General features: G+C 43.2%; 3 protein-coding genes across 6 annotated transcripts; all 3 read left to right on the top strand.

Moving 5' to 3' along the window:
* Positions 1-20,124: 20,124 nt before the first annotated feature.
* Positions 20,125-30,701, top strand: LOC106575372 (uncharacterized). 2 transcript variants are annotated; one of them, XM_082963479.1, is made up of 5 exons: positions 20,125-20,533; positions 27,142-27,362; positions 27,507-27,613; positions 27,709-27,796; positions 29,495-30,701. In XM_082963479.1, exons 2-5 carry the CDS (start codon positions 27,155-27,157, stop codon positions 30,268-30,270), a joined length of 1,179 nt encoding a protein of 392 aa, XP_082819605.1. In that variant the 5' UTR covers positions 20,125-20,533; positions 27,142-27,154; the 3' UTR covers positions 30,271-30,701. The 2 variants fall into 2 exon arrangements, with proteins under 2 accessions (XP_082819605.1, XP_082819606.1); XM_082963480.1 differs by having other exon boundaries at positions 27,470-27,613.
* A 19,548-nt stretch (positions 30,702-50,249) lies between these two features.
* ola1 (Obg-like ATPase 1) lies at positions 50,250-60,444 on the top strand. Its single transcript, NM_001165356.1, is given in 11 exon segments — positions 50,250-50,328; positions 51,024-51,121; positions 55,897-56,040; positions 56,197-56,324; positions 56,576-56,751; positions 57,004-57,084; positions 57,190-57,287; positions 57,574-57,714; positions 57,807-57,903; positions 57,994-58,116; positions 59,347-60,444. Coding segments are annotated over 10 exon segments (1,194 nt in total). The 5' UTR covers positions 50,250-50,328; the 3' UTR covers positions 59,455-60,444.
* A 647-nt stretch (positions 60,445-61,091) lies between these two features.
* LOC106575369 (transcription factor Sp3) lies at positions 61,092-69,303 on the top strand. Of its 3 annotated transcripts, XM_014151859.2 has the most exons (9): positions 61,092-61,271; positions 61,536-61,633; positions 63,505-63,738; positions 65,010-65,573; positions 65,801-65,995; positions 66,091-66,292; positions 66,430-66,619; positions 66,828-67,024; positions 67,143-69,303. In XM_014151859.2, the coding sequence occupies exons 2-9, from the start codon at positions 61,565-61,567 to the stop codon at positions 67,397-67,399; spliced, it is 1,908 nt and encodes a 635-aa protein (XP_014007334.1). In that variant the 5' UTR covers positions 61,092-61,271; positions 61,536-61,564; the 3' UTR covers positions 67,400-69,303. The 3 variants fall into 3 exon arrangements, with proteins under 3 accessions (XP_014007334.1, XP_014007335.2, XP_082819604.1); XM_014151860.3 differs by lacking the exon at positions 61,092-61,271 and having other exon boundaries at positions 61,529-61,633; positions 65,834-65,995; XM_082963478.1 differs by lacking the exon at positions 61,092-61,271 and having other exon boundaries at positions 61,529-61,633.
* Positions 69,304-69,833: the final 530 nt, after the last annotated feature.

Genomic DNA, 69,833 nt, shown 5'->3' with positions numbered 1-69,833 from the left:
TACAATCTTGTCTCATCGCTGCAACTCCCCTACGGACTTGGCGAAGGTCGAGAGCCAAGCCGCACTGGTTCTTGACACACTGCTCGCTTAACCCGGAAGCCAGCCGCACCAATGTGTCAGAGGAAACACTGTCGAACTGACGACCAAAGTTAGCTTGCAGGCGCCCAGCCCTCCACAAGCAGTCGCTAGAGCACAATGAGACAAGGACATCCCGGCTGGCCAAACCCTCCCCTAACCCGGACGATGCTGGGCCAATTGTGCGCAACCTCACGGGTCTCCCAGTCACAGCCGGCTGTGACACAGCCTGGTATCGAACCCAGGACTGCAGTGGCGCCTTAGCACTCATTGTTGAATTTGCGATTTCCAATTTATTTAATGTTTATGTCTTCTAATGGCCAATGAGCACCGATACATTTTATCTATAATTTCTCTTCATGAAAAAGGTTTGAAAAGGATTTGCCAATAGATTGCCGACCTGATTTTTGAAAATGACTGCCTTCTAGATTGCTAGCTAAGATTTTGAAAGTATGATGTTGACATGATCAGTCCAATCAAAGCTACGCTAGATATAACATGATTTGACCAATGACCTTGAGCCTTCTTTGATGGGCACTTCTAACGTAAGTATGACAGCACCGAACGAGCTTGAATTTTCGAGCTCTTCCCGTAGATTTTGCAGTGATGTATTGTCCCTATGAGTGACAGACCGCTGAGCCAATCACAGTGCAACTAGAGAATAATACCAACCCCTACGCTCCGTATTTTCCACTGGCTGTCCCACCACCACAGAAAGCACTGAGCTAGGATGAAACACTTGCATTTTGGAGCTGCCTTACTCAAGAAAGCAAAAAAGAGACCATGTTTGTATGCAGCTTTATTAACTCAATTATTATTGAATTTTTTACATTGTTTGCAAACTGATATGTGGCACGTATTAATGCCAAAATAACATGCAAAACAGGCAACAACAAAAAAATCCTAAACAGGTGGGGCTCAAAACCTGCCCTGAATGAAGCATCACCGCTTCTGAGAGAAGGGAAACATTCTTCCTTAGTAGTTAATGCGAGTGGCTGTAGGACTGTACTGTACTCCTTGAGAAAAGCAATCTCACAAGGATGTAGTTTGCTGCTCACACCCAGGTCTTCACAGATTTGCCCCAGCTGGTCATCTGTTAAGGCTACGATTTTGGAGATGGCACGGTACTCTGAGCTCCATCTTGTCACACATGGTACAATTACTTTCATGCTTGCAATGTCCTCTATTGCCTCTGAAGCGAATGTGGACCTGTGTGCTTTGTTCCAAATGCTGGAACATTTTGACTTTGCACTTCTGTACAATTTCCGTGATGGACCTTGGGATGCAGCTTTGTCCACCTCATTGGTGGCGAGGAGGTTGAGGTTGTGTGCCACACAAATTTGATGTGAAGGGATAAAAAAATGAAGTTCTTGCTCAACCTCCTCCTCAAGAATCGCACCCACATCATCAAAACTCACTCCATCTTCCGAATTTTAAAGTCTGCATGTATTTCACTTAACTTGGCAGCAATCACATTGTAGGTATGACGTCCTCTCAGTCTCGCACAAGCCAAAGCAGCTGACTTCCTCTCCAAGGTGTCCTCCTCGAGCCAGTGGCATGTCATGCTGAAAAAGCTTCTGTTATGGGCAGACCAGATATCTGCTGTGGTGCAGACTGACTTTACACTCTGGAGTTTGGCGGAGAGAGCTTCTTTCATGGACTCAAATTCCCTTTCAATTTGTTGAATCAAAATTATTTCTACACATGACCTTTGTCCCACCACTGATTCCTTCTACTAGCTTGCAGAATGAAGGCACCTCTACTAGTGAAAAGGGTTGCACATCCTCTATGATGAAGTCAAATACCAGGTGATTAACCCGGTTTAGTGAGGTGTGTTGTGGTCCTCCTGGTTGTAGTTTTGCTTGTTTCAATGGTGTACAAGATGTCCCTTTTGGCCATCTGTAGATGGCTGTGCATCTCTGCACTCTTCCATGTCGTCTGGCTGACTTTTTCTGCTCAGGGTCTTCCGTTGATTATTATGCATCCTCTGAAAAAACAAAATGTAAATTACTTAACTATAACACCACAGTATTAGTAAAATAACAGTGGAGTGAGCACCTTGTTATTGTTTGAATTAAGGATTGTAGCTACATATTTTTCACTTTCTATAGCCTGCCCATGTCTGATAAACACAGGGCTGGGGTTGGAACATGTACCCACTCACACACGGACAAAACTGTGGATACAAGGACGTCTATGGTGGTTTATATTGTTTGTCTAGAAATACTCAAATATAAAAAATAAAAACAATGGACTGATACAGTATTATACTTTGAGTTATGATTGAATAATACAGACATTTATTTGGGTTGAAAAAACAATTGAACAGCAGGAAAACCCCAGTGTGGCTTTATTGATTTGGGAAGTGGCGATTTTAGCATGTAAATCTTGGTGGGGCCCAAAAAAATTCAACATGTGGGACGCATGCAAGCTAAACTACTCCACTACACAACACAACACTAAACAATACATGAATTGCACTATACCACTGCTACACCTGGTTATCAGCAGAGCCTTGTCTGGCAGCTAAACAGTTCATTCAGCCTCATTTACTGCCTTTTAAAAAAAACATAGCTGATATGGCTGACTTGGTTCGATTTCAACCGGCCGTGATTGGGAATCCCATAGGGTGGCTCACAATTGGCCCAGCAACTTCCGGGTTTGGCCAGGGTAGATAAGAATTTGTTCTTAACTGACTTGCCTAGTTAAATATATAATACATTTGTTTTATTTGTTTATACATTATAATCTCTTCATTATTTCTCTACATATGACAAGGATTAAAAAGGGTTTGCCAGTAGAATGTCGACTTGATTCATGATGACTGCTAGCTAAGATTTTGACAGTATGATGTTGCCATCATACTTTCATGATGATGTTGTCAGTCCAATCAAAGCTACTGTAGATATAATGTGATTTGACATTTTATTTTGTATTTAACCTTTATTTAACTAGGCTAGTCAATTAAGAACAAATTTACAATGAAGGCTACACCGGCCAAACCCTAACCCGGACGACGCTGGGCCAATTGTGCGCCGCCCTATGGGACTCCCAATCACGGCAGGTTGTGATACAGCCTGTAATCGAACGAGGGTCTGTAGTGACGCCTCTAGCACTGAGATGCAGTGCTTTAGACCGCTGCGCCATTTTATCTGAGGTCAATGACCTTGAGCCTTCTTGGATGGGCACTTCCAATATAACTTTATGGCAGCACCCAAAGGGATTGAATTTTCAATGTCTATCCTTAGACTTGGCGATGACGTAGTGTCCCCCATTAGTGACAGAACCCTGAACCAATCACGGCGCAATGCTCCGTATTTTCAGCTGGCTTGCCCCATCACCACAGAAAACACCAAGCTAGGCTGAAACACCCGCATTTTGGAGCTGCCTTACTCAAGAAAACAAAACAAAGAGACCATGTTTTGATGCAGCTTTATTAACTCTTATGATAAATATTTTTTCTTACATTGCAAACAAACTGATATGTGACACATATTAATGTCAAAACAACATGCAAACAGGCAACCCCCCACATATATATATTTGTTTAAACAGGACCTGCTCTGAATGATGGGTCGCCACTGGGAACACCTATGTGAGAATGCTGTTCATTGAACGCTGAGCTGTAGTCAACACCATAGTGCCCTCAAGGCTCATCACTAAGCTAAGGACCCTGGGACTAAACACCTCCCTCTGCAACTGGATCCTGGACATCTGACAGGCCACCCCCAGGGGGTAAGGGTAGGCAACAACACATCTGCCACGCTGATCCTCAACACAGGGGCTCCTCAAGGGTGCGTGATTAGTCCCCTCCTGTACTCCCTGTTCACCCACGACTGCGTGGCTAAGCACGACTCCAATACCATCGTTAAGTTTGCCGATGACACAACGGTGGTAGGCCTGATCACCAACAATGATGAGACAGCCTATAGGGAGGAGGCCAGAGACAACAACCTCTCCCTCAACCTGAGCAAGACAAAGGAGCTGATCGTGGACTACAGAAGGGCCGAACACACCCCCATTCACATCGACAGGGCTGTAGTGGAGCGGGTCAAGAGCTTCATGTTCCTTGGTGTCCACATCACCAACAAACTATCCTGGTCCAAACACACCAAGACAGTCGTGAAGAGGGAACAACGCCTATTCCCCCTCAGGAGACTGAAAAGCCTTGGCATTGGTCCCCAGATCCTCCAAAAGTTCTACAGCTGCACCATGGAGAGGATCCTGACTGGTTGCATCAACGCCTGGTATGGCAACTGCTCGGCGTCTGACCAGTACATCACTGGAGCCATGTTTCATGCCATCCAGGACCTCTATACTAGGCGGTGTCAGAGGAACGCCCAAAGAATTGTCAAAGACTCCAGCCACCCAAAAGGCTCCTTGACAGCTTCTACCCCCCCAAGCCATAAGACTGCTGAACAATTAATCTAATGGCTACCCAGACTATTTGCAATGACCCCCCCCCCCCCCCTTTTAAATCGCTGTTTATTATCTATGCATAGTCACTTTACCCCATATTACCTCAACTAACCTGTACCCCCGCTCGGTACTGGTACCCCCTGTATATAGCCTTGTTATTGCTATTTTGGGTACATTTTTTTAACTTCAGTTTATTTAGTAAATACTTTCATAACTCTTACATTCTTGGAACTGCATTGTTGGTTAAGGGCTTGTAAGTAAGCATTTCACAGTAAGGTCTACACCTGTTGTATTTAGCGCATGTAACAAATTGTCACGCCCTGACCTTAGAGATCCTTATTATTCTCTATGTTTGGTTAGGTCAAGGTGTGACTCGGGTGGGAAAGTCTATGTTTTCTATTTCTTTGTTTTTGGCCGAGTGTGGTTCCCAATCAGAGGCAGCCGTCTATCGCTGTCTCTGATTGGGGATCATATATAAGTTGTAATTTTCCTTTTGGGTTTTTGTGGGATCTTGTTTTCTGTTTAGTGTTTGTGCCTGACAGAACTGTGCGCTTTCGTTTTCGCCTTTTGGTATTTTTGTTTTAAGTGTTTTGTGAATAAAGGAATCATGAACACTTTCCACGCTGCGCTTTGGTCTACTCTTCCTACCACCAATGAGAGCCGTTACACAAATAAAAAAATTGGATTTGGTTGAAATCAGATACAAATCCAATTGCTGGCTATGCAACTTGTGTCTAAACTGTCAAATCTGATTTATTTTAAAGGGAGCCCAAATTGAGCAAGTTCCCCATTATAAGTACTTGGGTATTTTGACTGAAATAAGCTCTTTTTTAAAACACATATTGAAAAACGGACAAAAAAGCTGAGAATTAAGATTGGTTTCTTTTATAGAAATAAATACTGCCTCACTTTGGAAAGTAGAAAGAAGATTGTTTAAGCAACGCTTCTCCCAGTACTTGATTATGGTGACATGCAGCAGCCTCTGTTTTAAAATCTTTTGACTCAGTACTGTGTATCATCACTGGGGACAATTTTCATACACATCACTGCATTTTGTATAGTTCTGTTGGCTGGGAGTCTCTGACTACCAGAAGGGCCCAGCATTGGCAACTTTTTGAATATAAAGCTGTTCTTCAGAGACTCCCCCACTACCTCAGCTCACATATTAATTGGAGATCCAGAGATGTTCAACCCGTTCTCTGGACTGGCTGGTTCTGGAAGGCCCACAGGTCTCCACTGATCTGGGGAAAAATACTTGTAGTTTTTATGCCCCCAGCTCATGGAATAGCCTTCAGGCCACCTTGAAGCTGGACTTGCTGGACACCATTGGAGAGTTTAGATCAATTGTGGGAGATGTGATCATTGTGTTTGTTTGGATTAATCTTGTTGTATTTATTGTATTGTGTTGTTGTTATTTTGCTTTATATTGTACTGAATTGTGTGTTCATGTTCACAGGGCTCCCTTGAGAATGAGACCCTGGTCTCAATGGTGACCCCCCTGTCTCATTGGAATGGTCCCACCTGATCTCGCCTGCCTTCAATCATTGTTAGAACAGTCAACTCAATTTTCTTGTCAATTTAGATTGCCTTGTTACCCAAACCCCTCAATAATGTACAGTTGAAGTCGGACGTTTACATACACTTAGGCTGGAGTCATTAAAACTCACTTTTCAACCAATTTCATGTTAACAAACTATAGTTTTGGCAAGTCGGTTAGGACATCTACTTTGTGCATGACACGTAATTTTTCCAACAATTGTTTCAGACAGATTATTTCACTATATCACAATTCCAGTATGTCAGAAGTTCACATACACTAAGTTGACTGTGCCTTTAAACAGCTTGGAAAATTACAGAAAATTATGTAATGGCTTTAGAAGCTTCTGATAGGCTAATTGACATCATTTGAGTCAATTGGAGGTGTACCTGTGGATGTATTTCAAGGCCTACCTTCAAACTCAGTGCCTCTTTGCTTGACATCATGGGAAAATCAAAAGAAATCAGCAAAGACCTCAGAAAAAAATTGTAGACCCTCCACAAGTCTGGTTCATCCTTGGGATCAATTTCCAAACACCTGAAGGTACCACGTTCATCTGTACAAACAATAGTACGCAAGTATAAACACCATGGGAACACGCAGCCGTCATGCCACTCAGGAAGGAGACACGTTCTGTCTCCTAGAGATGAACGTACTTTGGCGCGAAAAGTGCAAATCAATCCAAGATCAGCAGCAAAGGACCTTGTGAAGATGCTGGAGGAAACATGTACAAAAATATCTATATCCACAGTAAAACGAGTCCTATATCGACATAACCTGAAAAGCCGCTCAGCAAGGAAGAAGAAGCCACTGCTCCAAAACCGCCATAAAAGAGCCAGACTATGGTTTGCAACTGCACATGGGGACAAAGATCGTACTTTTTGGAGAAAAGGCGGAGGCTTGCAAGCCGAAGAACACCATCCCAACCGTGAAGTACGGGGTGGCAGCATCATGTTGTGGGGGTGCTTTGCTGCAGGAGGGACTGGTGCACTTCACAAAATAGATGGCATCATGAGGCAGGAAAATTATGTGGATATATTGAAGTAACATCTCAAGACATCAGTCAGGAAGTTAAAGCTTGGTCACAAATGAGTCTTCCAAATGGACAATGACCCCAAGCATACTTCCAAAGTTGTGGCAAAATGGCTTAAGGACAACAAAGTCAAGGTATTGGAGTAGCCATCACAAAGCCCTGACCTCAATCCCATTGAAAATTTGTTGGCAGAACTGAAAAAGCATGTGCGTGCAAGGAGGCCAACAAACCTGACTCAGTTACACCAGCTCTGTCAGGAGGAATGGGCCAAAATTCACCCAACTTATCGTGGGAAGCTTGTGGAAAGCTACCCAAAATGTTTGACCCAAGTTAAACAATTTAAAGGCAATGCTACCAAATACTAATTGAGTGTATGTAAACTTCTGACCCACTGGGAATGTGATGAAAGAAATAAAAGCTGAAATAAATCATCTCTACACTACTTTTCTGACATTTCACATTCTTAAAATAAAGTGGTGATCCTAACTGACCTGAGACAGGGAATCTTTACTAGGATAAAATGTCAGGAATTGTGAAAAACAGTTTAAATGTGTTTGGCTAAGGTGTATGTGAACTTGCGACTTCAATTGTATATCTCCAGACCGCGGTTATTACATGTCGCACCCACTACGAGTCACTTACTACAAGCCGCGCCCATTGCCATTGCGGCTGCTAGTGGTGTCTCTGGCCCACACTCCAGCACAGTAGGTGGCGGTAATCCACCAACGAAAGCATCCTGACTGGTTGCATCACCACCTGGTATGGCAACTGCTCGGCCTCCAATGGCAAGGCACTCTAGAGGGTAAATATTAGTTGTGTCATCGGGAACCAATAGGATACACAGGGGGAGAATCTCAATTGCGTACTCCTCAACTCCTTCTCAAAACCCATTGGATGAGAAAGCCATAGGACCCTCCCCTATGACCTTCTCCTCCAATGGGTTTTGAGGCGGCGGCAAGGGGAGAGGATGCGAGGAGTATGCAATTGAGATTCTTCCCTGATGTTCCTCTGACAAAGGAGGCAATCTCCTACGTATGGTGACCACTCATCAGTTTCCGGGTCACGGAGGAGGACGGAGTCATCAACCTTTTCTTAAATTAGGGGGCCTTCCAAACTGTTGAATAGAGGTCAAGACTCCTCTCCAAAGTATTGCTTCTTCTGGTGGAATTTTCGGTTGCCAATTTGGGAGAAGCTTTGTCCACAGTCTGAGGAGTGGTACGGTTTCTCTCCAGTGTGAATTCTCATGTGTACTGTAAGGAAGATCTTTTAGACGAAACGTTTTTCACTGCAGAAGCACTGGAAAGGTCTTTCTTTATTATGCACCCTTCTTACATGAGTCACCACATCAAGTGAACGGGAGAAGGACTTTCCACATTCAGAGCAAGGATAGGCTGCTCTTTCTCCTGAGTGTTTTAACTTGTGCACTTGCTTGTGACTCTAATGTCAATTCACGTGCAAAACGCTTTTCGCATTTAGTGCAGTGGTATGGTTTCGCTCCGGTGTGTGTTCGCTGGTGCTCTTCCAACTGTCGTAAATTTGTAAAACCATCCCCGCAGTCAGTGCAGAGGAATGGCTTTTTTTCCACTTGCAGTGTGTATTCTTAGGTGTCTTTCTAACTTTGTCTTGTTTAAGAAACACTTTCCACAGTCCAAGCACTGGAGTGCCAGGTCTACAGAATGTACTGGAAGGTGTGATCTTAGTTTTGCCATGTCAGGAAATCTTTTATCACACCTTGAACAGTGGTAATGTATATGTTTCTTTTCCTTGTGTGTTAGTTGATGTTTTTTAAGTCGCTCACGTCCCGCAAAACTTTTGTCGCAATTAGAGCAGTGGTAAGGCTTCTCATCTGTATGCGTTTCTTGCTGATGTCTTCTAAGACTATGCCTTCCTGTAAAGCTCTTCCCACAGTCGGAGCAGTGGTGATGCCTTTCCTGTGGTGTAATCTTCTCTGTATGTTTTAGCTGGTGATTTTTCAAACACCCATAACTGTTTGAATTGCTTCCCACAGTCGGGGCAAAGATGAGGCCTTTCTTGACTATGTACTTCCATGTGTATTTTTACTTCTCCCGGTTCAGAAAAGCTTTTATCACAGTAAGGACAATCCCCCTTTTTCTTATGTGTCCTCTGGTGACTTTTCAGATTATCCGAGCAGGTAAAACTTTTCCCACAATCAGGGCAGAACATTTCTTCCACTCCTGTATGTGTTCGATGGTGTCTTATAAGATCCCTTACTTTTTGAAAGTTCTGACCGCAGTAGGCGCAGTAGTGAGGCTTCTCTCCTCCAGGTCTGAAACCTCCAATAAAGTCATCAGTATCTAGGGGCTCCTCTTCATTCTCCTGCGTTGTTTGGGGTTGTTGTGGTCTTTCTGAGTGTTGATTCTTCTCTGATTGGCACTGGGTATTGGCTGGGCATTGCTGTTTGCTATGTGAAAGCACACTGTCTACATCTGCCGCATTGCTGGAAGCTTTGAAAGTATTCTCCGGCAGGTCCTGTTGCTTTTGACGAATACATGTGACAGCTTCAACCAGTGTTAGTTCTGGGTGCATTTGTAATTGCTCGGCCAGTCTTTTGTCACGTAAGCCCATGACTAGTCTGTTTCTTATTTTCTCACTGAGCAGAGCTCCATAACCACAATGTTCTGACAAACAATGAAGTGCAGTGATAAAATCATCAGCTGTCTCTCCTGCTTCTTGTTGTCTTTGGTTGAATTTAGTTCGTTCTAGTATTACATTCCTCCTAACTGCCAAATGTCCATCTTGCTGTTCATTATTAGAACTGTGGAAGTGTTCCTGCTTGATCAGGTTGTCATCTTGCAGGTCTTCTGAGGTGTCCATCTCCTCTCCCTGGAAATACATTTAAAATGTCATAATTACTAGTAGGCCTATCGTCTCTGTTCTCTAAAACAACGTTCATTTTGTCTATTTTTCATCTATTTAAAAAAAAATTAAGGCACAGAATGACTGCAACTAAATTGACTGCAATGGGAATTCATAGTAGTCACAAACCACAGTTGGGTCACCTGCTACTGTCCTCCCACTAAAATACTGTTTTTCATTCACTTTCTGTCACGTGGTGCAAGTGTGAAAACCGTCTGGACAAACCCGCCCTCTCTTTCTCAGTCTCTTCTCTCTCTTCATTTAATGTCACCTCTCCCGGCTCTTACTGACACCTACCCATGAGCCCCCTCTTTCCATTTACTGTAACCAGCCCTCTCACCCACTGAGGAATGACCGGCACTGTACTGTATTTATATATTTTTTCACCTTTATTTAACCAGGTAGGCCAGTTGAGAACAAGTTGTCATTTACAACTGTGACCGTGCCAAGATAAAGCAAAGCAGTGCGACAAAAAAACAACACAGAGTTACACGTGGGTTAAACAAAAAGTACAGTCAATAACACAATAGAAAAAAAATCGATATACAGTGTGTGCAAATGGAGTAAGGTGAAGGCAATCAATAGGCCATAGTAGCGAAGTAATTACAATTTAGCAAATTAACACTGGAGTGATAGATGTGCAGATGATGATGTGCAAGTACAAATACTGGTGTGCAAAATAACAAAAAAGTCAATAAAAACAATATGGGGATGAGGTAGGTAGATCGGATGGGCTATTTACAGATGGGCTGTCTACAGCTGCAGCGATCAGTAAGCTGCTCAGATAGCTGATGCTTAAAGTTAGTGAGGGAGATATCGGTCTCCAACTTCAGCGATTTTTGCAATTCGTTCCAGTCATTGGCAGCAGAGAACTGGAAGGAAAGGCGGCCAAAGCAGGTGTTGGCTTTGAGGATCACCAGTGAGATATACCTGCTGGAGCACGTGCAACGGGTGGGTGTTGTTATGGTGACCAGTGAGTTGAGATAAGGCGGAGCTTTACCTAGCAAAGACTTGTAGATGACCTGGAGCCAGTGGGTTTGGCAACGAATATGTAGCGAGGGCCAGCCGACGAGAGCATACAGGTCACAGTGGTGGGTGGTATATGGGGCTTTGGAGACAAAACAGATGGCACTGTGATAGACTGCATCCAATTTGCTGAGTGTTGGAGGCTATTTTGTAAATGACATCGCCGAAGTCAAGGATCGGTAGGATAGTCAGTTTTACGAGGGTATGTTTGGCAGCATGAGTGAAGGAGGCTTTGTTGCGAAATAGGAAGCTGATTCTAGATTTAATTTTGGATTGGAGATGCTTAATATGAGTCTGGAAGGAGAGTTTACAGTCTAACCAGACACCTAGGTATTTGTAGTTATCCACATATTCTAAGTCAGAACTGACCAGAGTAGTCATGCTAGTCGGGCGGGAGGGTGCGGGCAGCAATCAGTTGAAGAGCATGCATTTAGTTTTACTAGCATTTAAGAGCAGTTGGAGGCCACAGAAGGAGTGATGTATGGCATTGAAGCTTGTTTGTAGGTTTGTTAACACAGTGTCCAAAGAAGGGCCAGATGTATACAGAATGGTGTCGTCTGCGTAGAGGTGGATCAAGGAATCATCTGCAGCAAGAGCGACATCGTTGATATATACAGAGAAAAGAGTCGGCCCAGGAATTGAACCCTGTGGTACCCCCATAGAGACTGCAAGAGGTCCGGACAACAGGCCCTCAGAACAAGGCGAGGCAGTCATTTGAGAAACCAAGGCTGTTGAGTCTGCCAATAAGAATGTGGTGATTGACAGAGTCGAAAGCCTTGGCCAGGTCAATGAAGACGGCTGCACAGTACTGTCTTTTATCGATGGCGGTTATGATATCGTTTAGGACCTTGAGAGTGGCTGTGGTGCACCCGTGACCAGCTCGGAAACCGGATTGCACAGCGGAGAAGGTACAGTGGGATTCGAAATGGTCAGTGATCTGTTTGTTAACTTAGCTTTCGAAGACTTTAGAAAGGCAGGGCAGGATGGATATAGGTCTGTAACAGTTTGGGTCTACAGTGTCACCCCCTTTGAAGAGGGGGATGACCGCGGCAGCTTTCCAATCTTTAGGAATCTCAGACGATACGAAAGAGAGGTTGAATAGACTAGTAATAGGGGTTGCAACAATAGCGGCAGATAATTTTAGAAAGAGAGGGTCCAGATTGTCTAACCCAGCTGATTTGTACGGGTCCAGGTTTTGCAGCTCTTTCAGAACATCTGCTATCTGGATTTGGGTGAAGGAGAAGCTGGGGAGGCTTGGGCAAGTAGTTGCGGGGGGTACGGAGCTGAGAGGAAAGCATGGCCAGCCGGTAGCTTATTGAAATTCTGTTTCCTAGCCTCAGTGCAGCGGGCAGCTGGGAGGAGGTGCTCTTATTCTCCGTGGACTTTACAGTGTCCCAAAACTTTTTGGAGTTAGAGCAACATGATGCAAATTTCTGTTTGAAAAAGCTAGCGTTTGCTTTCCTAACTGACTGTGTGTATTGGTTCCTGACTTCCCTAAAACGTTGCATATTGCGGGGACTATTCGGTGCTATGGGTCCGCGTTTGACCGCGGACCCATAACGGATGCAGGCAATGAGGCAGTGATGGCTGAGATCCTGATTGAAAACAGCAGAGGTGTATTTGGAGGGCAAGTTGGTCAGGATAATATCTATGAGGGTGCCCATGTTTACAGATTTAGGGTTGTACTTAGATAATTTGTGTGAGATTGAGGGAATCTAGCTTAGATTGTAGGACGGCCGGGGTGTTAAGCATATCCCAGTTTAGGTCACCTAACAGAACGAACTCTGAAGATAGATGGGGGGCAATCAATTCACATATGGTGTCCAGGGCAAGGGGGGTCTATAACAGATGGCAACAGTGAGAGACTTATTTCTGGAGAGATACTATAGAAGCTCGAACTGTTTGGGCATAGACCTGGAAAGTATTTGCCAGTTCTTGCTGTGAGATGTTACCCCACTCTTCCACCAAGGAGGCACCTGCAAGTTCTTGGACATTTCTGGGGGTGGGGGGGTGGTCCTAGCCCTCACCCTCGGATCCAACAGGTCCCGACATGCTCAATGGGATTGAGATCCGGCCTCTTTGCTGGCCATGGCAGAACATTGACATTCCTGTCTTGCAGGAAATCACACATAGAACGAGCAGTATGGCTGGTGGCATTGTCATGCTGGAGAGTCATGTCAGGATGAGCCTGCATGAAGGGTACCACATGAGGGAGGAGGATGTCTTTCCTGTAACGCACAGCGTTGAGATTGCCTGCCTGCAATGACAACAAGCTCAGTCCGATGATGCTGTGACACACCGCCCCAGACCATGACGAACCCTCCACCTCCAAATTGATCCCGCTCCAGAGTACAGGCCTCGGTGAAACGCTCATTCCTTCGACGATAAACGCGAATCCGACCATCACCCCTGGTGAGACAAAAACGCGACTCGTCAGTGAAGAGCACTTTTTCCAGTCCTGTCTGGTCCAGCGACAGTGGGTTTGTGCCCAAACGTGACGTTGTTGCCGGTGATGTCTGGTGAGGACCTGCCTTACAACAGGCCTACAAGCCCTCAGTCCAGTCTCTCTCAGCCTATTGCGGACAGTCTGAGCACTGATGGAGGGATTGTGCTTTCCTGGTGTAACTCAGGCAATTGTTGTTGCCATCCTGTGCCTGTCCCGCAGGTGTGATGTTCGGATGTACCGATCCTGTGCAGGTGTTGTTACACATGGTCTGCCACTGCGAGGACGATCAGCTATCCGTCCTGTCTCGCTGTAGCGCTGTCTTAGGCATTTCACAGTGCGGACATTGCAATTTATTTCCCTGGCCACATCTGCAGTCCTCATGCCTCCTTGCAGCATGCCTAAGGCACGTTCACGCAGATGAGCAAGGACCCTGGGCATCTTTCTTTTGGTGTTTTTCAGAGTCAGTAGAGAGGCCTCTTTTGTGTCCTAAGTTTTCATAACTGACCTTAATTGCCTACCGTCTGTAAGCTGCTAGTGTCTTAACGACTGTTCCACAGGTGCATGTTCATTAATTGTTTATGGTTCATTGAACAAGCATGGGAAACAGTGTTGAAACCCTTTACAATGAAGATCTGTGAAGTTATTCGGATTTTTACCAATTCTCTTTGAAAGACAGGGTCCTGAAAAAGGGACGTTTCTTTTTTTGCTGAGTTTATATGATGTGTTCAAGACAACTCGGAAGTTGTGCCATGTTCAAGACAACTCGGAAACACAGACATTTTTGACATGGAAACTTGTAGAAAGATGAGCTCCAGTTTCCGAATTGGAAAATATCAGAATCAACCAGTAGGAAGCTCTATGCAAAAAACGTATGCAATTTTTAATTCGGAGGTTCCGAGTTTCCGAGTTCTCTTGAAAGCCCCATCAGAACTCGGAAATCTCCGATGTCTGACTTCAGGGCTTTCAAGTCAACTGGGAACTCAGCGAAAAAACGAGCTCCAATGTGGCACTGATGATGCAATCCTCATTATAGTGCATCTCATCCCGCAACATCTGGAGAACCCCAAGGCCTATGCTCAACTGCTATTTGTGGATTTTAGTTCAGTAAGTTCAGCCAGATGTTAGTAAACCCCTACACCATCAGTTAGTATCATATTTACCTTCTACAGGATTGTTGAAAGTGATGTTGGTGACTTACTGAAAGACAACCAGAAACACAAATCCTATGATAACCTGAGTAGACTTAGAATCAGATTTAGAATCAGATTGCCTGATTATAATGAAAAAAATGTGACAAAGGAGGAAGAATTGCATTTTTGTGGACTACCACATCAAACCAATGGTTGAGAATCTCCCATCTTATGACAAAGACACCAGTCACATGATCTCATTGATAGAGGGCCTACCAGAAGGCACCCTGCTGGCCACTTTTGATGTGGAGAGTTTGTACACTAACATCCCACACACAGAAGGCTTGAGGGCGCTGCAACACCTCTCCAGCAGAGAGACCCTACCCTTGCTCCATCCACTGAATGCATCTTGCAACTGACTGAAATGATATTATCCAACAACTACTTTGTCTTTGAGTCAGATTTTTTCCTTCAAATTCAGGGTGTGGCCATGGGCTCCCCTTTGCTCCTAACTATGTGAATCTGTATGTGGACAATTTGAGGAAGCACTCATTTACCAAACAGAGACACACCCCCTCCTGTCTAAAATCCTCCTATGGAAGAGGTACAAAGATGATGTCTTTGTGCTCTGGGAAGGAAGTTTATTTATTTTTAGTTGGATCCCCATTAGCTGTTGCGAAAGCAGCAGCTACTCTTCCAGGGGTTCACACAGAACATGAAACATGACATAATACAGAACATTAATAGACTAGAACAGCTCAAGGACAGAACTACATGCATTTTTTAAAAGGCACACGTAGCCTACATATCAGTGCAGAAATGATCTCGGTCAAATAGGGGAGAGAAGTTGTGTCGTGAGGTTTTGCTTTATCTTTTTTTTTAAACCAGGTTTGCTGTTTATTTGAGCAATATGAGATGGAATGGAGTTCCATACAATAATGGCTCTATATAATACTGTACACTTTCTTGAATTTGTGGACTGTGAAAAGACCCCTGGTGGCATGTCTGGTGGGATAAGTGTGTGTGTCAGAGCTGTGTGTAAGTTGACTATGCAAATAATTTGGGATTTTCAACACATTAATATTTCTTAGAAAAATAAGAAGTAATGCAGACAGTCTCTCCTCAAGTCTTAGCCAAGAGAGTTGGATCATTAAAAAGAATGACGTATTACACACAGACTTATACACAAAGCCCAGAGACCGCAACAGCCTGCTACGTGTGGACAGTATGCATCCCCTTCCCCTCAAGAATGGTTTATCATATGGCCAGTTTTGGAGGATTAAATGCATCTGTGGCCAACGGTCATATTTTGACACCAACGCTAAGAAAATTACACACAAATTCAAAATTAACTCTTGATGATACAATGATAAAAATATCCCAAACACTAAGAGAGGAACTGCTCAAACTAAACCAAAGAAGAAACCCAACGCAACAGTCTTCTGCACAAAGTATACCAAGTGTTCAGAGAAAATGAGAGCAATCCTGAAAAAGCACTGGCAGCAGTGGAGGCTGCTGAGGGGAGGACAGCTCATAATAATGGCTGGAACGAAGTGAATGGAATGGCATTTGGTATTTGATACCATTCCACTTATTCTGCTCCAGCAATTATCACAAGCCTGTCCTCCCCAATTAAGGTGCCACCAACCTCCTGTGACTGGCATATTCTGCAATCAGACCAAAACATTGCACACCTCTTTAAGGAACCTTCACTAGTGGTCTACAAGCGTGGCCACAATATTGGGGACAGCCTAGTGAGATCTGACCTGCCCCCTGAGCCCACTCAGACACTCTTGGCACCCATTCAAAATGGGAATTGCAAATGTGGCCCATGTGCACAGTGCTACAGCACTACGAAAAACATCCTTCTTCAGACACCCACACAGAGGTCGAAAAATCCCTGTTAGCGATGTCATTTCATGTAAGACAAAAGGAGTAATCTCATCACCTGTGGAATAGCCTACGTAGGATAATTGAAAAGACAATTAAAGCAACGCATAGCTGAACAACGCAGCGCAATCAGGTGTAAGAACACTGACTACTTGGTAGCAGCTCACTTTGTTGAAGCTAACCATTCTATCTCCTACCTGAAATACACAGGTATCGAGCACATTACTCTACCAAGGAGTGGAGACCCTACTTTTGAGGGAGACCTACTGGATTTCCTATCTAGAAACACTGACCCCTACTGGTCTGAATACTGACTTTGTTCTCAGGCCCTTTTTATGAACAAGTCCCCTTTTTTATGAACAAGTCTGTCAAATGAACATATTCTTTCCAGAGCTTATCAGCGTGCACCCAAGATGTTACGTTTGAACCAAAAAATTACATGTAACAAAGATCAAATGGAAACAATGAAATAAGTATATGAAATAATGAATTGTGATGTTAATACTATGTAAAATATCTAATCATGTGGCAATATGATAATGAAAACAATACCATAATATATTCAACCTGCTGTAAACTTTTTGCTTTAACAGTTTCCCTTTTTCATCGTCATCACTGTAATTGCTATGACACACCCCTCACTATTGTCATTGGTTGCACTAATTACACAGTTTGTCTACATAACCTGGTTCATGCATTCATGACATCACCCTGAAGAAGGCACAGTGATGCTGAGACGTTGGTGGTTAACACAATAAATTATTGGGAGCCTTCAGAAAGTATTTACTCCCCTTGACTTTGTCTACATTTTATTGTGTTACAGACTGAATTTAAAATGGATTACATTGGGATTTTGTTGTCACTGGTCTACACATAATACCCCATAATGCCAAAGTGGAATTATACTTTTCGAAATGTTTACAAATTAATTAAAAATGAAAAGCTGAAATGCCTTGAATCAAAAAGTATTAAACCTGTGTTGTGGCAAGCCTAAATAAGTTCAAGAGTAAAAATGTGCTTAATAAGTTGCATGGACTCACTGTGTGCAATAATAGTGTTTAACATCCTTTTTGAATGACTACATCATGTCTGTACCCCACACATACAATTGTCTGTAAGGCCCTTCAGTCGAGCAGTGAATGTCAAACACAAATTCAACCACAAAGACCAGGTTTTCCAATGCCTCGCAAAGAAGGGCACCTATTGGTAGATGGGTACAAATAAAAAAAAGCAGACATTGCATATCCCTTTGAGCATGGTGAAGTTATGAATTATGCTATGGATGGTGTATCAATACACCCAGTCACTACAAAGATACAGGCGTCCTTCCTAACTCAGTTGCAGGAGAGGAAGGAAACCGCTCAGGGATGAGGCCAATGGTGACTTTGAAACAGTTACAGAGTTTAATGGCTGTGATGGAAGAAAACTGAGGATGGATCAACAACATTGTAGTTACTCCACAATACTAACCTAATTGGCAGAGTGAAAAGAAGGAAGCCTGTACAGAATACAAAGCATAGTAACCAGGTTTTTATGAACAACCAATTTGACAGAGCTTGAAGAATTTTGAAAAGAATAACAGGCAGATGTGTGGAAAGCTCTTAGAGATTTACCCAGAAAGACTCACAGCTTTAATCGCTGCCAAAGGTGCTTCTACAAAGTATTAACTCAGGGGTGTGAATACTTGTGTAAATGGTTTGGAACTGGTGCATGCTATAGTCATATGAAATGAAAATAGAGCTCTTTGGCCATGCACACCAGCAGTGGGTTTGGCCTTCAAAAGAACAATGCATATGCAGAAAGTATCTCGTCCCTACTGTAAATAAGGTGGTGGATCTTTGATGTTATGGGGCTATTTTTTGCTTCCACTGGTCCTGGGACCCTTGTTAAGGTCAACGGTATCATAAACTTTACCAAGTACCAGGACATTGTAGACAAAAACCTGGTTACCTCTGCCAGGAGGCTGAAACCTGCCTGAAAGTGTATCTTCCTTCCAGCAAGAGAAAAAAAACTAGGCAAGTCAGTTAAGAACACATTTTTATTTACAATGACGGCCAACCCCAGACGACGCTGGGCCAATTGTGCACCACCCTATGGGACTCCCAATCACAGCCGGATGTGATACAGCCTGGATTCGAACCAGGGACTGTAGTGATGCTACGCCACTTGGGAGCCAAAATACAAATACCCCAAGCACACATCAAATTCCACAAATAAATGGTTAATTGACCACAAAATCAGTCTCCGGAGATGAACACCATTGAAAACCTTTGGTTTGAATTTGAGAGGGCAGTCCATAAGCGCAGACAAAGGATATCAAGCATCTGGAAAGATTCTGTATGGAGGAATGGTCTAAACTCCCTCCCAATATGTTCTCCAATCTCATGAAACATTTTAGAAAAAGGCTCAGTGTCGATATCCTCGCAAGGAGGCTGCTGCAGTATTGAAAACAGACGACCCAATCATTTTGACCCCTATCTTTTAGATTTTTTTAAAAATTGCTTGTTAAACAAAATGTTTTTCTCTAAGCTATTTTATTTGTATAAAATAATATATATATATTCTTTTTTTTGTTGCATACAATAGAGTATTTTTTGCTCATCTTTATCAAGAGATACAATAATTCCACTGTATTACATGCCAACACATGTGCACCTCGGTGAACTTCGAGTGAAATGGTTTGAAAACGTTCCTCAATCCAGGCAGGTGTCGCTGTACTCCTAATAATCCCACAACAATTTACGGCAAATCGAGAAGATTGAAATACTGCAAGTTCTTATTTAAACTGCCTTTTTCATCCTCATGCTAGGCTGGCTAATGCTAGAGCAGCCCATTGGATTAGAAACAGCTGCAAAATTATTATTCTTCATGACTGAGATTAGCCAAATGGCCTTGTGTCCTCTTGTCCGCCTGAGCCATGAAGCAAATAAAAATTAAGTGTGCAAACTTATGTTTTTGCACCTCCACTTTGTTTACCAAAAAATTATCATAATCCATTGGATAATTTGTAAATGTTTACTTATTTTTGAGCTAGTCTGTATAAAAAATATATATATTATGGTAGTATTTTGCAAACCCGCTGTCGAACCAAGATAAATGGTTTTGACCACAAAAAGTTTTGCTTCAGTACTGCTTTGACTTGTGTAATGCTAGCTAGAAACCACAAGTGCCTATCATGATCATGTGTAAACTCCACATAGTTGTGTTCTGTAGATGTCATTGAGTAGGTTGACACCCCATGTCATGGGTGCACAATCCATAGGTAGCTAGGCAGTACAATATGAGTGTCCAATACACACAATTGACTGACTGGGAAGGGGATTTCACACAGTCAAAGTCCTGCACGACGCTAACATTTGTGTAAACTTTACATAGTTATTTTCTGTAGGTGTCACTGAGAGTAGGCTGATACCCATTTCATGTGTATACAATCCATAGGCTAGGCTGTACACTGCATATACGTATGCCACCAATGCCATTCTGAATTCAAATACAATCACAGTGCGAATTCAATTGATTAAAATTAATCAATAGTCTTTCGATGAATTTTTATGACAACATTCCAACCTTGTTAAGCATTATCTAGTCCAATTGTGGCATGTTTTCACTATTTTTATCAATTTGCATCAGTTTCAATGGAGTACTTTTATTTTGAAGGCGAACCGCTGATTCCACTATTGTTGCTCACGCTAATAATGTTGTTCACGACACACGCGTTGTTATCGTGGCCATATCAGAGAGCATTGTCCTACAAAATGCTAAAGCTGAATTAAACATCTTTATACAGGACAAATTATACCGTGTTTATCCTTTGAATCCACACAGAAGACGGTTATTTGTTTATTTTTTAAGGTTGAACGAAAAAAAAGGTCGTGCGACGATTGTATACTAAGATAGCTAGGTTACGAAACAAAATATATGCATGAAGTTACTTAACATGGACAACATGTCTAGTCTTAACAGTCGCAATATTTTCGAGAAAGAAACATCGATTATAGCTTTTATCATTGAGACGGCAGTAGCAGAAATTAGCCAACTGTTTTTAGACAACGAATCAATCGTGGCGCCAATACCAAGTAACGTTAACCAGGGGGAAAAAGGTGAGCAACGTTGTTACAAAGATTGTTATTGTTTAAACAGCATGCGTTAGTTTGGATCTTGTGGGTCATTAGACCAAGACCGTAGCAAAATATTGACTATCATTCTTATAACCGGGGTTACAATTTCTCCAAACGGAGAACGTTTTGCGACCAAAACGAAGGTTACCTATGTAACCACGCTTATGTGAGCTATATGGATCACTCCAATATTGGTCCGAGGTGAGGATTTACTCCCTTGTACACCTGTGTCACGGCTGGGGTCTGCCCCTATATATAGACCCCATGGCCCTGACAAGTTCTTTACATAATTTAGATGATTGGAGTGATCCATATAGCTCACATAACTGTGGTTACATAGGTAACCTTCGTTATGTTTCACTATATTGGAAAACAGGTACCAGATTAGTCAGTGCTAGAGGGACCTGGCCAGCCAGCGGCGAAGTCCCAACGTGGGACCGAGAGGCAGGGGCCGTCAATGTGGAAGGGGGTCCCGGCCCTGTCCCCGGAAGGGGAGGCGAGCCCCAGGACCGCTGAACCAACCACAGAGGGTGACACATATACCTGATAGTACCTAGCAAAGGTGCAAGAGGAAGCCCAGCTGCCGCAGCACAGATCTCAGCGAGGGGCACTCCTCTCAGTAGAGCCCAGGACGCAGCCACACCTCGTGTTGAATGTGCCACCACAGATCCCAGCACTGGCATGCCAGCCAGGCAGTATGCTGTCGTAATCGTGTCCACGATCCAGTGAGAGAGCCTCTGCTTTGATAGCCCAGCCCCCAGGACGCTCTCACCATAGACAAAGAGCTGCTCTGTTGTTCTCACTGACTGTCCGCTCCACATAGGCAGCCAGTGCCCTCACAGGGCACAGCATGCCAGAGGGAGGCCCAGACGCCGTCAGCAAGCCCAACAGGCGTTGTCAGGGCGGATACCACCCGCCTCTGCCAAAAGTGGTTGAGGCAAGATGGATCACCTGAACCCTTCTGGTGGGCAGGCGTGCTCTCATGTGGACTGAGTCCAGTTCCATGCCAATGAAGACCATCCTCTGGGTGGGCGTCAGATGACTCTTGTCATTTACAGTAATGCTCAGCCCACCGATGTGGGTCAGGAGCATGTCTGTGTCTGACAGGACCTGAGTCCTGGTCGGAGCACAAATCAGCCAATCGTCCAGGTAATTGAGGATCAACAATCCTCGGGGCGTGAGAGGTGCCAGGACAGCGTCCATGCACTTTGTGACAGTGCAGGGTGCCAAGGAGAGGCCGAAGGGAAGAACCATGAATTCGTAAGCCATCCCTTCAAAAGTGAATCGGAGGTACTGCCAATGAGCTGGGTGAACAGGAACATGGAAGTACGCATCTCTCAGGTCCAGCGCCACAAACCACTGGTCCCTGGACACGGCCTGCAACACGAGGCTGGGGACAACATGTGGAACCTCAGTACTTTCAAGTACCCATTGAGGTTATGGAGGTCCAGAATCAGTCGAAACCCTCTCTCTTTTTGGAACCACAAAATAAGTGGAATTGGAGTCGGTACCCCTCGAGCATTGTGGATAACACCCAGGGGGACTCCACACCCTCCTCCCACTTTGCCCTTTGAGACCTGGAGAAGCGCCGAGGCCGGGGAAGGGTGTGTCAGGGGTCCTGTCAGGGCCTGTCTCTCCTCTGGCGCCCCGAGCACCTGGGTCTCCCAGGCATGTCCCTATGGCGGTAACGGTTGACACCATCACACCTGTCACAAAGGGAAGCCATAAGCTCAACCAAGCCAACAAGGCCACGGAGCAGGGGTCCGACGCCCTGGGAGAACTTATGTCGTGACCCCCTGGGAGGAATAGGAACCCGGTGAAGGATAAATTACCCAGAACCGGGGAAGACCCGTCTGAGAAAACAGGCTGTTGCTTCACCGCACGCTGTGCCCCTTGCTGCTGTCGTCCCATAGCAGGATGCGATGGGGCAGGAGAAGGACCCCACCGTCGTTCGGGTGCAGGTAGGTGGCTATGGTCCGTCTGCCTTGGACCCGGGGCCTGAGGAGGCGGCATGAACCGCCTCAGGGTCTCCTAGTCCCTACAAACCTTATCGGTCTGCTCTAGAATGTCATCAACCCCTCGGCCAAACGTCAGCCCTGGGTTGATGGGGTAAGTGGCAAATGTGCTCGGTGGCAGACGGGATTGCGCCAGCCAGAGATGGCGCCGGGAGGTAACCACCTGCACCATGGCCCGTCCGTTGGCGCCAGCCACATCCCTCTGGAGCAGGGAAAGTAGGCGAGACACCTCCATCACTTCCCGGCGGAGCTCCTATGTGCCCTCCTGCAGCCAGGAAAACAGAGTCTGCAGGTAGGCCTGCAGCAGCATGGCCGCGTTGGTAAGGCGGCCAAGAGAGTAGAGGGACCCATTTGTGGCTTTCAAGTCCGCATCAAAGACTCTGCGGGGGTCCCGCCTTCAGTCGTGGGTTCCGCCCTGGCAGAGGCCCAGCAGAGATGGGGACAGATGGAGTCATCACTGTCCACCAGTTGATGTCCAGTGCAGTGGCTACCCAAGTGAGTAGGCTCCTCATAGCCTCTCAAGCCGCCGGGGGGGGGGCGATGACGCACCGCTGGCGGCTTCTGATGGCCTGTCAGCCTGGTAGCCCCGCTCACGGTGGTGAACAGTGCCAGCGTCGTCCCCCAGGAACAGCCTATCACTGGCCAACAGGGAACAGCTGTTGTCGCCATCGAAGCTATCAACCTCCTGACCCAGGGCATGCACCCTCCTTTCAAGGTGGTCCCAGCTCTGCCTGCAGTGGCTCTGGCCACGCTTCCTGGGAGGGGTACTGGGCCCAGTAGAGGGACTAACAGCTCGCTGCCACACCACTCCTGAGGGAGCCCGAGCCTGGCCGACACACTCGCGCATGGCCTCCAATCGCGCCAGGTGCAGGCGTTCTGAGAACACCACACAAAACAGGCACCCAGTAGGGCGCTCCACCGCCCTCTGCGCGTGGCTCAAACCCAGGCAGTACATACACAAGGTATGCGAATCCACAGGGGATGCAACGATCACACCTGTCAAAGGGAAGCCAAAAACTCAGCCAAGCCAACAAGGCCACAGCAGGGGTCCGACGCCCTGGGAGAGCTATGTCATGACCCGCTTGGAGGAATAAGAACCCGGTGAGGGATAAATTACCCAGTACCTCTACAGAGGAAGACCCTTGTGGGAAAAACAGGCAGACAAAAAAACAGCGACCAGGTAACTGCAAATATTACCTACCGGTTTAATATCCAAGGAGTAAAAACAGCACCATATGGTGTAATGCCCGTTAAGGAACCCCAAAGTTAATGTCTCAACTTAGTTTTCCATGATACTCACACTCTGCAGGGGAACGAACAAGAAATATCCCTGCAAGATAATTAACAGAGAACCCGGGGAGCAGCATGTTAAACAACACACGCATAGAACAAGCCAGTCGGCAAGTTGTGTAAGGTAAATTACAGTTTGTGGCAGCAAGAGCCACCAATATATTAATGCACAGGGAGTCGTAGTGTAACGCTAACGAGAAACAAGCACGACAAACCACCAGCGGAAGATACAGATCAAGCGCGCGCAGCGAGTGGAGCACTCAAGAGGAGGGGTTGCTCCAGGCTGCAAACAGCCAGTGAGTATACTTCCACGCAAGATATTACACTTACCAAGCGAACTTCCAAACGTTTGTACCTTAAACATACGGACGTCCGCCGAGAAAATGAAAGAAAACGTGTCACTGCCATGGGGTCTATATATAGGGGCGGACCCCCGCCGTGATACAGGTGTACACGGGAGTAAATCTGTAAATCCTCACCTCGGATGTATCCCTCCGCCGCGGAGTGATACCAATATATTGGAGTGATCCAATATAGTGAAACATAACGAGTTTTTATTGGACAAATTCAGGTTGGTCCCGCCCAATAATATATTATAGTGGGTGCCGTTCTAAAGTACCCATCCGACATTATGATACTGTATTTCAATGTAATGTTTCAAGGACAAATATACATTCATTGAACTATTTATTTAGTGGGTATTGCAACATAAGAACTCTATTAAAAAAAATACTTGTTTTTATATTTTCCATTTTTATTGAGAGATGATTGGCTTCTCTTCAGTTCATACAATATTATGTATTGTTTTTTTAGAAGTATGTATTACAGTGTCTGTAATGGGGGGGAAAGTATTTATCTTCCAAAACGTAGCTGTTGAAATTGAAACGTAGCTCACCTCTCTACGGGATAAAGCAACACAGTGTTGATGACTATAATGTAAAGCTGGAGAAGTTAATGCAGGATCCCATGTTTTCAATATTGCTAACCAATTTAAGTTCAATCTGATGTAAAGTTACACCCCCATTAGGTCAGTACAAAGAAATTGCAATAGTCAAGATTAATAAATGTCTCTTACTACAATAAACCTAGGAGCTGGTGCACTCATAGACTGTTAAAACTCTGGGTTCACTGGTGGCCTTTTTGTATATGTCATGTAGTATTAGTTGGCTGCTAATGTTAACTACATTCATTGTCAATGCACAATATTTGTTCAACAGTTGTGAAAGGACTTTTAGAAAATCCATAAGAACAGCAGTTAAATTGTACACATGTATCACCACTTCATCCATGCTTAATAACATCAACAACAATGGGTTATTGTTTTGTAAGCCAGCTAGCATAAGCAGACATTTGCGTACATGCGTTGCTGTGGTTGCACAGTACCACAAGCTGTCAAAATAGACCAAAAAGTACATTTTCTACACCAATAATTTAGATGCTACATATGAAATGTCTTCCCACATCCCTTGAATTGGTACTGGCTATATCCATATCCACACATCGTGGCATTGTTGACAAATTGGCTATTTCAATTTTTTCCCCTGATTCACTTCAAACGCTCTTATTGGCCAAGACATATCGTCAGCTATCCAGGGTTTAATACATAATTGGTCCCGTTTCGTACTATTTTCTTCTGTTGGCTCCCATTTGGTTTGTTTGGTCTCTAGTAAATACACACTAGGGAGGTATTCATTGGTTGCCGACCATAGCAAAACATTTGGCCTGTTGCAAACGGAAAACGTTTACTCTAGGAGCCAAACCGAAGCAAGTATAACCAAACGTGGCGGGACCTACCCAAATTTGATCAATAGAAACTGTTTTCATTGTAAGACTGTTGGTAGTAAACCATCTCCATTGCAAACCGTTTGTTGCTACGGTCTGCGACTCATGAATACACCCCAGGCATTACCTGGTCAGACCAATGGGTCAGCCATCAACCTAGCCATAACATTACGTTTTAGAATGAATTCTCTCCTTCTAGTTGTAATGAACATACAGTACCAGTCAAAAGTTTGGACACACCTACTCATTCCAGGGTTTTTCTATATTTTTACTATTTTCCACATTGTAGAATAATAGTGAATACCGTAATTTCCGGACTATTAAGCGCACCTGAATATAAGCCGCACCCACTGAATTTAAAAAAATATATTATTTTGAACATAAATAAGCCGCACATGTCTATAAGCCGCAGGTGCCTACCGGTACATTGAAACAAATAAACTTTACACAGGCTTTAACGAAACACGGCTTGTAACAAAAATAAATAGGCTTTAACGAAACACGGCTTGTAACAAAAATAAATAGGCTTTAACGAAACACGGCTTGTAACAAAAAATTAAAAATTAGCAGTATGCTTTAGTTGTCTTTTTGCACTGAGTCAATTCCTCACGCTGCTGTTTCCAACGTCTTATCATCGACTCATTAAGACCAAGCTCCCGTGCAGCAGCTCTATTTCCTTTTCCAACAGCCAGATCAATCGCCTTCAACTTGAAAGCTGCATCATATGCATTTCTCCGTGTCTTTGCCATGATGAGGATGACAAAATGACTACCGTAATCAGAATGATGGGAAGTTTGAGAGCGCTCAATTTAATCTAAACAGTAAACAAAAAAGTTGTTTGACCTTAACCCGTTCGGCAACTTCATTGGTCTAATGAAAGCTTCATGCCGCCAAAAAACTGAGCACGTCACAGAATGTGTTTTTTTTGGAGAGAAAAAAATTGAAAGCGGGAAAAATCCATATATTAGCCGCGTCATTGTTTAAGCCGCGGGGTTCAAAGCGTGGGAAAAAAGTTGCGGCTTATAGTCCGGAATTTACGGTGAATCAAAACTATGAAATAACACATTTTTAAATGAACCTTTATTTAACTAGGCCAGTCAGTTAAGAACAAATTCTTATTTACAATGACGGCCTACCGCGGCCAAACCCTAACCCGGACAACGCTGGGCCAATTGTGCGCCGCCCCTCGGTCGGTTGTGATACAGCCCAGGATCGAATCAGGGTCTGTCGTGACGAACAGTGGAAAAGAAAGTATTAAATCCAGTTGTTAGCTGCTACTCCCTCCCAAAATCAAAAATGTATTACGTGTAATGTTCTCACTTTGCGCATACACCTGTCTGTGTTTCACACGTTTGTCGTAGTTAATCAGCCCTGCAATACAGGCATATTTAAAGTCTAGTATCTGGGCCAGTTAAGTATAACTGGTTAAGGAAACTAGCAAAGTAAAAAAAATTGGGAGTAACTTTGTTAGCCTCATTCTAATATACTTCAATCTCTCTCTAGAAACAGCACCATTATGCATCTGTTGACTAAGGAGGCTGTTCGTACAATCTGCAGACTATTCCTAGAGGTCTCTGTGGCTTTACAAAATGAAAATGAGAAACTGAAGATCAAGGTGGAGCAGATGGATAAAGATCTAAAGGCGATGGGTGAGGGGCGAGAAGAACCGAAAAGACCAACCCATATTCTGCACAATGGAAAGATCTTTAAAATTAAGCCAGTTGGTGAGTTTTGGCCCAGCAACTCATCACTGTCTATTGAATATAGCAAAGGAAAGCTGTTTTATATGGTTTGCTTGTACTGATAGTTTGTCTTCCACCTGTTTGTAAAGGGAAATGTTGTCAAGTTTTATCTGATTGTTATTGAAGATCTCCCAATGATGTCTGTTAACAATGTGAAGACAAACACCGTGGTCTCAGCATTGCTCAGCATTGGAGATGTCAGTCAAGTAAACACTGTCATCGTACGGGAAGAGGTATGTCCTTGTAGCTTATGTTCATTTTCTGTGTATGATTTTAACAAATCTGTCAAATGTGTGTGTATATTAAAATAATGACTCCTGCATTCCAGACTACTGCGAGAAATACAGGCTCTAGCACCGACCCTGTGAAGGAGAGGAGTGAGGTGAAATCAGGAACTAAAACGTCAGTCATTGAAGGTAATATCCCAAAGAAACCTGGGTTCAGTTCTAAATGGCACCCCAGGTCTTGACATTCAGGCATTTGTCAGTGCCAACTGAAAGCTAATGGCCCGGGCAAGATCTTACAGGAAAAGTGGATGATGCACGCATAATTTCAATAGCACGTGATTTTATTTTTCATTTGCGGGCTGAGCTTATTATAACCTACCCTCCATACCAAAACAATTACATTTTAACTTTACCATGTCATATTTACGTTGATCGTTTAGAGGGAAAACATTTAAAAAGCGTGTTATTCTTAATGATTTTTAGCAGTCAGCAGGCTGTTGTAGGGCCCTGTAAAATCCTTAATTTGTCATTCAGTTTTCCAGGTTTTGTTTTCAGGCTTGAGGTTTTTTTCTTAGTTTTCACTCTCAAAATCACACTTTTCTTTGTGGAAAAACAACCAAATTGGATGTTCCAAGTACACAACCATGCTTAAACCACAACAATAGACCACTTTTGAGGTCTGGAATAAACATTTTTTTTAAATGATATTTTATTGGGGGAGCGTGTAGTTTCCCTTTAATTTAATTGTGCACCCTGGCAAGAGACCTTTGTGTTTGGCTAGCGGTGTTTCTGTAGCCTACCGTACAATGTATAGTGTGCATCACTGGTGGTTGGTGGCACCTTAATTGGGGAGGACGGGCTTGTGGTAATGGCTGGAGTGGAAGACTGGAATGATATCAAATACGTGGTTTTCATGTGTTTGATGCCATTTCATTCACTCCGTTCTGGCCATGATTATGAGCCGTCCTCCGCTCACCAGCCTCCTGTGGTGTACATGTGATTGCAAAGTTTGCTAGACAAATGCCCACCTGGTTGATACAAATCATCATTATCATTCTGCCAGGTAACCCTAGTTTGTAGTCAACATTTTAATTGGGAAGGTATTTTGGGAAAGCCTTTAAAGGACAGTTTCGGCATGCTAACTGGCAAAAGAACATACAGGCATTACTTCAGAAAGTTCCAGGAAATACAAATCACTGATGCATTCTTTTCTGTTCATGAATTATGAGAAACTAGTGCAATTAAAACACATTTTTGAATAAATTCAATACATGATTTTTTTTTAAATCTGTCGGACAGATTTAAAAATCACTGATTTAAAAAAACACCGCTCAGACATCAGACAACTTTTTATACACCAGGTTTGTCCACCGATTCTTGCCTTCACATTCACTGGTAGGCTAGATATCATAACTTGAAATGTATTTTCTACTGCTTTCCTATGCCTACCGCTCTTCTGTGAGCTGCTCCACACTGCTCCACAAGCAGTTGTTTGAAAGCTGCACGCTCTCGCTGCCCGGTGATATTCCGCTCAAAGTAGGCAGTTTGTGGCACAGTGTGCTAAATCATCTTCATAACGAGCTAACAGCTTCAGGAATTTTTTTTCAGCAGTTAGCCTAGATTGAAAATGGCATTATATATATTTTTTCACTGGCCCAAGCGGGCCACTGACATGGATGATTGACTGGCCCGGAGGGTTTCCAAAACCTCCCGGGACCAGTGGGCAGCCCTGTAAGTCGAGCCCTTCACCCTATTCACTATATAGGGGTGCCATTTGGGACACAGCCATACAGTTGTTGCTGGTACAATTTTGTTTTGTATTGAAAGATGGCTGTCAAACCAGTCACTTACTGTAACATAATGCCTGTATATTCGTCTCATCTGTAGGTGCTGCAGAGGCTTACAGTAAACCGACAGAGACTTCTTCTCTTCTCTCTGTGGGAGACTCACGTGGACTGAATACAAAGCCCTCATTTAGAGACACTGAATCCAAGGGTGAACCTATGAGAGCTGTTGTTCCAGAGGAGACAGACAGCGGGAGAGGCAGTCATGAAAAGGAAACAAGCAGCCGTACTGGGACAGGATCTACAGAATACAGCCACGGAATACAGCAGAGCATTTCCACAGAATACAGCCACGGAATACAGCAGAGCATTTCCACAGAATACAGCCACGGAATACAGCGGAGCATTTCCACAGAATACAGCTACGGAATACAGCGGAGCATTTCCACAGAATACAGCCACGGAATACAGCAGAGCATTTCCAAGCTGAGGAAACCCTTCAAGTGTGACATATGTGAGAAGACCTTCCACGCAAACTGTCTGTTGAAACGCCATATAGCAGTTCACAATAAACCGAAGGGGCCCTTTAAGTGTGACATTTGTGCGAAAACCTTCCGCCTGAACTGTATCCTGACTCATGACATGCAAACTCACTCAAAAGAGAAACCTTTCAGTTGCAAAGTTTGCGGAAAGAAATTCAGTAGTAAGACAAATCTGAAATCACATGAGTTTGTTCATGCAGAGGTGAAACCGTTCACCTGCCTCACTTGTGGACGAGGTTTCGCCTCAAAGTACATGCTTGACGTACACCAGCGAGTTCACACAGGTGAAAACCATACAGCTGTACTACGTGTGGAAAGAGTATATCTCAAAACCTGAAAACGCATATTAGATCTGTACATACAGAACGTACAGAACGCCCACACCCATGCTCCCAGTGTGACAAGACCTTTTGGCGTCCTGTCAAATTGCAGGAGCACCAGGTAGTTCACACAGGGGAGAAGCCATTTAGATGTGAAATATGTGAAGCTACTTTCAGCTTTAAGGAGAACCTTACGAGACACCATCGAATTCACACGAAGAAGAGGCCGTACACATGTTAGGCGTGTGGAAAGACATACATTCAGTCCACCAACTTAAAAGCTCACATGCTAGTTCATGGGGCATTAAAACCATTTATGTGTGACGTTTGTGGAAAGACTTACCTTTACAATTATCAACTGAGAATTCACAAGCTATCACACGTGGCTGATGGAGAGGGGCACTCAAGAACCAGAAAGAACAAGGCCAACCAACAAAAACAAACTGACCAACCAAAACCCTTCAGCTGTGAGATATGTTTGAAGGGCTTTAGCTCCATTGGTTCTCTGAAAACACATGGAAGAATTCACACAGGAGAAAACATATACACTTGTTCCACATGCGGAAAGACTTTTCTCCATAAAGTTACTTTTGACTATCACCAGAAATTACACACTGGAGAGAAGCCCAATACTTGTGGTTGTTGTGGAAAGAGATGTATTACTAAACAATCTCTTAAGATACATGAGCTGATCCATACAGGTGAGAAACCACATAAGTGCAGTGATTGTGGGAAGACTTTTGGATTTATCGGTAATCTCAAAAGACATGAGCGAGTCCACACGGGAGAGAAGCCTTTCAGCTGTGATGTCTGTGGGACACGATTCAGACAAGCCAATCATGTCAAAACCCACATGCAAGTGCACACAGGAATCAGGCCATACTCCTGCAAGAGATGTGGAAGAGGCTTTTCTGATTCAAGACACTTCAAAAAGCACAACTGCGTCAGTAGCTAACGCAAATCTTCTGATCGCACTTTCAGAAGTAAGAAATGAGGATTACATGCCATGATGTTGCAATCTCAATAACTTGGATATCTAATAACTTGAGTCAGGTGTGTATGAGTCTGAATGCTGAAAGACATCGGGGTTTTTTTTGTGTGGATTTCCAAAATTATTCCATAATCTTGGCATGTAAATTATTTCTATACTGTGATGATCACATCCCTAATATTCATTGTCCAGTTAGACTTTTATTCTAATAGACAAGTCCATATATTAACTACACTTTTCTTTGAAATAGCCTTAACTATTAGGTTGTCTGGCCTTATGGGTGCAGGGAAGGATTAACAAATACCATTTATGCAGGGTAGAAACTAGGAGAGTGACGAGATAACCAAACAAAAAAACAGCACAGTCATTTGTGAAATAAACTTTACTATTGATACAAGATTATTTCAAGGATATGACAAAAATAAACCTGGAATAAAGACAGTGATACTGTTACAATATTGTATTTGTGTGTTTCTGTTGTAGTCCTTTCTTATGAGTGTCTCTGACTGTGCCTTCCACACTGTAGTATAGAGATCAAGTCTCCTCTCCAGAGTGTTGCCTCTTCTGGTGGCGTTTTCTGTCGTTCATTTGGGAGAAGCTTTGTCCACATTCTGAGCAGTGGTACGGTTTCTCTCCAGTGTGCATTCTCATGTGTATTGTGAGTGAGTTCTTTTGGAAAAATCTTTTTCCACAGCAGGAGCACTGGAAAGGTCTCTCTTTATTATGCACCCTTCTCAAATGACTCATCACATCACATGAACGAGAAAAAGTATTTCCACATTCCAAGCAAGGATAGGCTGCTCTTTCTCCAGAAAGTTTGAACTTGTGTGCTTGCTTGTGACACTTAAATGTTTTTTCATGTGCAAAACTCTTCCCGCAATCAATGCAGTAGTACGGTTTCTCTCCAGTGTGTGTTCGCTGGTGGTCTTCCAACTGTCGCAAATTTGTAAAACCCTCCCCGCAGTCAGTGCAGAGGAATGGTATTTTTCCACTTCCAGTGTGTATTTTTTGGTGTCTTTCAAACTTTGCCTTGTTTAAGAAACACTTTCCACAGTCAGAACAGTGGAGTGCCAGTTCTATGGAATGTACTGGAAGGTGTGATCGTAGTTTTGCCATGTCAGGAAATCTTTTATCACACCTTGAACAGCGGTAACGTTTCTTTTCCTTGTGTGTTAGTTGATGTTGTTTAAGCCTCTCCTTTCCTGCAAAGCTTTTGTCACAATTAGAGCAGTGGTAAGGCTTTTCTCCTGTGTGTGTTTCCCGATGTCTTTTAAGATGATATCCACGAGTAAAACTCTTATCGCAGTCAGAACAGTGGTGACGCTTTTCCCTTGGTGAGATCTTCTCTGTGTGTTTTCGCTGGTGCTTTTTCAACGACCATAACAGTTTGAATCTCTTCCCACAGTCGGGGCAAAGGTGAGGCCTTTCTTGACTATGTACTTCCATGTGTATTTTTAGTTCTCCCGGTTCAGAAAAACTTTTATCACAGTAAGGACAATCACCCCCTTTCTTATGTGTCCTCTGGTGACTTTTCAGAAGATCCGAGCGGGTAAAACTTTTCCCACAGTCAGGGCAGTGAAAATGTTTCTCTCCCGTATGCGTTCGCTGGTGTAGTTTAAGTTTATCCACTTTAGAAAAACTTTTACCACAATAAGAGCACTCAAGAAGCCCCAAAGTATGTTTTTGTTGGTGCATTTCAAATGCATTTAACAACTGGAATCTCTTCCCACAGTCTGGGCAAAGGTATGGCTTTTCTCCAGCATGTACATGCATGTGTCTGTTCAGATCTTCTGGTTTGGAGAAACGTTCTGCACAATGATTGCAGTGGAAGTATTTCCCTTTCATATGCTTTTGCTGGTGGTGTATTTTCAGATCATATGACTGAGAATAACTTTTGCCACAATCAGAGCAGCGATGAGGCTTCTCTCCCGTATGTGTTCGTTGGTGTCTTTTAAGATGATAAACTCGTGTAAAGCTTTTCCCACAGTCAGAGCAGTGGTGACGCCTCTCACCTCCATTAGAACTCACAATAGGGTCATCGGAAGTATCATGATGAGGCTTCTCTCTGTTCTCCAGAGTTGTTTGGGGCAGTTGTCTTTCTGGGTGCTGATTTTTCCCAAGTTCAGGCACACTGTCTACATTTTCTGCACTGCTGGTAGCTTTGAAGGTATTCTCCAGCTGGTGTTTTTCAAGCTTCTCCAATAGGACAAAGCTTTCCACACATTTAGTGGAGTGAAAATGGCGTTTGTCTTTCGCGTGTATTTTTTGGTGTGACTTGAGATTATCTAATCGAGCAAAACTTCTGTTGCAATCAGAGCAGTTGTGAGGCTTCTCTCCAGTATGTGTTCGCTGGTGTCTTGTAAGGTCCCTCACTTTTTGAAAGCTCCTCCCGCAGCAGGCACAGTAGTGAGGCTTCTCTCCTCCAGGACTGAAATCCTCAAGGAAGTCATCAGTATCTAGGGGCTCCTCTTCATTCTCCTGTGTGGTTTGGGGTTGTTGTGGTCTTTCTGAGTTTTGATTCTTCTCTAATTGGCACTGGGTATTGGCTGGGCATTGCTGTTTGCTATGTGACAGGACACTGTTTATATTTGCAGTGTTGCTTGAAACTTCGAAGGTATTCTCCGGCAGGTCCTGTTGCTTTTTCACAAGTTCAGTTTGACGAATGCGTGTGACAGCTTTATCCAGTGTTATTTCTGGGTCCATTTGTAATTGCTTGGACAGTCTTCTGTCAAGTAAGCCCATGACTAGTCTGTCTCTTATCATCTCACTGAGCAGAGCTCCATAACCACAATGTTCTGACAAACAATGAAGTGCAGTGATAAAATCATCAGCTGTCTCTCCTGCTTCTTGTTGTCTTTGGTTGAATTTAGTTCGTTCTAGTATTACATTCCTCCTAACTGCCAAATGTCCATCTTGCTGTTCATTATTAGAACTGTGGAAGTGTTCCTGCTTGATCAGGTTGTCATCTTGCAGGTCTTCTGAGGTGTCCATCTCCTCTCCCTGGAAAAACATTTAAAATAGCATAATTACTAGTAGGCCTATCGTCTCTGTTCTCTCAAACAACATTCATTTTGTGATAATATATCTTACTTTTCATTATGGTTAAAGTCCAAATTAGAATAGATGGCATATACAATAAATAGCTAAACAAATAACTTAGGGTCTTCACATCTTTACAGTAGTAGCTAGGTCTAATCATGTGAAATACCTAGCAGTATCAACATGATAATGATGATTTGTCATTAGGTCTAGAGATCCTCATGATAGAGCATATTGATAGCATATGCTATTGATCTAGGCTAGAGAAGGTTCATTGAGGTAGTATTAGTAGTGGACATTTCCAAGTAAAAAGCCCCATGATCACTAGCATGTGAAGTTCATGGGAGCACATCAAATTTGGTGCCAATGAATGCTGGGGTTTTTTCAAACACATTTTTCAACCATTTTTTTCATCCTAACATTTGGAATAAGCCAAGGCTTTGATTTCTGGTCCAAAAAAAAAGAGTAAAGTTGGGGAGGTAAATATGCACCGACACCAATTAAATTTGACAATTCATGCTATTTCTAGGAAACGTGACAGTAGCTAGGTTTCCATTCCAATTGGTGACAGATTTTAATGTGAATATTCTAGAATCCGCATAAAACATATGCGCATTTTCTCATCAGTTGTATGTTTCCACCAAATGGACTTGTTGCAGATACAAATCAGTGCGTGATGACATACTGCACACAAAGAAAACATCTAGCCGAACAAGTCTTAAAAGGTATTAGAAATACAGCACCAGTCAAAAGTTTGGACACAACTAGTCATTCAAGGGTTTTTCTTTTTTTTTTTTTTTACTATTTTCGACATTGTAGAATAATATTGAAGACAAACTATGAAATAACATATGGAATCATCTAGTAACCAAAATAATGTTAAACAAATCAAAATATATTTTAGATTCTTCAAAGTAGCCACCCTTTGCCTTGACAGCTCTGCACTCTCTTGGTATTCTCTCAACCAGCTTCACCTGGAATGCTTTTTCAACAGTCTTGAAGGAGTTACCACATATGCTGAGCACTTGTTGGCTGCTTTTCCTTCACTCTGCGGTCCAACTCATCCCAAACCATCTCAATTGGGTTGAGGTCGGGTCATCTGATGCAGCCCTCCATCACTCTCCTTCGTCAAATAGCCCTTACACAGCCTGGGGTCTTTGTCCTGTTGAAAAACAAATGATAGTCCCACTAAGCGCAAACCAGATGGGATGGCGTATCGCTGCAGAATGCTGTTGTAGCCATGCTGGTTAAGTGTGCCTTGAATTCTAAATAAATCACAGACAGTGTCGCTAGCAAAGTACCATCACACCTCAATGCTTCATGGTTGGAACCACACATGCGGAGATCATCCGTTCACCCACTCTGCGTCTCACAAAGACACGGCAGTTGGAACCAAATATCTCAAATTTATACTCATCAGACCAAAGGACAGATTTCCACCGGTCTAATGTCCATTGCTCATGTTTCTTGGCCCAAGCAAGTCTCTTCTTATTGGTGTCCTTTAGTAGTGGTTTCTTTGCAGCAATTCAACCATGAAAGCCTGATTTCACGCAGTCTCCTCTGAACAGATGATGTTGAGATGACTGTTACTTGAACTCTGAAGCATTTATTTGGGCTGCAATTTCTGAGGCTGGTAATTCTAATGAACTTATCCTCTGCAGTAGAGGTAACTGGGTCTTCCTTTCCTGTGGCGGTCCTCGTGAGAGCCAGTTACATCATTGCACTTGATGGTTTTTGCGACTGCACTAGAAGAAACTTTCAAAGTTCTTAACATTTTCCGGATTGACTGACCATCATGTTTTAAAGTAATGATGGACTGTCGTTAATCTTTGCTTATTTGAGCTGTTCTTGCCATAATATGGACATGGTCTACCTACCTTGTCACAACACAACTGATTTGATTTGATGTCCAAGGAAACAAATTCCACAAATTAACTTTGATCAAGGCACACCTGTTAATTGAAATGCATTCCAGGTGACTACCGCATGAAGCTGGTTGAGAGAATGCCAAGCGTGTGCAATGCTGTCATCAAGGCAAAGGATGGCTACTTTGAAGAATCTAAAATATACAATATTTTTATTTAACACTTCTTTTTGGTTACTACATGATTCCATGTGTGTTATTTCATAGTTTGATGTCTTTGCTATTATTCTACAATGTAGAAAATAGTAAAAATAAAGAAAAACCTTTGAATGAGTAGGTGTGTCCAAACTTTTGACTGGTACTGTACATCCAAACATTAATGTTGAAGACCCCTGCCAACTAATATTAACATTTAGGCTTGCAGAAACTATTTCCCTTCTGTAAGTTTAAGAAATATTGCCTAGTGTCTTGGCATTCTGTTACCAAAAACCCACATCTTTAAAATATTTTTTTACAATTTATTAAGTGTTAAAGTGCATCATTATGTTGCCAAATCGGTAAAAGAATGACCCCAAAAAAAATCTAAGTGAATGACTGCAACTGAATTAGCTACAATGGGAATTCATAGTAGTCACAATCTGTCCTCCCTTCCGCTGGCATACTGTTATGTTCAGCTCATAACTGTTTACCTTCTCTTTCTGTCACCTGGTGGTTAAAGCAAGTGTGAGAGAATCTGGACAACCCCTCCCTCTCTCTTCTCTCTCCAGTTAATGTCACTGCTCCCAGCTCTTAATGACACCTACCCATGAGCCCCCTTTCTTTCAAATGACTGTAACCAGCCCTCTCACCCACTGAGCACCTTCCAACACCGGACATCCATGGACATTTGCAAAGTAGTTAAATTTGGTCAGTCCAAATCTGAACCAATCATAGACTTCTGTTTCACAAGTTTGGACAGTACAGTAAAGAAAAGTAGAGTATAGGACAGTACAGTATGGTACTCTACAATAATTAAGTACAGTAGCGTACACTAGAGTAGAGTACATTTAAAATGTACTGTATTTTACTCTTCTGTGCTATACTTTAATGTCCAAACTTGTGAAACATAGATGTCTATGATTGGTACAGATTTTTTTTTAAAGCACTTTATAAAATACAATTGATTGATTTGGTCCAGACCAACCAAATGTCCTTTTGTTTGTAAGCTTATTAGAATAATAGCCAGTATGTAAAATAATACCCAAACATGCAAAGGAGGATATTACATTTGTCTACCTTTGTTTCTATTCAGCAGCCATGATATCATTATGTTACTGGGTGTTAATCCACTTGACTTACTGTAGTTCAAAAACACGCAGTCTTTCTGCAGACATCTTTTAATCTTACTTTGGAGTAGATATTTCAGCTTTTGGAAAATGCTGTCACAAAAAAACGCTGGGAGATTTTACCATCATTCTGTTACTAACCTTTACATCTGCACTGTTCTTCGAGTAAATGTGTTTTTGTACAATTTTCTGGGTACTATTAAAAGTAGTCCTTGTGCATAGAGCTGGTTTGTTTAACTTTGCAATCAATGGTTATTGTTTGGCATACTTTTAAAGTGAATAGGAGTCTCCGCGTCATTCTGTTACCATGGAATTGCCCGGCTCCTCTTCATCTCCGTTATCCTGCATTGGTCGTCCTGCGTCTTTCTCAAGTTCCGCCATTTTCTCTGACGTGTTTTGAATGACAACAGAAGGGGTTCGGGTAAAACCAGAGGCTGCAAACCACTGAAGTCTGCTATGCTAATCTATACGCAATAGTTTTTGCTGGTAGTAATTTAAGCTTTTGGTTAGAGTTCTATTCAAAGTGAAATAAAAATAAAAAGCTTATCTCACAAGATCCTTGCTGCAGCACGTCTATCTGCTGTCTGGTTAGCTATTCATCTCTCCACGTGTGTGTCGTGAACAACATTAGCGTGAGCAACAATAGTGTCATCCGCGGTTCGTTTTCAAAATATCAGTCCCTCATTGAAACCGATGCAAACTGATAAACATTTAGAAAACATGCCATAATTGGACAACATAATGCTAAGCAAGGTTGAAATGTTATATGTTATCTTAATAGCTTTTCGGTGAAAGCACATTTTTCAATATTCTGAGTACATAGCCCGGACAACACGGCTAGCTAATTTGACACCCACCAAGTTTGGCCCTCACCAAACTCAGATTTACTATAAGAAAAATTGGATTACCTTTGCTGTTCTTCGTCAGAATGCACTCCCAGGACTTCTACTTCAACAACAAATGTTGTTTTGGTTCGAAATAATCCATAGTTATATCCAAATAGCTCCGTTTTGTTTGTGCGTTCAAGTCACTATCCGAAGGGTGACGAGCCGGCATATTTCGTGACAAAAAAATGCGAAATATTCCATTACCGTACTTCGAAGCATGTCAAACGCTGTTTAAAATAATTTTTTATGCTATTTTTCTCATAAAATAGCGATAATATTCCGACCGGGCGACGTTGTGTTCATTCAAACACTGAAAGAAAAAAATGGAGTCGTCTCATGCACGCGCGCCTCAGTGTCATTGTTCTCAGCAGGACCACTCACAAAAACCCCTGCTGTTTTTCGCCCAGAGACTGGAGAGCTCTCATTTCACTTTCTGGCGCCTTCCTAGAGCCAATGGAAGACTTAGAAAATGTCAGGTTACAGCAGAGATGCTGTATTTTTGATAGAGATGCCCTAGAAGGAGAACAAATTGTCAGACAGGGCATTTCCTGTATAGAATCTTCTCAGGTTTTGGCCTGCCATATGAGTTCTGTTGTACTCACAGACACCATTCAAACAGTTTTAGAAACTTTAGTGTGTTTTCAATCCAAATCTACAAATTATATGCATATTCTAGTTTCTGGGCAGGAGTAGTAACCAGATTAAATCAGGTATGTTTTTTATCCGGCCGTGAAAATACTGCCCCCTATCCCAAACAGGTTAAAGCTGTCTGGGTTTAAACATCTTCTATTGAACAGAAAGTAAATAGCTTAATCAATTGATCACTTCCCAATCAAAGTATTTTTTGTGACTATAGAAGGCCACAACTCAGCCTCTGAATGTCACTGGTACACAACAATTATATTTCCATATGCATCGGAGTCACGTCTTTCCTGTGTATTTTACATAAAGCATTGAGGACCAAAGCGCTGTCACAGATCACTGTATATAATTGGATCCATTGTATTTTCTTCGATCTTAAGCTAACAAGGGGTAGGCCTGTGCTTTGACATTTTCATTAATAAAAGGGAGGCCTATGGCATTGTCATGACGTTGGCCTCTTTGAGTACAGGGAGGACAGTTGACCCCCTCCCCCGTTGCACCATCCCCCAACCTACCTCCCCCCACCCAGGCCCTGTGTGAAAGGGTTGTAAAATTCCAGAGGAGAATCTTACAACCACATGGCCCAGTTGAGACACAGAGGGGTCCCATAGAGAGACACAGGAAATTCTTCCAACTCACAGAATTGGGGAACCGAATGACATTTGTGTTCTGGAGAAGGTATGGAAGACTGGTGAAGAATCCAGCTACGAACTGGTCCGCTTGGTACAATTTTGTGATACTCAGAAGAGACAATATAGCCATATTACCATAAAACAGTTTATATAATAGCCTCAGCCTTGAGACTTGCATTCACATGGTTGTATAGAATGTATTAATAAGGATAAAGCTATTGGTAATACATTGAGATGCTATGTACTGATGGTTTTTTTTATTTACATTTTTGTAATTTTTTTTTGTTAATGTGATAGAATTATATTTCTGTACCAAGCTTAACTCAGTCATCGGCACGCCCCCAGGGACACAGACAGGACCAGGTGTCATGTGACATGTTCACTATAAAACCATAGCCTGATCTACTTTCTTCAGACCGGCCTCCACTCCATTGCGAGTTGGCCAATAGGTTTGACCATCCAAGTACTCTACTGAAAGTGAACTATACCACGTGGTTAACTTTTAGACTATTGATACCGACAGAATAAGAACAAGTCTTTGATATTAATTATTAGTCTGCAGCTAAGTAAATTATATCTTTGAACGCGAAGACCAGCGAAACATCCATTCTATGACGACATTAATGAATGTCGCTTTGAAAGATCCATTCTAACCGAGAGAGAGAGAGAGAGAGAGAGAGCAAAACTCTCCACAGAACGACGCTCCAACAAGGATCCCGACGACACACTGAGCGTAAATATATATTGATTGCAATTGTTCCCAAATGAGTGAGCGTTCAATTGTCAATTGTTAATATTAATGAACTCTGTAGGGTCTTCTCAGCTGCCCTTTATGACCCATTGTCTAACAGACCAGCCATGCCTGTTTTAGCCCACTAGGGCACATTACTCTACCAAATCTTTGTGATGATAATTACTGTTTGTATACTTTCTGTGAATTAATTAGTTTAGTAAATAAATGATTTTAAGACAATTGATGTATGGATGACTCTTAGTAAAGACTGGGTTCGTGCAGATACAACAATTTACGACGTTTGGAATGAGACTGGACGCGAGGTAAAATACACCATTTAAACCAGAAGATAATCGGCCTATACTATAATAGAATATAATATATCATGTTATAATGTAGGAAAGATATATTAGGAAAATTATAACTTTGTAATCTGAATATTTTCCTTGGTGCCCCGATCTCCTAGTTAATTACAATTAAACGATTAATCAGTTTAATCGCGTGATAATAATTACAGGGAGTTAATTGATAAACATGTCTTCAGTTTAATGGTACCCCAAAGACACGACAGCATACACTCTCATACCCCCTCAATTTGAGTCTTTGTTTTAATTTAGCCTACCTCTGTGTCAGTGGGATGTTATTTAAAGGAAGCATGGTGGGTGGAGGAATTGACCTACAAATCTATGAATATAGCAGCCTATAGCCTAATTTCGTCTGTTAAACAGGTATACCTACCTCTTATTTCTTAAATAGGAAGAAATAAGCTTCAACACAAAGCCCTCTTGTTATTAGTAAAGATTAATTAAAATTAAGTCTGTTAAGGACCTCCCCTTTTTTTTCAATTTTCGCCTAAAAAGATTGACTGTAGCTCAGGACCTGAAGCAAGGATATGCATATTCTTGATACCATTTGAAAGGAAACACTTAGAAATTTGTGGAAATGTGAAAAAAAATTACGATAATATAACACATTAGATCTGGTAAAAGATAATACAAAGAAAAAAAAACTTGCAGTTTTTTTTTGGACCATCATCTTTGAAATGCAAGAGAAAGGCCATGATGTATTATTCCAGCCCAGGTGCAATTTAGATTTTGGCCACTAGATGGCAGCAGTGTATGTGCAAAGTTTTAGACAGATCGAATAAACCATTGCAGTTCTGTTCAAAATGTTGTATCAAGACTGCCCAAATGTGCCTAATTGGTTTATTAATACATTTTCAAGTTCATAACTGTGCACTCTCCTCAAACAATAGCATGGTATAATTTCACTGTAATAGCTACTGTAAATTAGACAGTGCAGTTAGATTAACAAGAATTTAAGCTTTCTGCCAATATCAGATATGTCTACGTCCTGGAAAATGTTCTTGTTACTTACAACGTCATGCTAATCGCATTTGCCTATGTTAGCTCAACCGTCCCGCGGGGGACCCACCGATCCTGTAGAGGTGAAGATGAATTGGATGAAGTAGATGAATTATGCCCACTCGAATTTGCCTACTTTCAGCACCATGAGCTGTCCATTTCCAATTGATTGTGCTGCAGCTGCTGCTTCAAATTTCAGCACCACAATGAAAGTTACTCGAATCTGGCTAATTGTGAGGCCAATAACTCTGATAAATACATCATGAGCAAGAAACATATTGTTTTTAATAAAATAAATTATAATCATATCATGCTATCAACCTCCGGTCCTCCTGATCTTCAATGCTCTCCTTCTCAAACTGAACAGAACATAGGCTTATTTTGGGGAAGAAGCCTTTGACTCTTCTCCTAAACTGCCCCCGTAGGCCTACACAACACAGCTATTGTCTAGGCAGCACACAAAAAAGTTTTTGATCAGCAAGAACTGAGCAGGCCGGGGCTCAGTGTTGGAACATCCATTGCAGTGTGTAATGCACCCCAATGGTGGAACAAGCTCCCTCACGACACCAGGACAGCGGAGTCAATCACCACCTTCCGGAGACACCTGAAACCCCACCTCTTTAAGGAATACCTGGGATAGGATAAAGTAATCCTTCATCCACCTCTGGCCTGCTGGCCCCCCTACCTCTGCGGAAGCACAGTTCCCACTCAGCCCAGTCAAAACTGTTCGCTGCCCTGGCACCCCAATGGTGGAACAAGCTCCCTCACGACGCCAGGACAGCGGAGTCAATCACCACCTTCCGTAGACACCTGAAACCCCACCTCTTTAAGGAATACCTGGGATAGGATATAGTAATCCTTCTAACCCCCCCCCCCCCCCCCCCCAAAAAAAAAAAGATATAGATGTACTATTGTAAAGTGGTTGTTCCACTGGATATCATAAGGTGAATGCACCAATTTGTAAGTCGCTCTGGATAAGAGCGTCTGCTAAATGATGTAAATGTAAATGTAACCCCCCCAACCCTCCCCCCCCAAAAAAGATATAGATGTGCTATTGTAAAGTGGTTGTTCCACTGGATATCATAAGGTGAATGCACCAATTTGTAAGTCGCTCTGGATAAGAGCGTCTGCTAAATGACGTAAATGTAATGCAGCCTAGTTTTATTTACACCATCAATACATAGCCTAATAAGCAACTCATTCCAAAACACTGAGAAATATAAAAATGTCATCCATTACAAATTACATGACCATCCCCTGGTCTAGATTTTAAAAAATTATATATACTAAACCCTCCACTTGACTGAAATTGAAAAAGCATGACCCTTCCAATTTTCCTCCAGGTACCAATTATGTACATTTAGACCCATCCGTAATGGGAGTTTGAATCTGAGCTTCCTGGGCCTTGGCTAGCAGACAAGTCATACTCGGTCGACATCTCAGATACTGATTCAGCTGTACTGGTTAATTTAGCCATTTAAAGTATAGAACAAGCTACCTTATATTTGTTTATTTTTATTTAAACAGTGCATGGATGTTAACTTCTATCTCATCTGAGGTTAAGATAAAATACTGAGAAGGTTTAAATACAAGGCATTGTATTAACTAGTATGAATATTTTAAATACAGAGGATGTATTTACAGTACTTTCTAGTATTTTACAGCATCTGACTGTATTTTTCATGTTTTGAAGAGGCTCGAATGTTATGGTCCCAAAGAACGTCTGGAAGGCGGCCATGCAACCAGGCCAACAGTTTCACTGCGATAGCAAGAGCGCTGCGTTGGGTGCTTTTAATGTTGACACATGGCTGAAAAGCACCCTGAAAAGTATGTACAGATATTGCATAGACCATTGAATTACAATTACTAGAAGGGGCATAGGCCCTTAACCATGGCTGTAAAAGTTGCACAGCTTTGGGGGTGAGGGGGGAGATTTCTCAGGCTCAATATAATTTTGTCTCCAAGTTCGAAGAAAATCATTGGGACATTTTTTTCTGTATACATCAATGATGATTATTATTATTTGACCATGTTGGTCATTTATGAACATTTGAACATCTAGGCCATGTGCTGTTATAATCTCCACCCAGCACAGCCAGAAGAGGACTGGCCACCCCTCATAGCCTTGTTCCTCTCTAGGTTTCTTCCTAGGTTTTGGACTTTCTAGGGAGTTTTTCCTAGCCACCGTGCTTCTACACCTGCATTGCTTGCTGTTTGGGGTTTTAGGCTGTGTTTCTGTACAGCACTTTGAGATATCAGCTGATGTAAGAAGGGCTATATAAATAAATTTGATTTGAAATTTGATTTGATGTCGCTCTTGCTGCTGGTGAGTCTCTGATCCACCTCTACGCAGACGACACCATTCTGTATACTTCTGGCCCTTCTTTGGACACTGTTAACTACCCTCCTGATGAGCTTCAATGCCATACAACTCTCCTTCCGTGGCCTCCAACTGCTCTTAAATACAAGTAAAACTAAATGCATGCTCTTCAACCGATCGCTGCCTGCACCTGCCCGCCCGTCCAGCATCACTACTCTGGACGGTTCTGACTTAGAATATGTGGACAACTACAAATACCTAGGTGTCTGGTTAGACTGTAAACTCTCCTTCCAGGCTCACATCAAACATCTCCAATCCAAAGTTAAATCTAGAATTGTTTTCCTATTTCGCAACAATGCATCTTTCACTCATGCTGCCAAACATACCCTCGTAAAACTGACTATCCTACCGATCCTCGACTTCAGCGATGTCATTTACAAAATAGCCTCCAATACCCTACTCAATAAATTGGATGCAGTCTATCACAGTGCCATCCGTTTTGTCACCAAAGCCCCATATACTACCCACCACTGCGACCTGTACGCTCTCGTTGGCTGGCCCTCGCTTCATACTCATCGCCAAACTCACTGACTCCAGGTCATCTACAAGACCCTGCTAGGTAAAGTTCACCCTTATCTCAGCTCGCTGGTCACCATAGCAGCACCCACCTGTAGCACGCGCTCCAGCAGATATATCTCTCTGGTCACCCCCAAAGCCAATTCCTCCTTCGGCCGCCTCTCCTTCCAGTTCTCTGCTGCCAATGACTGGAACGAACTACAAAAATCTCTAAAACTGGAAACACTTATCTCCCTCACTAGCTTTAAGCACCAGCTGTCAGAGCAGCTCACAGATTACTGCACCTGTACATAGCCCATCTATAATTTAGCCCAAACAACTACCTCTTCCCCTACTGTATTTATTTATTTATTTATTTTGCTCCTTTGCACCCCATTATTTCTATTTTGCACTTTCTTCCACTGCAAATCTACTATTCCAGTGTTTTACTTGCTATATTGTATTTACTTTGCCACCATGGCCTTTTTTGCCTTTACCTCCCTTATCTCACCTCATTTGCTCACTTTGTATATAGACTTATTTTTATACTATATTATTGACTGTATGTTTGTTTTACTCCATGTGGAACTCTGTGTTGTTGTATGTGTCAAACTGCTTTGCTTTATCTTGGCCAGGTCTCAATTGTAAATGAGAACTTGTTCTCAACTTGCCTACCTGGTTAAATAAAGGTGAAATAAAAATAAATAAATAAAAATACATTTTTGTGGGGTCTCCATCCCAGAATGCACATACAATGATTTTTTTTTACATTTTTAGTCATTTAGCAGACAATCTTATCCAGAGCGACTTACAGTAGTGAATGCATACATTTCATACATTTTTTCCCCCGTACTGGTCCCCTGTGGGAATCAAACCCACAACCCTGGCGTTGCAAACACCATGCTCTAGCAACTGAGCCACACGGGACCCAACAGGTGTTGTGAAAAGAGAATACTTGCTGTTCACCCAAACCAACACTGTTTCGAATGGGAATGTCTGTTTTACTCATTTTAATTATACTGAACATAAATATAAACGCAACATGTAAAGTGTTGGTCCCATGCTTCATGAGCTGAAATAAAAGATCCCAGAAATGTTCCATATGAAAAAAAAGTGTTTCTCTCATTTTGTTCACAAATTTGTTTACATCCCTGTTAGTGAACATTTCTCCTTTGCCAAGATAATCCATCCACCTGACATGTGTGGCACATCAATAAGCTGATTAAATAGCATGATCATTACACAGGTGCACCTTGTGCTGGGAACAATAAAAGGCCACTATAAAATGTGCCGTTTTGTCACACAACACAATGCCACAGATGTCTCAAGTTTTGAGAGAGCCTGCAATTGGCATGCTGACTGCAGGAATGTCCACCAGCGCTGTTGACAGATAATTGAATGTTAATTTCTCTACCATAAGCCACCTCCAACGTAGTTCTAGAGAGTTTGGCAGAACCTCCAACAGGCCTCACAACCGTAGACCATGTGTATGGTGTCATGTGGACAAGCGGTTTGCTGACGTCAACGTTCAACATTGTGAAAAGAGTGCCACATGGTGGCGGTGGGGTTATGGTATGAGCAGGCATAAACTATGGACAACAAACACAATTGCATTTTATCGATGGCAATTTGAATGCACAGAGATATCCTGACGGGATTCTGAGGCCCATTGTCGTGACATTCATCACCATCACCTCATGTTTCAGCATGATGATGCCCGGCCCCATGTGCCAAGGATCTATCTGTACACAATTCCTGGAAGCTTAAAATGTCCCATTTCTTCCATGGCTTGCATACTCAGCAGACATGTCACCCATTGTGCATGTTTGGGATGCTCTGGATCTACGTGTACAACAGCGTGTTCAAGTTCCCGCCAATATCCAGCAACTTTGCACAGAAATTGAAGAGGAGTGGGCCAACATTCCACAGGCCACAATCAACAGCCTGATCAAATCTATGTAAAGGAAATGTTTCGCGCTGCATCAGATCAAAATCAAATCAAACTTTATTTGTCACATGCACCAAATACAACAAGTGTAGACTTCACCGTGAAATGCTTACTTACAAGCCCTTAAGCAACAGTGTAGTTCAAGAGGAAGAAAAAATGTACCAAGTAGACCAAAATAAAAAGTAAAACAATAAGAATTACAATAACGAGGCTATATACATGGGGCACTGGTACCAAGTCAGTGTGTGGGGGTACAGGCTAGTTGAGGTAATCTGTACATGTAGGTGGGGCGAAGTGACTATGCATAGGTAACAAACAAACAGCGAGTAGCAGCAGTGTACAATGTAAATTGTCCGGTGGCAATTTTATGAATTGTTCAGCAGTCTTATGGCTTGGGGGTAGAAGCTGTTGAGGAGCCTTTTGGTACTAGACTTGGCGCTCTGGTACGGCTTGCCGTGCGGTAGCAGAGAAAACAGTCTATAACTTGGGTGACTGGAGTCTCTGACAATTTTATGGGCTTTCCTCTGACACCGCCTATTATATAGGACCTGGATGGCAGGAAGCTTGGCCCCAATAATGTACTGGGCCATTCGCACTACCCTCTGTAGCACCTTACGGTCAGATGCCGAGCAGTTGCCATACCAGGCGGTGATGCAACCGGTCAGGATGCTCTCAATGGTGCAGCTGTAGAACATTTGAGGATCTCGGGACCCATGACAAATCTTTTCAGTCTCCTGAGGGGGAAAAGGTTTTGTGGTGCCCTCTTCACGACTGTCTTGGTATGTTTGGACCATGATAGTTTGTTGGTGATGTGGACACCAAGGAACTTAACAATCAACCCGCTCCACTACAGCCCCGCCGATGTTAATGGGGGCCTGTGCGGCCCACCTTTTCCTGTAGTCCACGATCAGCTCCTTTGTCTTGCTCACATTTAGGGAGAGTTTGTTGTCCTGGCACCACACTGCCAGTTCTCTGACCTCCTCCCTATAGGCCGTTGTCGGTGATCAGGCCTACCACTGTTGTGTCGTCAGCAAACTTAATGATGGTGTTGGAGTCGTGTTTGGCCATGTAGTCGTGGGTGAACAGGAAATACAGGAGGGGACTAAGTACACACCCCTGTGGGGCCCCAGTGTTAAGGATCAGCGTGGCAGACATTTTGTTGCCTTCACCTACTACCTGGGGGCGGCCCATCAGGAAGTCCAGGATCCAGTTGCAGAGGGAGGTGTTTAGTCCCAGAGTTCTTAGCTTAGTGATGAGCTTCGTGGGCACTATGGTGTTGAACGCTGAGCTGTAGTCAATGAACAGCATTCTCACATAGGCGTTCCTTTTGTCCAGGTAAGAAAGGGCAGTGTGGAGTGCGATTGCATCATCTGTGGATCTGTTGGGGTGGTATGCATATTGGAGTGGGTCTAGGGTGTCCGGGAGAATGCTGTTGATGTGAGCCATGAACAGCCTTTCAAAGCACTTCATGACTACCGACGTGAGTGCCACGGGGCGGTAATCATTTAGGCAGGTTACCTTCGCTTCCTTGGGCACAGGGACTATGGTGGTCTGCTTGAAACAGGTAGGTATTACAGACTCAGTCAGGGAAAGGTTGAAAATGTCAGTGAAGACACTTGCTAGTTGGTCAGCGCGTGCTCGCAATACACATCCTGGTAATCCATCTGGCCCAGCAGCTTTGTGAATGTTGACCTGTTTAAAGGTTTTGTTCTCAACGGCTACCGAAAGCGTTATCACACAGTCATCCACAGTCATACAGAACAGCTGGTGCTCTTGTGCATGCTTCAGTGTTGCTTGCCTCGAAGCGAGCATAAAAGGAATTTCACTCGTCTGGTAGGCTCGTGTCACTGGGCAGCTCGTGTCTGGGTTTCCCTTTGTAGTCCGTAATAGTTTTCAAGCCCTGCCACGTCCGACGAGCGTCAGAGCCGGTGTAGTAGGATTCAATCTTAATCCTGTATTGACGCTTGATGGTTTGTCTGAGGGCATAGCGGGATTTCTTATAAGCGTCTGGATTAGTCTCCTGCTCCTTGAAAGCAGCAGCACTAGCCTTTAGCTCGATGCGGATGTTGCCTGTAATCCATGGCTTCTGGTTGGGATATGTACGTACAGTCACTGTGGGGACATCATCATCGATGCACTTATTGATGACGCCGATGACTGAGGTGGTGTATTCCTTAATGCCATTGGATGAATCCTGGAACATATTCCAGTCTATGCTAGCAAAACCGTCCTGTAGTGTAGCATCTGTGTCATCTGACCACATGAGGTCACACCACATACTGACTGGTTTTCTGATCCCCACCTCAGCCTTTTTTAAAGGTATCTGTGACCAACAGATGCATATCTGTATCCCAGTCATGAAATCCATAGATTAGGGCACAATTCATTTATTTCAATTGACTGATTTCCTCATATGACCTGTAACTCAGTAAAATATTAGAAATTGTTGCATGTTGCGTTTATATTTTTGTTCAGTATAGTAAACTTGAAGACAAAAAGGGAAGCATTATGTAAAATGCGAATCTGGTATTCCAACTGATTTTAGGCTACTAAGGCCAATAATTTACCGATGCAAAACGGAGTTCTGATAAAACAGTGGAGATAGAAAATGTCAATCTGATAATCACACGCTGCTATTTATCGTTGACCAGCAGATGTCCCTAGTGTTCATTGTGAACGGACAATGACGCTCCGATGAATGAACCGTTTTTAGGCACCGAAACCTTCAGAAAGCCTTGTCAGATATAGTTTATTTATTTTCCCTTTTGTAATGTAACTATTTGCACATCGTTACAACACTGTACATAGCCATAATATGACATTTGACATGTCTCTATACCTTTTAAACTTTTGTGACTGTTTACTGTTCATTTTTTGTTTATTTCACTTTTGTTTGTCTATTTCACTTGCTTTGGCAATGTAAACATTTGTTTCCTATGCCAATAAAGCCTTTAGAATTTAATTTAATATTAGAGAAAGGAAGAGATAGGAATGTCATTGGTCAATTAATGGGGGAACGTTTAACGCCCCACCCAACAGACTGTTGACCAATCGCGTTCACGTTGTCATGCCACGTCACACGGTTGCTAAGCTAATGTTGGGTTTCTGAGCTAGCGCCATTCACTCCCATTTCCCCATCTCCTCAAAATGATCAATTCAATTGAAAGGGCTTTATTGGCATGGGAAACATGTTTAAGTTGCCAAAGCAAGTGAAATAGATTAGGTATATCTGACCTCGTTTATGTGTCAATGGTGGAAACCGCTAGGGCTGATCTTCTTCGTTGGGGTTTAACGGAGATTTGGCATCCAATATTATATTGCATTACCGCCACCAAGCGGGCTGATCGATGTTGAATCAATTACGTCATACTGCAAACGTGTAGACGTTTCTCTCCGTTTTTCGCTTTAGGTGTTAGGGTTTCGTCCAATGAGAATGCTGAGACGCAAAACACTTCCGATATGCTGTCTCTTTTCTAGGGTTTCACTATATAGCACAGCTACAAAGTCAAAATTGGTCATATTGTAAAAAAAAGAATGAAAACAAAAAATGTATTTTTGGTCTTAATTTTAGGCATAAGGTTAACCACACTGCTAAGGTTAGGTTGAAAATCACATTTTAAGGAAATTAATTGAACAACTAGAAGGGGTTATGACTTCGTGACTGTGGTAACTAGTGACGACCCTTTTCTAGTTTCGCTAGATGTGGGGCAGTGTGAAAAAATTCCAACCAAATCTTTTTTCGTAGATAGCCGACCAAAAATAGACCGAAATCAAGGTGATATGAACATATAGCTCGTTAGGTTATATATTCGTCTTTGCGATATGTTTCGTTGTATTTTAGTAAACAATAACGTTACTTGACATAGCTAGCTAGTTGGCTAGGTAGCATGCTGACAAGCAGAATGAATGGGACCGTTCCTAGCTAGCTAGCTTCTCCACATGTGTTTTAGCCTGTTTGCTAGTTAGCTGTCTTCTAGCTATGCAGTTGGTTACCTGTGCCAACTGGCACGTCTGTCTTTTCAAATTAGGTTGTCGTTTGTGTGAACTTGAGTAGCTAGCTAGGCGTTGAGCCAGCGATATGAAACCGGGAAGTTATCCGAGATAAATGACTGTTAGCTAGGTAGCTATGTGATAAGTCATCGCAGGGTATAGATTGCTGTCTGTATTCTTTGCCAGCAGTATTCCAGACGCAACTACACACGATGGGGTCTAATTCAAGGCAACTGTGTGGCATTGCAAACCCAGCCTTGGTAGTGTAGTAAACCATTGTAATCAGTACAAAAACTAGTGACAGGTTGTTGACAGAGTAAAAGGGAACAATATGCACACGGTTTCCGAAATTGACCCCTGGGGTGTGAGAGCTGAGTCTGATAGAGTTGTCAGCCATGTAAAAATGTAATGTTGATATTTAGCATGACCCATAATTGAAGTGTTTAATTTCTGTTGCTAAATGTTTTGTTGCTGTTGCAGATGCCTCCAAAGAAGGGAGAAGGACCAAAACAACCACCGCTGATTGGACGCTTCGGGACGTCTTTGAAGATTGGGATCGTGGGATTGCCGAATGTTGGGTATGGACATGACTACAATTTAGTCGTTTCCCATAGTTGTGAAGGTAGGGTGTTGGAGAATCATTAGCATGATTTAAACTATAGGGCCAAATAGGATTGCACATTTTGGGGAATATTCAGAGGTGGAGACTTTCTATGGGAATATCAAATCTAACTTTATTTGCCACATGCGCCGAATACAACAAGTGCGGACTTTACTGTGAAATGCTTACTTACAAGCCCTTAACCAACAGTGCAGTTCAAGAAGAAGAAAATATTTACCAAGTAGGTAACAAAAAAAATTGTTAGAATAAAAAGTTATGCATTAAGAATTACAATAATGAGGCTATATACAGGGGGCACCGAGTCAGTGTGGGGCTAGTTGAGGTAATCTGTACATGTAGGTGGGGGCAAAGTGACTATGAATAGGTAACAAACAAACAGCGAGTAGCTGTTGAGGAGCCTTTTGGTCCTAGACTTGCCATGCGGTAGCAGAGAAAAGTCTATAACTTGGGTGACTTTAGTCTGACAATTTTATGGGCTTTCCTCTGACACCGCTATAGGTCCTGGATGGCAGGAAGCTTGGCCTCAGTGATGTACTGTGTACTGGGCCGTTCGCACTACCCTCTGAAGCACCTTACTGTCAGATGCCGAGCAGTTGTCATACCAGGCGGTGATGCAACCGGTCAGGATGCTCTCGATGGTGCAGCTGTAGAACCTTGTGAGGATCTGGGGATCTTCACGACTGTCTTGCTATCTTTGGACCGTGATAGTTCGTTGGTGATGTGGACAACAAGGAACTTAACTCTCCACCCGCTCCACTACAGCCCCGTCGATGTTAATGGGGGCCTGTGTGGCCCACCTTTTCCTGTAGTCCACGATCAGCTCCTTTGTCTTGCTCACATTGAGGGAGAGGTTGTTGTCCAGGCGCCACACTACCAGTTCTCTGACCTCCTCCCTATAGGCCGTCTCATCGTTGTCAGGGATCAGGCCTACCACTGTTGTGTCATCAGCAAACTTAATGATGGTGTTGGAGTCGTGTTTGGCCACGCAGTTGTGGGTAAACAGGGTATACATGAGGGGACTAAGTATGGGAATTAACGGAAATATATGCAAATTAATATTAATACCATTTAAATGTAGATGTTTTTTGCATTGGATATATTTACCATATCATATGGAGACAGAAACATAAACCTTTTACCACATCATAAGTAGACATAATTGCAAATGATTAAATCCTTCCAATAGAAATAAAAGAAACTAGTTACTTATGAATTGAACTTTAATTAAATGAATTGACTCTTCACATGGGATGATTTCACTGAACAACAAAAGGAAGGGAATATTGAATTATCCCCAATGATCCATCACATCTCCCAAAAACATTTTCAACATACATCTGTAAAATGACAGTCTGGAAATTAAAGCTTTGGTTTTCCTCTCAGGCTTCCATGTCTTCTCCCTGGACCTCCTCAATGTCCACCTATTGAACATCAGACTGAGGCCTCTTCACTGTCACTTTCCAACCTTGTTGAGGTTGGCTCGTTGTCAGGCTCAAAAAGCCTCAAATTTGCCCGGATGGCCACCAATTTTTCAACCCTTGTATTGGTCTGTTGACCTGTTGCGTGCTTTTAATTTATTTTGTTTTTTTCACCTTTATTTAACCAGGTAGGCCAGTTGAGAACAAGTTGTCATTTACAACTGCAACCTGGCCAAGGTAAAGCAAAGCAGTGCGACACAAACAACAACACAGAGTTAGACATGGAATAAACAAACGTACAGTCAATAGCACAATAGAAAAGTCTATATACAGTGTGTGCAAACTAAGTAAGGAGGTAAGGCAATAAATAGGCCATAGTGTCGAAATAATAATAATTTAGAAATTAAACACTGGAGTGATAGATGTGCAGAAGATGAATGTGCAAGTTGAGATACTGGGGTGCAAAGGAGCAAAATAAATAACAGTATGGGGATGAGGTAGTTGGATTGGCTATTTACAGATGGGCTATGTACAGGTGCAGTGATCTGTGAGCTGCTCTGATAGCTGGTGCTTAAATCTAGTGAGGGAGATATGAGTCTCCAGCTTCAGTGATTTTTGCAGTTCGTTCCAGTCATTGGCAGCAGAGAACTGGAAGGAAAGGTGGCCGAAGGAGGAATTGGCATTGGGGGTGACAAGTGAAATATACCTGCTGGAGCTTGTGCTACGGGTGGGTGCTGCTATGGTGACCAGTGAGCTAAGATAAGGCGGGGCTTTACTTAGCAAAGACTTACAGATGGCCTGGAGCCAGTAGGTTTGGCGGCGAACATGAAGCGAGGGCCAGCCAACGAGAGCATACAGGTAGCAGTGGTGGGTAGTATATGGGGCTTTGGTGACAAAACAGATGGCACTGTGATAAACTGCATCCAATTTGCTGAGTAGAGTGTTGGAGGCTATTTTGTAAATTACATCGCCGAAGTCAAGGATCGGTAGGATAGTCAGTTTTACAAGGGTATGTTTGTCAGCATGAGTGAAGGATGCTTTGTTGCGAAATAGGAAGCCGATTCTAGATTTAATTTTGGATTGGAGAGGCTTAATGTGAGTCTGGAAGGAGAGTTTACAGTCTAATCAGACACCTAGGTATTTGTTGTTGTCCACATATTTTAAGTCAGAACCGTCCAGAGTAGTGACGCTGGATGGGCGGGCAGGTGTGGGCAGCGATCGGTTGAAGAGCATGCATGTAGTTTTACTTGCATTTAAGAGCAGTTGGAGGCCACGGAAGGAGAGTTGTATGGCATTGAAGCTCATCTGGAGGTTAGTTAACAGTGTCCAAAGAAGGGCCAGAAGTATACAGAATGGTGTCATCTGCGTAGAGGTGGATCAGAGAATCACCAGCAGCAAGAGCGACATCATTGATGTTTACAGAGAAGAGAGTCGGCCCAAGATTTGAACCCTGTGGCACCCCCATAGAGACTGCCAGAGGTCCGGACAACAGGCCCTCCGATTTGACACTGAACTCTGTCTGAGAAGTAGTTGGTGAACCAGGCGAGGCAGTCATTTGAGAAACCAAGGCTGTTGAGTCTGCTGATAAGAATGTGGTGATTGAATGAGTCGAAAGCCTTGGCCAGTTCGACGAATACGGCTGCACAGTATTGTCTTTTATCGATGGCGGTTATGATATCGTTTAGGACCTTGAGCATGGCTGAGGTGCACCCATGACCAGCTCGGAAACCAGATTGCATAGCGGAGAAGGTATGGTGGGATTCGAAATGGTCGGTAATCTGTTTAACTTGGCTTTCGAAGACCTTAGAAAGGCTGGGTAGGATAGATATAGGTCTGTAACAGTTTGGGTCTAGGGTGTCTCCCCCTTTGAAGAGGGGGATGACCACGGCAGCTTTCCAATCTTTGGGGATATCAGACGATATGAAAGAGAGGTTGAACAGGCTAGTAATAGGGGTTGCAACAATTGCTGCAGATAATTTTAGAGAGGGTCCAGATGATCTAGCCCAGCTGATTTGGTGTGTGTGTTCCCAAAAAATGACCAGTTGCACTCTGAGGCGGCTGATGTTGGTGGGATTTGGAGGATGATGGAGGCAACAGGGGAAAGAGCCTCGGATTCACAACGTCCCTTCCACCAGGTGGCTGATGAGATATGTTGTCACGACTGCCAAATTGCATCTCCATCCCAAAGCGCTTGCTTGGAAGTGTACTTCGCCAGACTGCCAAGAACCTTGCTCTCATCCAGGCCAAGGTGGCGAGACACGGTAGTGATGACACCATAGGCCTTGTTCATCTCTGCACCAGACAGGATGCTCTTGCCAGCATACTTGGCAGAAGTCTTCATGCTTTTTGATGTATTTCAGATCTGCCGTTTCCTCTGCTTGGAGCAACAGTGAAGTGGGCAGGGCAGTACGGATTTCTTCTCTTACATCTGCAAGCAGTCTGAACATCAGACAGAATGGCATCGTCTCCCTCAATCCGTGCAATGGCTACTGCTATCGGTTTCAGGAGTTTCAGGCTGCTTACCACTCTCTCCCAAAATACATCATCCAGGAGGTTCCTCTTGATAGGGCTGTCCATATCGGCAGACTGTGATGTGGCCATTTCTTGGAGAGACTCCTTCCCCTCTCAGGAGACTGTCAAACATGATGACAACACCACCCCAACGGGTGTTGCTGGGCAGCTTCAATGTGGTGCTCTTATTCTTCTCACTATTCTTGGTGTGGTAGGTTGCTGCTTTAACCTGCTGACCCTTCACATACCTAATCATTTCCTTGGCTCTCTTGTAGAGTGTATCCATTGTTTTCAGTGCCATGATGTCCGTGAGGAGCAGATTCAATGCATGAGCAGCACAGCCAATAGGTGTGATGTGAGGGTAGGACTCCTCCACTTTAGACCAAGCAGCCTTCATGTTCGCAGCATTGTCTGTCACCAGTGCAAATACCTTCTGTGGTCCAAGGTCATTGATGACTGCCTTCAGCTCATCTGCAATGTAGAGACCGGTGGGTCTGTTGTCCCTTGTGTCTGTGCTCTTGTGGAATGCTGGTTGAGGGGTGGAGATGATGTAGTTAAAATTCCCCACATTCCCAGGCTTAACTTCCCATGGACAATTTCCGGAATAATTCAGGAAATTTACAGGAATGTTTCCGACCCTTTGCAACCCTAGGGCCAACCCAACCTGTACTGTGCTGGCTGCATGTCACTACAGTGTAAATCAGACAACAGTATCTGCTTTGGTTGTTCAGAAGACCTTACCATGCAGATGTCTTGGGCTGTAGAATAGTGACAAACTTTGTCTTGTAATTTTTGTCTACAGGAAGTCAACATTCTTCAATGTGCTGACCAAGAGCCAGGCCGCAGCAGAGAATTTTCCCTTCTGCACCATCGACCCCAACGAGAGCAGAGTACCCATCCCTGACGAACGCTATGACTACCTCTGCACCTTCCACAAGCCCCTCAGGTAGGGTTGTGTTTGTGAGCAGAGTGCCCATTCATGTAGAACGTTACAACTACTTCTGCACCTTCCACAAGCCTTGGAAATGTGTGTATGAGTAAACGCTCTGTACATCAAGTTTTTGTGTGTGTGTAACTTCTCCATCTCTTTCACATTGGACAGTAAAGTCCCAGCGTTTCTGAATGTGGTGGACATAGCTGGGCTGGTGAAAGGAGCTCACGCTGGACAAGGACTGGGCAACGCCTTCCTGTCTCACATTAGTGCCTGCGATGGCATCTTCCACATGACACGTGAGTTTAACACACACTCGCAGAAACACATACACTCAAACACACACTGTAATCCTGGTGTACATTTCGCATTAAAACTGCAAGCATGGGAAGCTTCCATTCTAATCAATGGGGCACTCAACACCTACTCAATGCTAGCACGGTTCAGATGTGCATGAACAACAACAATATACTCAATTCCTATTTTAGTAGCTTTGTGAAGTCTAGCATCATTGCGTATCCTGGACATAAATGTGTGTTTCTGTGTGTAGGTGCGTTTGAGGATGAGGACATCATCCATGTGGAGGGTAATGTGGACCCAGTGAGGGACATTGAGATAATCCATGAGGAGCTACGGCTGAAGGATGAGGAGTCTCTTGGACCAATCATAGATAAGTTGGAGAAGACCGCTGTCAGAGGTGGAGACAAGAAACTCAAACCTGAATACGTGAGTAGAGTATGTGTGGGGTGGTTGATGAGTGCCCTATTGGGTCTGAGACTGAGGTCTGAAGCTGTGTGTGTGTGCTTGACTCAAGCGCTTGAAACACTTTTCCATGCCCCCTCATAGATTGTTTGAGACCCACAGGCGTGCCTAGGGAGAAGGGGGTCACGGATAAAATCAGAATTCAGCATTTGTTTACTCATGTTCTCTCCTTTCATTCCCTTCTCTCGTTCCCTTCTTCCCTCGTCCCTCACTCAGGACATCATGTTGAAGGTAAAGAACTGGATTTCGGAGGAGAAGAAACATGTCCGCTTCTACAATGACTGGAACGAGAAGGAGGTACGACTATGTGTGTGTGCTCACAAGAGAGATAGCAGAGTACCATTAGTTGCAGGGGCCTGTATACCAGCACACACATCTAACCCAGTGTGTGTGTTTATGCAGATAGATGTGCTGAACAAATACCTGTTCCTCACATCCAAACCCATGATCTACCTGGTCAACCTCTCAGAGAAGGACTACATCAGGAAAAAGAACAAGTGGTCAGTGGGTTCTCTTTCTTAATTCCTTATTCCCTGCTTTCTAAATCTTATGTTATTTGGGTTGTGATGCCTGGTAACTATTATCTGAAAAGCTGAACTGCTACTTGTTGAGGGTCTGAACTTTATTTTGTGCAAAATAAACACTGACACTTTTGTATGCGCAAAAAACCCTGAATGTTTGGTTTATTAAAGAGCAACTTCAATCAAAAATCAACTTTGTTTTTCTAATGTAGAGGATCTTTTCTCTATGTATATACATAAGATTGTTTTCTCTTAATTCTCCCAGGCTGATTAAGATTAAGGAGTGGGTCGATGCCCATGACCCAGGAGCTATGGTCATACCAGTGAGTGGAGGTCTTGAGGCCAAACTACAGGACATGACCGACGAGGAGAAGGACAAATACTGTGAGGAGGCGAAGACTCAGAGGTACACACACGGACAGATCAAACACACAATGAACACATTTTATGCTATTGCAAGCGGTTAACTTAATAACTGTACATGTGTGTGTATTGCAGTGTACTGACTAAGATCATTAAGACGGGCTATGCAGCTCTGCAGTTGGAATATTTCTTCACAGCGGGACCAGACGAAGTTAGAGCGTGGACTGTCAGGGTAAGAGACACACAGTTTGGTTATCTCTCTCCCCCAATGAGGTGTGGGTGTGACTATCAAAGCGTTATGTATTACTCCTCTGTCTTACAGAAAGGCAGCAAGGCGCCCCAGGCGGCAGGGAAGATCCACACCGACTTTGAGAAAGGTTTCATCATGGCAGAGGTCATGAAGTTCCAGGACTTCAAAGAAGAGGGCACCGAGAATGCTGTCAAGGTGTGTGTACTTGTCTGAGGCTGAGAGATTTACTGTCATGGGTGTGTGTGATGGCATGCCATAAGTACTTATCAAAAGTTTTTTTTGTCTGATCTTATCTGGATAAGACCATCTGATAAAGATGGCGCTGTACTGGATGGCCTCTGTTTTGCGAGCTCTGACCCAACTTTGCTATTTTGTGACTATTGGCATTTATCTTTCCTTTATTTTCACGAAGTGTATCTGTTATCATTTCTTATAACCGACAATAACTTTTGAACATCATATCAGCAGTTACTTAGCCCAATTCCGGCTTCAACTTCGACTCATCTGCCGTGGGCTCTTAATGTAATTCCACCCCAATTTTCCGGGTATCCAAGAGGAAACGTCGGCTTTACAGAGGGGGAATCCTGGTGAGATTTAAGGCGAAGGGAAAAGCGGCCACCTCTTCCCTCTATTCTGTTGGCCAATGTACAGTCACTTGATAATAAAATGAATGACCTTTGATCATGGATTTGCTACCAACGAGACTCTTGTAACTGCAATATTCTCTACTTTTCTGAAACATTGCTTTTGAACAAGATTCCCCCCATGGCTATCCAACTCGATGAATTCTCCTCTCCACAGAGTGGACAGGACAGTAGATTCAGGAAAATTGATAGGGGGAGAGGTGTGCCTCTTCATCAACAACAAATGTTATTCTGACTCGAGCGCAAGCACGCCCCCATCCACATCGACAGGGCTGCAGTGGAGCGGGTCGAGAGCTTCAAGTTCCTCAGGGTCCAAGTCACTAAGGACTTAATGGTCCACACACATGCTTAGTCGTGAAGTAGGCGCCCTTGTATTTATTTCTATGCACACTCACAGGACTCTACACACTCATGCACACTGACACTCCAACACACAACAGTCACACACATTTTTATACTGACTATACACACTCAAATATTAATTTACACTGCTGCTACTCTATCATACATCCTGATGCCTAGTCACCTTACCCATATACATATCTACCTATATCGCTCCAGTTTCCCTGCACATTGTAAGTATGGTATTGGAACTGACCCTGTATGTATGTGTGTGTTTGTTCTACCTTATTTCTTACTACTACATTGATATTGATCACTGCATTGTTGGGTTTAGAGTTTACAAGAAAGGCATTTAACTGTACTTGTGCACGTGACATTAACTTGATAAATTACTTTGTATAATGTAAATAAAGTTTTTCTGGTTTGATTTGTCCCATAGGCTGCTGGGAAGTACAGGCAGCTGGGCAGGAACTACATCGTGGAGGACGGAGACATTATATTTTTCAAATTCAACACACCCAATGCACCCAAGGCGGCGAAGAAGTGATGGGACCAATGCGACCAGTACAATAACACAGGGTTCTTGTGTCCCGTCTCAATTTGTCCTCGAGGGCCGCAGTGTCTACTGATTTTTCTCCTTTCTCCCTGGTATTATGAATAGAAGATAGAATTAATCAATCATTCTAATTCTATGTATGGTAGGATAAAAATCGAGTGCACACTGTAACCATTGAGGTCCTGACCAGGTCCTAGTGTTTTCTGGTCAGGAAAAACTCTGGTCTGATCGGAACATTGAGGGACCATTATTATTTTAAGTAAAGTAGGCATCTCTGACCGTGCCTGACCAGAAACCACCAACGTGACTTTTAGCTTGGGACCCTGATTATCGCACCGTCCCATACACTATTATATTAAATCTATATCTTTGCCCACCTCACACAAGACATTGCAGCCACATTGTGAATAAGAGGAAGATATAAATCAGTCTTCTGACACCCCAGGCCACGTTCATATTTGTGGAGGTGAATATTGTTTTAATATCCTCTGGTTACAAAAGGAAAACATCAACTAGCTAGCTTGCTACTTAGCTAAACAATGGAAGGTGCACAATCCATGGCTACAAAGCTAGCTGGCAAACAAGCTACCTACTCTATAAATTAATAGAAGTTGAGAAAAAAGTTACTAAAATAAATGTTTTATCTTCTGAATCAATTTATTTTTCCTGTATTGAATGTAGAAGTTCTAGTTTAATCTCCCTCCCAAAAAACGCAATCTCTGAGACTTTGTCAGTGAATCAGGTTGTCTCCATGGTACCCAAACAATTTCTGCCATACAGTACATGCCTTCAAACTACCATAAAACCATTTAAGTATGCCCTTACCTAAGGAAACTGTTTGAGGGATTCTATGCAACGCTCCAATTCCCTTAGGCAAGGAGAAATTATGTTTTATGCAACTGGGCCCGGGCCTGACAAACATTTTCATGGAAACGCATGTACTGCAACCACTATGGGTCAACAATACACTTAATAAAACAAGACAACAGATTCCGTTTGTGTTCAAATGTGTCTTAATTGATGTTCATGTGCGTGTTGAACCAGAGTATGTATTTTGAAGTGGATGGGGATGCTTGTAACAGGCTGGGGGAACATGCTGATACTGCAAAATAAATGACATGCACAGTGACAGGTTCTGTGCATACTAGTCTGCGTCTTGGTTCATGCAATGTTGCAATGACTATTTCCCAGCACATACACTTGAACATTTTCAGCATAACTGAAGCAGTTCCTTACAAAAAGCAGAGGCAATGAGCAACATCTTGCTGGCATCGTCACAGAACAATGTAGCCAAGATGTTCACGATCACTGCACTTAAATATAACAGAGCTTAGTTACAATGTTAGCCAGCTAACCTAGTAGTGTAACAAGGTGAATATGCGGATACATTAATACGAAAATAAATATTGCTGCAATTACATTTGCCATTTTCCCAACACTTCCTGCTCTTTAACTTCAACCATAGATTCCCAGATATGAGGTTATTGTCTAAAAACAAACAGGAAACAGATATCCAATAAAAATGACGGACATATCGCTTGGCCATAGAAGTCTCACCAAACCCCAGGGTTAACCAATCAATTTTGAGAAGAACGGTGGGACTTCCTGCTACGTTGCTAGCGCCCCCCTTTTTGTGTTTCCCTCACTGTCAATCAAAACAGAAAAAAATCGACCCGAATTCACCGATCAACACAAGCCCGCCTTTGATAAAAGATAATCATGTTCGGAGTTTAGTTGATCAGATAATCTTTCGATTATTACCTTTCACGATATGACTGGTACATAACATTTAACCCATCAACCAACCGGTGAGTTTGTACGTTACAACCGATAGCAAGGCAGGCTAACTACGTCTTTTAATCTTTTGCAGGAGCCCTGTGCTAGGTAGTTAGCGAGTTAACAAAAGTAAACATTCAATCTGTGTCGAAATCCGCATTGAAACCTTGTCGCAAAGTTAAGGTTTGCCGTTAATTCTTCATCGACTGAAGTTTGTTGTCTCTTTCCAGCCTTTTAAGAGCAGAAACCTGTGAGAAATTTAGTGTTTTGCTAAATTTTCTTTCTCTCCATGCTAGCGCCAGAGCAACATTTGAAACAAGAGGAAATGGCTACCGCGGACGTGGAAGGCAGTCAAAGCGAATTCCTACAGCACGGCGGAGCCTCGGAAAACCAGGTACCCCAACATTTTCTATCTCGTATTTCGACTCCTCCGAGCTACTACTGTGTGATGTTATTAGCTAGCTAGAAGTTCACACGTTTTAAATGTTGCAGGGGGTGTAAAGCTAGTATACTTCCGCCGCTGTGTTCCCCGCTATAACGGCCACCCACTTTACCCTTCTAGAACCCGCCCATAGTGGGTAGGACACAGCCCGTCACTTGGTCAGGTCGCCGATATTTAGCTCGTCTACCTGGGGCTAAAGGGGTACAGTGGGGAAAGGAGGGGTGAGTGGGGAAACCGAACAGAGAATCTGCACTGGACTACAAAATATCTCCCCCACGCCCATGTTGTAGCGATTACGTATTTTGTCTAACCATACTAGCTGTATTCGTTGGATGATAGAAGGGAGTCTTCGATGATTTGTGTTTAGTTGTGGTGACTAACTCTCGAAAACCCTTCTCCCTATGTAGGCTGTTCAGCTGTTACTTTCGCCCACATTTGGCTCCACAATTCCGAAGCAGTGTTTTAACATTTAGAAACGCCAATCATTGCTTTCAAAGTGGTTTTCAAAACGTGCTGATATCCGCCTTAATTTTCCGCTGATATGAAAGGTATCTTTCAAATTTAAAAAAAAATATATTAACTGTAGCAGTTTTGCACAGATCGACAAGCTGTGTGCCTCCAGTTGATGAACTACACTTCATCCCCAGTTACTCATCCCCAGTTACTCACTGTTGCGGAATGAAAAAAGCTGATCTCGTTACAGATATGTAGAAGGCACTGGTCATAAGTCTTATGCTGTTGCGTTGTATTTCACAAAGAATATGAAGCAAAATATTGATTTGGAAATGACATTTCTGTACTATCTGAGAGGAGAGCTAGAGGTACAGAGACAGATACCAGGGTGTAGGCTCCACACTGTGAATAGGGAAAAATGACATGCAGTATGGTTTGATATCACAATGCAGTGTCAGTAGACAAGACAATTATTGTGGATCTTGTTAAAATAGATATCAAATCCTATATTATAGGTATCTGCAACATTGGACTAGTAATAATACAGTAGTATCAAGTATCACATGTTCGGAGCTCGCTAATTAGCGCAGGTGGCCGCCTATGTCTCTTCTGTCTTGGTAAACAAGCGATGTAACATGGAGATATGGCCGTGTGGGAACACTAAGCCTATAAAACATGTGTAGTAATTTAACCTTTTGTTTAAAACCATAAATAAAAAAGGCTTCCTGATATGAAAGATACTGTACGTTCCGCGATGCATGTTAATGTTTAGGGCTCTTAACAAAACTCTCCTGTCAGAATATACTGTACTTTCGTCAATAGGCGCTGAATTGGGTAGGTGCGTTACATGTTTGAGGAAGTCTGGATCCTTTGTTATCAAACCACCTAGCTAAGCCAAAGTCTGTATAGCGGATTCAGACATATTTAGGTTCATGGTTGATTTCTCATGTTGTGACATTTTTGCCTTATTAAGTGAAATGTCTTTATACTACTGTATTATTACTAGTCCAATGTTGCAGATACCTATAATATAGGATTTGATATCTATTTTAACAAGATCCACAATAATTGTCTTGTCTACTGACACTGCATTGTGATATCAAACCATACTGCATGTCATTTTTCCCTATTCACAGTGTGGAGCCTACACCCTGGTATCTGTCTCTGTACCTCTAGCTCTCCTCTCAGATAGTACAGAAATGTCATTTCCAAATCAATATTTTGCTTCATATTCTTTGTGAAATACAACGCAACAGCATAAGACTTATGACCAGTGCCTTCTACATATCTGTAACGAGATCAGCTTTTTTCATTCCGCAACAGTGGATCTGAATAATAATTTATGAATGTGTGTGTCTTCTCTCTGTCAGACCACAGACATGACCGCCATCCAGCTAACAGGTTCAGACCGTTGGGAGTTGTTAACCCCGGTCTCTACTGGGAAGGATGCGCAGCAGGGAGTCGTCCACATTCCTAACTCTGGCATGATGACCTCTAACGGCCAGTATGTTCTCCCTATCGGGAACATGGACAGTCAGCCCATCTACGTCACAGCATCTGGAAACGACGGCTCAGCCAATGGAGTGTCCAGCATACAATACCAGGTAGTGTACTGTACACACACACACACACATCCCTTCAAATGAGTGAATTCGGCTATTTCAGCCACACTCGTTGCTGACAGGTGTATAAAATCGAGCACACTGCCATGCAATCTCCATAGACAAACATTGTCAGTAGAATGGCCTGTAGTGAAGAGCTCAGTGACTTTCAACGTGGCACAATCATAGGATGCCATCTTTCCAACAAGTCAATTCGTCAAATTTCTGCCCTGCTAGAGCTGCCCTGGTCAACTGTAAAAATCGTCTGTCCTCGGTTGCAACACTCACTACCGAGTTCCAAACTAACTTTGGAAGCAACGTCAGCACAAGATCTGTTCATAGGGAGCTTCATGAAATGGGTTTCCATGGCCAAGCAGCTGCACACAAGCCTAAGATCACTATGCGCAATGCCAAGCGTCAGCTGGAGTGGTGTACAGCTCATCGCCATTGGACCTTGGAGCAGTAGAAACACGTTCTCTGGAGTGATGAATCACGCTTTGCCATCTGGCAGTCCGACGGACGAATCTGGGTTTGACAGATGCCAGGAGAGCGCTACCTGCCCAAAGGCATAGTGCCAACTGTAAAGTTTGGAGGAGGAGGAATAATGGTCTGGGGCTGTTTTCATGGTTCGGACTAGGCCCCTTAGTTCCAGTGAAGGGAAATCAACGCTGCAGCATATGATGACATTCTAGACAATTCTGTGCTTCCAGCTTTGTAGTAACAGTTTGGGGAAGGCCCTTTCCTGTTTCAGCATGACAATGCCCCCGTGCACAAAGTGAGGTCCATGCAGAAATAGTTTGTTGAGATTGGTGTGGAAGAACTTGACTGGCCTGCACAGAGCCCTGACCTCAACCCCATCGAACACCTTTGTGATGAATTGGAACGCCGACTGAGAGCCTGGCCTAATCGCCTAACATCAGTGCCCGGACTCACTAATGCTCTTATGGCTAAAACTGCAGCAAAGTTCCAACATCTAGTATAAAGCCTTCCCAGAAGAGTGGAGGCTGTTGTAGCAGCAAAGGGGGGGACCCACTCCATATTAATGCCCATGATTTTGGAATGAGATGTTCGACGAGCAGGTGTCCACATACATGTAGTGTGTGTGTGTGTGTGTGTGTGTATATATACATGCACATATCTGCAGGTATACACACACACACACACACACACCTCTGTTAGCGGAATGTCCATTACCAGGTCGATTATCATGGTATCCCTTACACACTATTTTCTACACACAAATACTGAACTCTCTCTTCTATGTCATCCCTCAGATCCACAACTCCGATGGAACTCTGGCAGGCTTCTCTGCGCAGGGATTGGACGATGGCTCGGGCCAAATCCAGCTCATCCAGGACGGTAGCCACGGCAATATCGGAATCAGCGTCGCCACAACGACAACCTCTGACCTCCTAACGCAGGCTGGGCATATGCAGCAGATTCAGGGCGTGTCATTGGCCGGGGGCACGACCTATAGCAGCACGGTTCCCATGGGGCTGTCGGGGGGTAACATAACTTTCCTCCCTATCAACAGCATAGACCTCGAATCACTAGGGCTTGCCAGCGCTCAGACGGTTCCCATAGCAACGACGACCGACGGTCAGCTGATCATGGGCAGCCAGGCGCTGGAGGGGCAGGAAGGTGGAGCCAAACAGCTAGCGACCCTAGTTAGTGAAGCTAACGGTAACCCAGACCTCTACGTGCCAACAACCTCATCCCAGCTGCCTGAGACCATCGACGGGACGGGGGTTCTGACTCAAGCTACTGCCGTGTCTGCCGGGGTTTCAGACCCATCATCAGAGAACTACAACTCCCACAACCACCTGCAGCAAATACAGGTCAGTCATATGACAGAATTCCCTAGGCTTATTCCCCAGCGCCCCACACCACATACAACAGTCATATTACGGTGAGCCATGATACAGGAAAAAAGTTACTAGTCTTGTTTAACTTGTCTTCAGCAGATCATATTACTATGTACGTTGCTGTAGGTCCTCTTCGGGACACTGTTCTAAGAGCATGGCTGAAGAAAATACCATGACTGAATTAAGTCTGTTTCATCCAGGTGTCCACCTCTAATGCCTCGTCCTTCTCCCAGCCCATCCTACAGCTGTCGGGAGACAACCAGGGGGCCCAGGGACAGGATCTATCCCAGTCTGGGCAGACGCTCCAGAGTGTCCAGCTCGTCAACCCTGGAACCTTCCTCATCCAGGCCCAGACAGTCACTGCTTCAGGACAGATACAGTGGCAGACCTTCCAGGTAGGTTGTGTGGGTGTGTGTTTATCTGTTTGACTACCGTACGTAGGTGTGTGGGATCATACATGTGTGTAACTCTTTCTAACGCTCTCTCTCAGGTCCAAGGGGTCCAGTCTCTGCAGGGCCTCCAGCTCCCCCAGGCCCAGGGGGGCCAGCAGCTGACTCTAGCCCCAGTCCAGGGCCTCTCTATGGGTCAGGGAGGATCCATCACCCTGCCTAACCTCCAGACTGTTACAGTCAACTCTATAGGACAGCCAGGGATTCAATACACACAGGGAGAGGAGGCCGGCAGTCCTGCAGGTAGGAACATGCATACATATATACACACACACACACACACACACACACACACACACACACACACAAACTCCATCTTTCTATTTCTTTCTTACTTTGTCTCTCACTCACCCTCACATTCTAACTCTCTCTCCCCACAGACATCCAGATAAAGGAGGAGCCGGACTCTGAAGAGTGGCAGCTGAGTGGTGACTCCACCCTCAACCCCAGTGACCTCAACAACCTGCGTGTCCAGATGGATGACGAAGACATGGACATGTCCACCGGGGAGGGCAAGAGGCTGAGGAGAGTCGCCTGCACCTGTCCCAACTGTAAAGAGGCTGGAGGGAGGTGGGTTGGAAAGAGACACACAATATATTAACACAAATGTATATAAAAAGGGTGGATCCTAAGCTTTAGCTCAGTGGGTTAATGTGGTTGAACCGGGTTCTATACTCAGTAGGGTCAGTTTCAACCACGACAATTGAAATTCCAATGACTGCATGAAGTTGACTTTGTGTGTGACCCCAACCCTCTCTCTCGTCACCCCTTCCCCCAGAGGGTCGAGTCTTGGTAAGAAGAAGCAGCATATCTGTCACATCGTGGGCTGTGGGAAGGTGTATGGTAAGACTTCTCACCTCAGGGCTCACCTCAGATGGCACAGCGGAGAACGGCCCTTTGTCTGCAACTGGATGTTCTGTGGCAAGCGGTTTACCAGGAGTGACGAGCTACAGAGACACAGACGGACACACACGGGTAGGAATACACACTAACGCCATCTTCACTACATAACACAACCTTTACCCTCACCACACTTATTCTTTCATCACTCTCTACCTCTTTTTCTCCCTTTCATCCCTCTTTCTCTTTCCAGGAGAGAAGAAGTTTGTGTGCGCACAGTGTTCAAAGAGGTTCATGCGTAGTGACCATCTGGCCAAACATATAAAGACTCACCAGAACAAAAAAGGTGTGGCTTCCTCCTCATCGTCTCCGCCCCCCAGCGACACCATCATCACCGCAGACGGAACCACCCTCATCCTTCAATCAGCTGCTGGCGGCCACGACCTCCTAGGCAATCAGGAGATCCCTCTGCAGCTGGTCACCGTGGCGCCCGGTGAGGTCATGGAATGAGGGCGTGGCTTATAGACTGGCCAATAAACAGGGACCGTGTGGGCTTTTTTCTCCCCCTTTGTTTTTGTTTTTTTATTGATTTTTTTATATATGAATATATATATACGTAAATATATATGACAAATATATATATATATTTTAAGTAAGAGTTATCATGACTTTGTTTGTTATTTGCAGTCTTTTTATAGGCAGGCAAACAAATTACATTCAATGTTGTCACTATGTACACACACACTCTCGCAAACATGAATACTCACTACGAAATGCCTTATTTTGTATCATACTGTTGTATAAAATGCTGGAGATGCATGTGTTTTTTAAGCTTTTGCAGATCATGTAATTGTGTCAGGATGCAGGGAATAGGAAAAGTGTAGAAGCTCTCTCTCTAGAGCGATTGATTAATTGAATCATCAATCGCTTTCTCTAGAGAGTGTGGGTGTCTGTATTGAGAGAGACTACAGGTGGCTTCATTAACTCTTCACCTGAAGCGACAAGCATAACACCCTTTTAAGACCTTATGAACACTGTCATAGCCATGATATAACACTTAAAAAAAAGAAAACATTTTTATTATAGAACACTATGACAGTTTATAACAACCAATATCTTCATAATGTCAGACCTTTAATGTAGAGTTGGGCTTGCACACTGATTCTCCAACACATACCTTTTATTTGTTAACAACGTTCTGATCAATTAATGTTTGGGTTGATTGAAACTTTGCTAACCAATAAAGGTATGTCTGTGTGTGGACACTTATTTCTATGTAGATTCTTTTTCCCAGTGTACCCCATGAAAGTGATGTGACCTCATGCTATTAAAGCGTGTGTCATGTGACATGCCCTGTGGTTTCAGGTGAAGCATTATTAGCGGTTAGATTGATTTGGTGATAAAAGTTGTCCATACATGCTGATCTAGGGTCAGTTTAGCATTTACCCCCCTAATGTTTTGGAGAGGGTAAGCTGATTCTAGATCTGTGCCCGAAGGAAACTTTTACCACACAGCAGAATGTTTGGGTCATCACTCTAGCCAATACGAGCACACTTGCAGTGCTTGCTCAAGTCAAATGTGTCTTCAATTAACTAGTTTATTTTATTTTTGTTTGTTTGTTTTTTACTTTTTGTTGTATAGTCACATTTTATATTCTGTTTCTATGACTGGCTTAGTCTGGGACTTGTCAGAAGGAAGCATCTCAGATCGGCTTCTACCCATGGAATTAAAATGAGTTAAAGGACACGGGTCTGAAAATCGACTTGATTTCTCAATTGCCCATCCGAAATGGTGACATTTTGAACTTGTCATTTTTGCATTTCTGGAACAGTTGAGGTTCACTGACCAGTACATTGAACATTTCAAATTGTACATCAAATATGGCCGCCGGAGCACGCACCCACTGCAAAACATTTACTGCAGTCCAATTTTCTACACTTCTCCTGAAGTGTACTCGTTCACTCACCTGCATGGATTTAAATGGAATGTATTGGAGTGGATTATGGTGGAAACTTCCTCCAGACATTTTTCTACCAATCCAATGCACACATCTGGTTGAAGGGTAGAATCTGAATCGCAATATTCTGTTCTACTCATTCTAATTCTATAATGTTTCTACTGCTCTCGGGCTAGTTGCTACTCATTGTAAAGGAAACAATCATGCCATTATTATTTCTAAATGTTATTGTAATCTTTCCTGTCAGTATGTGCATGTCTTAGCATCCACTTACCTGTATATTATTATATTCTATTCACATTGTTTATAGAAGCCATTTTCTTTAGATAAATAATTTTGTTGTATCAAAAGCTTATTTTAATTGTTTTTTTAAAAGAAGTGTAAAATTTGAATGTTACTTTTTGTAAAACCTTTTTTCAAATGGATCATAATTAAAGTCTGAATTCTTCCAATGACAGACTGTGTGTGTGTCATACTAGTTATTGTATGATAACAGCAAAGATTATTCCTCTCCTGGTTACAGCAATCTTTGGTTGCAGTACTTATGAAAAAGGTAGGTGGCAGCAAAGCCATTTGTTGCAGGATTACGTCAGTTGACATCCACGATGAAGAACGGTTTGTTTTCAACAATGGCTTTTACGAAGAAGAAACCGCAGCTTTGTTGTAATAATTATGTTCTGGTATCTTTAGCTGTTGGTTGCATTATGTTCTTGATAGGTCATTTAAATAAGAGGCAAAGACAGTACATTTAGAGAACTGAAACGTTATCTGACTGTCACTTCATTGCAATAGTAAGAGCTCGTAAGTATCCTAGCCATGTATACGACTAAGCCAAATAATTAGATAACTAACCCAAGATAAACCAGAACCTTTCGTTTCCAATGGTAGCAAATTAATCATAGTGGGCAGAAAAAGCACGAGCTAGTGTGCTCATGTTGTCGCACGCATTTATTTGCATATTTCCGTTAGAGAACACCTACTCTGAAG

Source organism: Salmo salar, chromosome 17 (genome assembly GCF_965601325.2).
Source record: "Salmo salar chromosome 17, fSalSal1, whole genome shotgun sequence".
NCBI classification, from domain to species: Eukaryota; Metazoa; Chordata; class Actinopteri; order Salmoniformes; family Salmonidae; genus Salmo; species Salmo salar.
This window is presented reverse-complemented; position numbering and strand designations above follow the sequence as displayed.

What these genes read in the sequence shown, in the direction of transcription:
- LOC106575372 (XM_082963479.1), top strand. Translation starts at nt 27,155, where the DNA reads ATGCATCTGTTGACTAAGGAGGCTGTTCGTACAATCTGCAGACTATTC. An exon ending in CTTTAAAATTAAGCCAGTTG is followed by an intron (nt 27,363 to 27,506) that starts GTGAGTTTTGGC and finishes TTGTTATTGAAG; the next exon opens with ATCTCCCAATGATGTCTGTT. An exon ending in TAAAACGTCAGTCATTGAAG is followed by an intron (nt 27,797 to 29,494) that starts GTAATATCCCAA and finishes TCTCATCTGTAG; the next exon opens with GTGCTGCAGAGGCTTACAGT.
- LOC106575369 (XM_082963478.1), top strand. Translation starts at nt 61,529, where the DNA reads ATGCTAGCGCCAGAGCAACATTTGAAACAAGAGGAAATGGCTACCGCG. An exon ending in GGAGGCCGGCAGTCCTGCAG is followed by an intron (nt 66,293 to 66,429) that starts GTAGGAACATGC and finishes CTCTCCCCACAG; the next exon opens with ACATCCAGATAAAGGAGGAG. An exon ending in ACACAGACGGACACACACGG is followed by an intron (nt 67,025 to 67,142) that starts GTAGGAATACAC and finishes TTCTCTTTCCAG; the next exon opens with GAGAGAAGAAGTTTGTGTGC.